The sequence below is a fragment of the Poecile atricapillus genome, chromosome 3 (assembly GCF_030490865.1).
Source record: "Poecile atricapillus isolate bPoeAtr1 chromosome 3, bPoeAtr1.hap1, whole genome shotgun sequence".
NCBI classification, from domain to species: Eukaryota; Metazoa; Chordata; class Aves; order Passeriformes; family Paridae; genus Poecile; species Poecile atricapillus.
Window position 1 is genome coordinate 106,159,908 of NC_081251.1, and position 70,900 is coordinate 106,230,807.

General features: G+C 44.6%; 2 protein-coding genes across 2 annotated transcripts; one reads left to right on the plus strand and one right to left on the minus strand.

Annotated features, from left to right (window-relative positions):
• Nucleotides 1–33,504: 33,504 nt before the first annotated feature.
• MRPS5 (mitochondrial ribosomal protein S5) lies at nt 33,505–60,214 on the plus strand. The gene is made up of 11 exons (XM_058834949.1): nt 33,505–33,656; nt 34,929–35,066; nt 44,768–44,893; nt 45,200–45,433; nt 47,832–47,866; nt 54,632–54,722; nt 55,415–55,461; nt 56,089–56,146; nt 56,965–57,027; nt 58,145–58,281; nt 59,644–60,214. Exons 1-11 carry the CDS (start codon nt 33,590–33,592, stop codon nt 59,866–59,868), a joined length of 1,221 nt encoding a protein of 406 aa, XP_058690932.1. The 5' UTR covers nt 33,505–33,589; the 3' UTR covers nt 59,869–60,214.
• Nucleotides 60,215–63,304: 3,090 nt separating this feature from the next.
• Nucleotides 63,305–68,423, minus strand: MAL (mal, T cell differentiation protein). Its single transcript, XM_058834950.1, has 4 exons — nt 67,782–68,423; nt 64,589–64,756; nt 64,328–64,453; nt 63,305–64,129 (listed from the first exon to the last, which is right to left on the minus strand). The coding sequence occupies exons 1-4, from the start codon at nt 67,866–67,868 to the stop codon at nt 64,055–64,057; spliced, it is 456 nt and encodes a 151-aa protein (XP_058690933.1). The 5' UTR covers nt 67,869–68,423; the 3' UTR covers nt 63,305–64,054.
• Between the last annotated feature and the right edge of the window lie 2,477 nt (nt 68,424–70,900).

Consider the following 70,900-nt stretch of genomic DNA (forward strand, 5'->3'; position numbering starts at 1 on the left):
CTAGCAGATACCTGAGCACTTTGGAAAAAACCCCCTGGCCACACAGCTCTTAAAATATGTCTAACTTTTCTAACTAGTGGAACGGTTTGCTAACGTGGATGGAGAATTTCTTTAAAGAGCAGAGAAGGTGATAACAATAATAGGGGAAAAAAATCTTGGAATGTGCCAAGGTCAGACCGTAATGATCTGACGAAATCTGACCCTGGATAAGACATGGAAATATCAGGTATTATACCTGGGGCTAATCACTCTTATTATACCTTTCCTGTAGTTCTTCCTAAGAATGGAAAAAATGTGGGAACCTAGGTTACCTGACACTTAATTTCAAAGCATGCAGGGGAATCTATAACAGCCTTCTTAAATGGCCTGATGTATTACTCCCGTCAAAGGAGAAATTACAAGGCACAGGGGGCATCCATGCATAGGACAGGCTATGCTCAGGGCTCAGGGGCTTTCAGAGCAGATATTTTTCAAGTGCTCCTGGAGCGACTGGGAACGCATATTCTGTGGGAAATGTATATTCTATGGAAAATCAATTACATTTGCTTCCCACGTCTTTCGGTCCCCCTGGGAGCTGCCCTAAACTTCATCAGCGTGGAACTTTATATAGACTATGTCAGATCCTCCAAGCAAGGTAGCTGCAGTCTGTCGGCCTCACGGTCACGCGCACGCGGCACAGCCCTGGCGCCTCCAGCACGAGGCGAGCTTTTTTGTGCTCACCTGCCTCCATATGACTCGTTCCTGTCGGGGATAAAATGCAGCCTGGCAGTGGAAATCTGCTGAGATGGGTTTCAGACGCCTTGCCTGGGGAGGCGGCTCCCTGCCCCTCGCCCCGCCACGCGGTCCCCTGCGCCACGCGGTGACCTGGATGTGGCTGCGTCAGGCCACCAGCAGCCACACTGGCGGTGGCTGTGCTGTCCACAGCCTCTCTGGAGCTGGGGACTGAGAAACTGAGCCTCTCCCTTGGGTTGGGAGAAAGCGCTGGGCCCTCTGCAGCAGCCGGAGGAGCCGGGTGACCTATGGCTGCCTCGTAAACATTCCTGCACATCATCGCCTATTTGCACACATTGGGCATGACTGTTTCCAATGAGATGCCATCTGGAATAAAGGCAACTTCGAGCATGTATTTGAGCATTCAGACACGTTTAGAAAGCAGACAAGAGCGTGGAAGTTAACATTCAGATATTTCCCAAGCTCTTATACCTAGGAGCCAAATGCTCCAGCTAAACAGATTGTGCCCTATTAAATCAAAACAGTGCATTGACAAAAGCTTAGCCCACAAGTTGTCATCTAGGTCATGGTTACACAACAGCGTGTGCAGTGGCTATGGATATTCTCCCTGCGCTCTCAATAAAAACATTAATGCCTTCCTACCCTCCTCACCCAACCCCAGCCACATTTCAAGGAAAGAGGGATTAGTTTCACGGGAGGACGAGCAGTGCAACAAGCCAGGCTCTCTGTCTGGAGTGGTCTTTTGCCTTTTGTGCTCACACCAAATGCAGATGGGGTCCTTATCTACCTTTGAACAACCGAAAAAAAAAAAAAAAGAAAAAAACAACAAACCTATGATAATCTATCAGCTCCTTGAAAACTGATCTCTGCATGTGCTGGTTTTGGCTGGGGTGGAGTTAAGCTTCTCCTCGGTGGCTGGTGGGGGCTGTTTTGGATTTGTGCTGAACACAGGGCTGATAATACAGAGATATTTTTGTTACTGCTGAGCAGGGCTTGCACAGAGCCAAAGCCTTTTCTGCTTTTCCTAATGGCCTTGCTGGTTTGGGGGGAAGTGGGGCTGGAGGGGCAGGGGAGGTTGAAAGGAGACACAGTCAGGACTGGCCACCCAAGTGACCAAAGGAATGATCCAGACCATGTGAAATCATTCTCTGTGTATGAAATGGGGGGAAGGAGGAGGAAGGGGAGCACATTTGGAGTGATGGTGATTGTCTTCCCAAGCCACCATTACATGTGATGGGGCCCTGCTCTCCTGGAGATGGCTGAACTCCTGCCTGCTCATTCCTTGTTTTGTTTTCCTTGTGTGTACAGCTTTCCTTATTGAACTGTCTTTATCCTCACTGGGAGTTTTCCAGCTTTTACTCCTCTGATTGTATCCCACTCCTGCTGGTGGGGGAGTGAGTGAGTGGCTGCCTGGGGCCTGGCTGTTGGCTGGGGTTAAACCACGACAGTGAGCTAAAGTCAAAATCTATTAACCAAACTCTCAGGTAGACTAAAGCCATTTTAAGTCACTATGGCAACAGAAAGGGCTTCATAATTACAGCAAATTATATTTATAGTCGCTTCAGGGAAATGTTCTTAGACCTCCATTCTCCAGTTAATTGATGGACATTTAACTTTAAATATTGAACATCATTGCAAAGACTACAATAGATCTTCCTTCTTTGTATCCTCATAGCTGCCAACTAGGCTGACATCTAGTTTTCTTATTTTCTGGACCCTTAGATATTTTCCTGTGCAGGTACATTTAAGCTCCCTGGGAATGGACTTGATCTTTTTAGCAGATCCTTCAGAACTGCCTGGTGTTTACAGGCAGCAAAATGTTGTGGTGCAAGAAAGGAAAAGATGGCATTCTTCAGAGAGAAAGGCTAAAGGACGCAAGATTTTCAAGGAAACCTTGCATAGCAGAGGAACATGATGTTGGTGTATTTATCCAAATATATAATGTGCTTTCTGTCAAGGTATCTAAGCATTACATAATGGGTTTAAAACAAGAGCAGTGGCCTGGGACTGTCATTTAAAGCTACTTAGATTTTGAAGGCTCAGCCTTACCCCGTCCCACTTTGGGGGAGACAAAGCAGTGCAGTGCACAGAGAAGTAGAAGTGGCATTAAAAGATCAAGGAGCCACTTTTGAGTCATTGTCAGCCCAATGCTGCCCCTGGTTTGCCAAAGCCAGGTTGGCTTGGTGCATGCAGCACCAAGTGGTCACCCCTCAAGCCCCTGACTCAGCAGAGTAGGTCTGACCCTCGTGGAGCAGTGCAGGGAAGAGATAGACGTGAATTAGGATATATTCTCATGGGAGTGCTGGAGGGAATTTCGTTATGCTCCTTTCCTACTCCAGGTGGCTCCTCAGTTCTGCTTCTCCTCCTGGCTGGGGCAGGGGGAAGACATGGGACACCACGGGATGGGACTTGCTGTCCCCACAGCACCCAGCCAGCCAAATACATCTGCATCACTCATTCCCTTTGCACTGGTCTCAGGAATCTGCTCTCTGGCAAAGCAAGCCCCAAGTCCAATCCCAAACAGAAACATCAGGCTTTTCTTTCCCCATTCAGTGAAAAATCCTTTCAACATTTGCGTATCCTGAGGGCTCACGCACCACCCACCTCTCACTCCTCAATAACTGGAGCAGAAGAAACTTTCTTTCCTTGCAAAGTATCATCTCCAGCTGCTGGCAAAGTTTTATTGTCCTCTTCTGGATTTTATCCAGCTTTTCAGCAGCCTTTAAATAAACACAGGTTTGGGCCTGGCATGCAAACTCACCTTAGCACAGCTGGTGCTCTACTGGCACAGCCAAAGGAGGCAATGTCCCTCTTCACCTCTGCATCCCATCAACCCTTCCTGGTCCTGTGTCCCTCACTGACACAGGGACCTGGAAAAAAGGCATATTTTTTTTCCCCTTCTGGAAATGTTTGCTGATCAAAACCACACAGACGAAGACTGAAACCAGGGAAAAAAGAGCATTCCTGTGCAACTGAGAATTTTAGCGAGAAGCAGCTGCCCCTCACCCCAATTCCTCCACCTTTCTTCTTTCATGTAAATAAAGTTGTATGTGGTCCTTTGATCAGACTTTAATATAACTACAGCAATAAATTATATTCCTCACCAGGAGTGATGTATTCCACAATCCTCACCCCTTTACACTGTTTAGTTGGTAAAACCACAGCATGACTTTTGCCCATCTGTGCATTTAAGGCACAAATTTGAAAGAATTTGTGTGAGAGGGGGAATTGATCCTCCAGAAATCATGCTGAAATATTGCTTTTCCTTTCTACTTCATAATTAAATTAAGGATTGCAGCATTAGCATTTCCTGCATGGTGGATATTGTCTGTCCATCCCTAATTAAAATGCACTTCCTTAAATGGATGTACTTACTGTGTAAGCTAATCAAGTGGCCCATCATTTTCATTATGTACTCTATTATGCATTTATTATGCATAGGTGTACCCAATTATATGTTGCTCTTGGCAGGTTCCTGTTCATCTGAAGTTGATATCAGCATTGGTAACACCACTGATACTCATCACTTAGCCAGGTAATTATTTTAGCACATGGTCTTTGTGCTCTGTCCTAAACCCACCCTCACACCGGAGCCTTACAGGCTGCAGCATCACCCCCAGCTCAGCCAGCAGACACCCAGCCCATTGCAATTTCTGGGTCCAGGGCCCAAATGCCTTCCAGAAGCTTAAGCAGAAAAACATAACAGAGTTGAAAAACCTGCCTGAATAATAATAATAAAAAAAAAAAAAAGTCATGAGCTTTGCTTGCCCGGTGTAGGTGCCTCTCCAAGCTGCCACAGCTGAGTGCAAAGACTCTCAGTGCTCACTGTGCCTTTTGCCACAGTAGAAAAATAATTTTGAGATATTAATAAAAGCTTTCAATGAGAGTAGAGGTTTTTTCAGGCGATAATGAACTGTCCTGGAGGAATCTATCTGTTCACAGGTGGAGATGGAGCTCTCTTTGCTTCCTTCCTCCTTGGCTTTCCTAGCAGAATGGGGCTTGTGACCCTGGGGATCATAGAATCACAGAAGGGTTTGAGTTAGAAGGGAACCTTTAAATGCCTCTCAGTCCAACCCCTGGAATGAGCAGGAATGTCTTCACCTGGATGAGTGTTCTGGCAGGAGTGTCCCCAGGAGCTTGCTGCAGGAAAGGCCCCAGCTTTGTCCTGCAATGCCACCATGCTTGAAATCACACCAAGAAACGTTTTTCTTTCACTTACTTATTTTTTTTTCAGATATTTATTTGCCAAGAACCAAGGGAAATAGTTAAATCCAATATGGTGAGCTCCCAGGAAGTGGAGGGGCATTAGGAAATGGGCTCATACTGGGTTTCAGCTCTTCCTTGTGATCCTCTTTTAAAGTCAGCACTGCATTTCAGCCCTGTTCCCCTCTTCTGCTTCCCACCTTCCAGGGCAGCCCTGCTGATGGCACAGTGTCCTGTCGTGGCACGTGCTGTGTGACCTGAGCCAGCCCAAGGCACCCTGAGGACAGAGTCTGCCCCATATTTAGCACCCCTTTCCCACTGCCTGCTGCTCCAGGAGCCTTGTGCTGCTGGGATTGTTCCATGGACCTTCTCTCTAGAGAAGGAAAATGTTGTTTGGGATCACGATCAAAAATGCAGAACCAGCACAGAGGAAGCAATCAGAGTTCCACATCTGTTCTGCTGTGAACACTGATCAGTTTTAATAGAAAGCATCAGTCATAGCCAAGCCCTGCTACATAAATATCTCTGCATACAGCAATGATTCTTCAATCTTAATGAAGTCTTGCGCAGGAAAGCTGTTCCCCTTCTTCCCAGCCAAGAGCAGGGAGGTGGAGGTGAACCTCAGATGGCAAACCCCAATAAATTGGACTTTTTGTACAGCCATCCTGCACTGGGCAGGTATGTGGCTGTAGCTAAGGGGCTTTCAGCAATCCCTGTAGATTTAGAAAGCCTGGAGAAAAGTCTGTGGATCCTAACACAGACACTACTTCTCCAGCTGAATATATCCCTAAATAATATTTTTGCTTGAATATTGTTACAGTTGTGCCAAAGATGCCTAGTTGGGGGCTAAAATCCACTTTGTGCTTGGTGCTATCCAGATACAGCAGAGGTGGACTGTGCCTCAAAGACACTATGTCATTTTAGGTACTTGTGTAACAGGATGCTGCCCAAGTAGGACAAGTTCAGAAGGGCTGTAATTAATGTTAAAACAAAATGTTCAGGGTTTTCTAGAGGTCACTCATATTACAAAGGACTCAGGCACAGAATCCATAAAGATGAAGCCAATGTTTTCCTACTTCTCCAATTCTCTTACTTGTGACAACTGCTGCATCTCTATCCCTATGTCAGGGATCTTCCAGGAGCAGTTCTGGGGAGGATCCCTGAAATTAGTGCAGTGGGAAGTCCTTTTCCACCAAGATGAAAGAGGCTGATGGGTCTTTATCACAATGAAATAATGTTTTCAGCCTTCTTTATCACGGATAGCAATCACACAGGAAAGTTCTGTGACAGGAAAGAACCTCTTTTGATCAGCCAGCTAAACTTCTTGGAAATGGCACACGGATACAAGGACTTCTCTGTAAACTTTTTTTCTTTTTTCTTTTTTTTTTTTTTTTTTTTTTCAAAGGGCATCTCAGAATGGCACTGCTTTTATGGGGAACATTTTTCTCATTTCCAATTGTAACTTCTCTTTTGATCAGCCCTGAGGCAGCTGGACTAAATGATCATTGTAGGTCCCTTCCAACTGAAATGAGAAGAGAGAGAAGAGAAGAGAGAGAAGAGAAGAGAAGAGAAGAGAAGAGAAGAGAAGAGAAGAGAAGAGAAGAGAAGAGAAGAGAAGAGAAGAGAAGAGAAGAGAAGAGAAGAGAAGAGAAGAGAAGAGAAGAGAAGAGAAGAGAAGAGAAGAGAAGAGAAGAGAAGAGAAGAGAAGAGAAGAGAAGAGAAGAGAAGAGAAGAGAAGAGAAGAGAAGAGAAGAGAAGAGAAGAGAAGAGAAGAGAAGAGAAGAGAAGAGAAGAGAAGAGAAGAGAAGAGAAGAGAGAGAGAAGAGAAGAGAAGAGAAGAGAAGAGAAGAGAAAAAAAAATTAGAGAAAAGAAGAGAAAAGAAGAGAAAAGAAGGGAATAGGCAGCCCTGGTTTCTCTCTGAGCTATAGGAGTTACTGGCTCAGGTAGTATGAAGGCCCAAATTAAAGAGATTATTCACTCCTCCTAGCTGTTTTAAAGCATCATTGGGGACTTTGATGCTTTTTTAGAAACCAGATTACCAGCTGTGCATCACAGGGAGCTGGGTGAGCTGGAAGATGAATGTTGCTGAGAGATTCACGCACCAGCTGGAATGAACTCGGTGCAGAAAGAAGAAATAAAATCGCCAGTCAAGAATACTGCACAGCAAACAGCATCACATCCCTTCAGGCATTCTCACACCTTCAATGGGCACATTTTGTAAAGCTCACTCAGGTGGAAAAAATTAATATTTTTTTTTGTTCTCCACCCAAAGTCACAGTGACAAACTGAATTACCACTCCTGGGGCACCAGGTGAAAAATCATCTTAATTCTTTTTCTGTCTTTGCTTTTGAAACCACCTGTTTCAAAACAATTGAAATTCTGTTTCCACTGGCCTGTGAGGAGCTTTAATGCTCCATTTGCCCTGAAAGAATGTGGCCTCTCTTCCTGTCGAAAGGAGCTGAGTGCATCTTCCCAAGCTCAGCCCTTAACCACACTGCCATGGGGTAAAACAGAAGTAGGAAATCTCTGGGGGATAAAAAAAAAGAAAATATTGCTCCTTGAATACTGGTGGATCACTAAGGTTAATTAGAATTCCTTTATGCAGTGTTTTGGAAGGTACCAGAACATGACAAGCTGTGGCACTGAGATGTTTACAAAGCAACACCATGTAATTGTTCAAAAAAGACACAGTGCCAGGCTGTTCCACAAGAAGCTGCCCCTTTATTTAGCAATTCCTTTCAATAGCAGTATTTTCTCTACTACTAAGATCAACAGCTAATTTCTCCTGGCCCTCTTTGTCAGGATTGATGGGGTCAGGAAATATTTCTGTCAATCTTCTCTCACCAACTGTTTCACAAAGTCACATTTCTTCTCTAGAAGTATTTGGAGGGTGATCTATTAAACCAAAACAAAACAAAACAAAACAAAACAAAACCAAAAATACCTACCTGTTCTGTTCCAGCAGGGCTTGCTGTTAGGATATTTTGGATATCAGCTTTCATAGTCTCAAAAAAAAAAAAAAAAAAATAGAACACCACCCTCTGTCTGCCATTCTGGGGCTGACTTTGCAGCTCTGGCAAGTTTTACTTGCAGCCAACTTCAGACTAAATCCCAAATCTCTTTCTACCCTAAGAGGAAAGTAAAGCTCACATGCTGGATTGGATGACACGAGCTTTGAGGCTGGGATTTTAAGCTGATTTTAAGAGAGTCTGGATGCAGCTGAACCTGGGGGCAAATCCTCTGTTGGGATCCTTTCCTCCCAGATACTGCCACTGCTGCTTGCTTGTGCTTCATACTGCCCCAAAGGCAGGCAGCAAACAGCAGCTCCCAAAGAAATCCTGGTCCCCTTCACCAGGGACTGTGTTCATACCTGACCTCTCAACCAAAAAAAGGGCAAGTTGGAAACAACATATTTCCATTAATACAGAATATATTGAATATATTGAAGGAATTGCACAGTATTCATGGGCTTCTGTCAGCTGGAAAGAGGTTGAATTCATGCAACAAATATTCAGAAGAAATTGTTTGCCAGATTCTCATTATGAGCCCTACAGAACAGAGGAGTATTTGATACATCAAATACAATTAACTTCACGTTATAAAACCCTTTGGGATGTAAACACTAGACCCTGCCAGCCCTACTGTACTGTAAGGGCCTGGGTGCTCATGATTTTTACAGGAACCTGTATCTATTCCTCCTGTGTGTCTGCAGGGAGCAAAACCCTTGAGAACCTGGGGGATATTGTCCACTCTGTCTGAGGAGCAGAGCAACACCCCAGACCAATGCAAGCAGAATCCAAATGTGACATTTGAGTATGACTAAGCACTCCTCAAAGCAGAGACCAAGCTCACAAGCATTAACACTGAAAAGGATTTTCGATTGTGTTGCAGCCAGCAGGATTTTGCTGAAGGCAAAGCTAGACCAACACCTGTCTGCTTTTTGAATCAGATCCCCAGCTGCAAGGTCTTTGCTCAGTGTAGTTAATAAATCTCTCCAGGACAAGACACCTGCATTCTGCTCAACACAACACGGGGTCTGTGGCCAGAGCAGCAGTCCACAATCTGTGGGGTGAAGAAAGTGCAATTGGTTCACAAAAATGGGACAGCAGCAAAGCAGATTCAGCTGACACCAAAATGTCCTATGGGGTCTATGCTGTTTCACCAGATTGCTCTCAGCAGCTCAGAAAATCTTACTCTTGTCTTTTTTAATGCACTATGTTGGACTTTTAATGCAAATTTATATTCCTGTCAACTTCTATCTTTTAGTCATTTTCCAGCTAAACTTCACTGGCCAATGTGAAATGTATTTTTAACTTATAGGGGCCTCAGTTAAAAACAAAAATAGCAATGGAAATTGTTTCATTTTCTTTACAGCCAGGGAAATAAACATCAATTAGTTGCACCGTTCTGCACAGAAGCAATGGAGAATAAAGAGAGATGAGTCCTACAGCTGAGTGGAAATCATTTCTTGAAGCAATTTAGGAGGTGAAGTTCATCATAAGTGCTCAGAGGCCAACAGTGTGTGTTCCTAAGGAAAATATATGTTGGCTTTTTCAGTATCTATTGCTATCATTTATTCAGAAGGAAGTTTTCAGTGCTTTTAAGGTAAATGCTGATTTTAGAGTAATTCCACTTAATTAACTGAACCCAAAATGATGTTTGCATTAGCAACTAGCAAAAGAGAGACTCAAATCACTGCCATCATTCCCTGAACTCTCACACAAAGGACACTTAATAACATATTGCTTCCTGAGACAGAAAAGAAAAGAAAAGAGCATTAAAGGAAAGAAAACCGAGAGGCATCCTGCTGAGATAAGCATCATTCTTCTCAGACTTGCTTTCTTCTTTCTGGAGCAGCAACTCTGATGGTGACCATTAGAATAACCCACAGTGGTGGTTTAGTTGCCCAGCCTTTCAACAGCAGGGATCAGATTTGCTTCACATCTACACACACTGCAAAGAGGGGAAAATGCTCTGTAAAACACTGCTTATGTCTGCTGGTAATACACAGCCATCATTTTTGGGCTGCCAGTGCAAGGCTGCTTCAAGAAATAGCTGCGATTTTGGCTGTGATGCTCCCAACAGCCTTAGGAAAAGGAACATTCCAAAAGGTATCACTGTGTTCTCTCAAACGTCAGAAGTGCCCAGCATAAGCAACTCATCCCGAAATAAGAAGTGGAGGGCCAAGCTAAATTAAGGAGGAGGTCAGGGTGCATCCCCAAGCTCTGATGTGATTTAGAAATGTTATCAGTTGTTAAGAAGCACCCGGTTCATGCAGCTTTTACAAATGCAAACTTGTGATCACAGAAGCAAAAAGACCACGCAGTTGTCAAACTTGAATTACTCACACTCAGTAAAAGCAAGGCAGGGAGCAGTCTCCCTGCATTGGGCAGGCTGAATAAGCAACTGGGGTTTGCATTTTCCTCAGGGACCAAAGTTCCCTTGCAAAGGAGCTCCTGTGGCTGTGCATGTGGGCTGGTGCATGTTTGGGCAGACACTGAAAAGAAGGCAGAAGTGGAAGCACTGAAATCCACATCAAGAGGCAGGAGTTGTTTTGGAGCAGGGTCAAAGTGAATTAAAAGGAAAAAGAGAAAGGCTCTGTGATTGCTGGAGAGGTTGAGAGTAGAGAATGTCAATAATTAAGCTTTCCTCCTAAATCTCACTGAGAAACCCTTTTCCCCGTGGAGAGTCACTGTGATGCCTTTAAACACAGACAAGAGGGCAGGGCCATGGAAACTTGGTGACTTGCAAGGAGATGCCTTTTGGTGGCAGCTCTTTCCTGAGCCTCCCTCTCATGGTGGCTCAGCTAAATTAATTTGAGTACAAGCCTGTACCAGGGTCAGGCAAATGAGCAAGGGAACAGATCCACCATCCTCTCAGAGGCACCTGGTGTTTGACACACGTTAAAATCAGGAGGGCCTTTGCTTTAACATCTGCAGAAGTCTTAACTGGCACTGATAATTGAATCTGAAGGGTTTTTTTTTTTTAATTCAGCTAAGCAGATGAGCACAGACATTTGCAGGAGAAAGCTGTTGCTTGGCCTTAACAAGTGGGATGTGCTGTAAGAACTGGAGTGCAGGTGAGAGAGTGGTGAGTTAGTGGGTGTCCCAGGAACCTCACAGGCTCCCTTGCAGGATTTGAGGTCCAGAATTTGGCTCCTCAGTATTTGTAATTCACTACATGGAATCCCTATCCATATCTGCTTCAACCTGCCCATCAGGTTTGTGCCCTACTACAATTAAAGTGGAAGTTTTAAACCATGGTTCCAACAGGCTTCCTAGCCCTTCCCAACCTGTCCAAGGGGAAATAACCACGGGAGATGGGATCTGTAGGGATTTCTGCCCAGGATAAATTGTGGCTCAATAAAATACATAACAGGAAAAAGTATTAAAGGAAAATGTTTGCTACTGTAAAAATCAAGTACCCGTGATTTAGCAGGTAACAGATTTAATGCTGCCTGTGTGAACTTTATCGTACTTTCCCCCACGCCAAAGAGTGGTTGACTGCAATGCTATAAACTGCCTTTTTTTTCCTACAGTGCTTATGTCTCTCTTATGGAGAAAATTTGATTTTCTAACTGCATAATATTTAACTCTAATATATTGTTAATGTGAATTCCTTCTAAGCAGCCTGGATGGTAAATGCTGAGAATTTGAAAATGGCTGTGTAATGTTATTTGGGATGCTTGAAGTGCAAAGGTTTGTGTGCTGTTTAATTTTCTCTGCATGTAGCAGAACACAGTAAGAAGTATTTGCAGTATGGAGTACAGAGTGTTATTAAAAGAGAGAGAGAGAGAAAGAGAGGACTAATTCTAGACTGGGGTCTGTTTAAATCGGTGCCTTCAGGAAGGGGATCTGCAAGGAGTAGCCAAAATATGGCACTGCATCAGGATATTCCATGCACATTTCATCCAGGGCCCACAGCAGGATGGGTGCCCACGAGAGAGGAGTGCCAGAGGGGCAGTGCCAGGGCAGACAGCTGATTCCATCTCCTGCCCCAAGCCCTGGGAGCATCTGTGCTCCCAAAGCCACCAGCACTGGGGCCTCGGAGAGGTGGGGATGTCAAGGTTGATGTGTTGAAGCACTGAGTAAAGAGGAAATAGAAACTGTTTGAGGGCTCCTAAATCTGAAGTTAAAGAATGGCAGCAGAGGCAGCCACAGTCACGACTCTCTTTTTGGACTGGGCCAAAGCACTTAAATCCAAAGTGGTCCCTCCACGTGGGGAGCGCTATAAATATCCACTAATTGCCTTTAACACGAAAGAACGGGAACTTGTGGTGATCCATTTGCAAAAGCAAAGAATCCTGTTTGGCTCTGCGGAAAAAGCAGCTGGGAAATGCAAAGGAAGGGAAGCTGGTGCTGTTGTCAGTCCCTGCTGTGTGCCTTCCACCCAGCACTGTGAAGTTCCAGCTGGATTGCCTCGTCACACCACTGCAAGAGTAGGCCAGGTCCAAGGAGGGCAAATCCTTCAGGTCCCACTTCTAACTGGAGCTGTTTGATGTTAAACGGAAAAGAAAAAAAAAAAAAGTGTTAAAAGGAAGATCAAATGACCCCACCACCCTTCTTGGGTGAAATTATGGAATATTTTTAGGTTTTTGAAATTTAATGGCTTGCACTTTATGATTTTCTGTGGAGAAGAGAGTGAAATGGGGAAAAATCTTCCTTAGGCTTTCACTCCCCTGTGTCATAGTAAGCCTCTTCCCATCCTCTGCATCATACAGAATACAGAATAATGTAGGTTGGCTCGGAGAAGTTCAAGTCTGACTCCCTGCTCCAAGCAGGTCCAATTTCATGGGTTTGCTCAGGGCCATGTTCAGCTGAGGTTTGAGTATCTGCAGGGATGGCAATCCCACAGTCACTCTGGTCCCTGTTCCAGCACATATTGTGAAAAATCCATTGCCCTATTAAATAGAGAGTCACAGAAATAAAGATTTTTGACCATGGCATTTTCCCATAAAAATATTGAATCCATATTTTCTCCCATGATGTCAGAATATTAAAACCAAAATCATGAAATAATAGCAGATGCAATAAAATATTCCAAAACGAAGCGCAAAACATTTTCACTGTGTGTTTTTTGTCAGAGCCACACAGTTCTCACAAGGTTTTTTCCAGCTTTGACAGAAAGGCATGTTCTTAGAGTTTGGTGCCTGGTCTAAATCTTTCCAGTCAGCTCTAACTAGAATTTTGGATAATGTTACTGTGTGATGGGCTCCTGGCGTACAGCCCAGAGCCGTCCTCATCACTTGGGCTCTGGAATAAGAGCTGGTGATGACATGTTTGATTCTTTAACCCCTGCACTGGCTCCTCTGCCATTGGAAAGTCTCTAACCCAAACACACTCTGGGAATCCCAGAGCTGGGAGATTGCTCCATGCACTGTGGGTTTCTTTGTTTTGGCAGGAGCGTTTTCAAGTGCAATGCTGCTGTTTACAGCTCGATATGTTCGTCTGGCATTGCTCTCTTCTTTCATTGTTACACACTTCGATTTTAGTGACTGGATGAAGTTTTCTGTCTTGCTGCCCTTTTTTCCAGGTCTTTCAAAGGGTCTGGGTATTGATTAAAAGATGGGTAAAGCACTTCAAAAGCTTCTTAAGGACTGAAGCACAGGTTTTAAGCACTCATCTCACATCAGTACTGGTGGAGTTCTGTGGTGAAACCACTGTGGCACATCTGAACCCAGCTCAGCAGAGAGCTCCTCAGAGGCTGAGGGGAAGGAAGATGACTCACCTGGGCATTTTGCAGGTTGTCCCTGTATGGAAATTTATTTCTTTTTAATCACAGAAAGAGCAAATCAGGATGTCAAGGACTCTGACCTTCCTTTGGTCACTGATGTAAGCCTGCTCAAAGGTTCTCTCATGCAGGGCAGAAGTATAAATACCATCTAAATACCACCAGAAAAGCACCCCCATATAAATTGTATATGTCACCATTTATCTCCCCCTAATTTGGCATGATTTAGTACAGCAAGATGTCAGCTGGAGGAACCCACAGGAAGGGCAGCCTGAGAACTGCTTTTAGAGGCAGGGCAATCTACCAGCCCTCTGCATTCAAAACTTCTGAGCCTTGCCCCTGAAAGCTGGGTTATTTAAATCCTTACATGGATAGAGAGTCCTTCTGTTCTGCCTCCTGGCACTCATTTCACAGTTTCAAGCCTTTTCACTCCATTTCATTAAAAAAGAAGGAAAAGGAGGAGAAGGAGAAAGTGAAGGAGAAGGAGAAGTGAGAAGGAGAATAGCACAAGCTGAGATTCTGGTCCTGCACAGGATGATTTATTTTTGCATGTGAATATGTGTACAGTATGTATACATGCACATATATAAATAAATACAGACACATACATATTTGTACATAAATACATATTTATCTAGAAAAATAACTACAGGTAGGTATAAATAAAAATGCATACATACATACATATACATACATACATATACACACACACACACATATATATATATATATGACTTATTTCCAAGAACAAGTGTCCAATTTTAAAGCTGGTCTGTTTCCACAGAGCAGCTCCAGTACAATTCCAGCACCTGACTTTCTGAGCACAGATGTCTGCTTTATAGATGAAGGAGCTGGCTCAACCACAAGTTTTCTCCTGGAGCTGAGAATAAACCTACTTTTTCCAGGTTGCCTCCCAGGGCATTTTTCTGCTACTCAGCTCTGCCTCCTGGTGTGCTCTTGCTCCAACTTGAATGAACAAAATGATACCAGCATTCCTCTAGGTGGGAAGTGGCCATGCTGAGGGCTATCAGCCCCAGGGCTCTTGTTTAGATACTCAAGAGCAAACAGATCAAGTTTTCCCATCTTTTCTCCTCCATGGCATTGGCATTTGGTCAGGACACAGCATCCCAGGGCATTCCTGTCTATAAGTATAGTAGAAGTATAATGCACATCTTTTACCCACATGGATTTTTCTGCCAACAATAAAAAGCATGCATCCCTCAATGGCTTTACCATTTATTATTTGCCTTTGCCATTGTTGGGTTTTTTCCTAATGTATGAAAAATAAGTGATCTGTCCAGGTGAGTTGTCTTTAATGGCTTTCAGTGTTTGTTAGACACAGGTCCCTGGAGAGAAAGAGCTCAAAACTGCCAAATTCAGCTGTCCATTCCATTGGTGACCAAGGAAGCTGCAAGTCATCTCCTATTAAACATTTATGTGGCTACAAGTGAGAAAGGCAGAAAGAGGCAGAAGTCCAGAGAATCTCTAGGAATGAAGTTCATGCAGTAGCTATCCTATTTTATTTACATCACTTACACCTGAGGTCAAGCTGGTAAGGAAACCTGGTCTGACTGTGAGCAGCTGAGAAGGGGCTTCAGTCCCAGCTCAGGTGGTGCAGAAGTGACCCCAGAGTGGCTCCTGGATGCTCTGACATGTGGCAGCGGCCTCAGGGAGACAAGGAGTTACATTGTCCCACCCCAAAGCCCTTGTGAAGGGAGGCACAGGTGCTCTGACTGGGTTTGAGTCCTTGGGGGGTTCTCCCTTGCTGTGTTTCTAATGGTCCCTGACCCTGAACTCCACCCTCAAAGGTGGAGACCCTCATGGGTTCTGTCCCTCAAAAACCCCTGCTGTGCCTCTGTTTGGGGCTCTCTGTTCTGGACTTGAGTTTGTTCTCATGCTGAATAAATGGTTTCATGAACGGGAGCCCGTCTCGTTGGTGTTTCATGCTGGTCCCCAGAATCCTGCTGCTTCCCTGGACGAGATCCTGAGGTTGCTGACTGCAACACTGACAGGGAAGTTTCCTTAACATGGGAATGGCTCCATGGAGCCCCTGGCTCCTGACTCACAGCAGGGCTGGTGCCAACACTGGATCATGCCTTTGCCTGTGTCTTGGCAGCTTCCATGGCTGGCAGTCCCCATCTCTGTGCAGATCTGGGGCTTGGCTAGCCACTGTCCCAGGAAGATGCCAAACTAATCATCCCAAATGTAAGAGCTGGCACCTTGGCCAGCTCCTGTTGTCAGAAGAGGCATTTCTCCCCAGGGGCTAAATGGGCAGAGACAGTGGAGAGCACACAGGAGGACCCTGGCAAAACTCAGGGTGAGGCTGTGTGAAAGGGGCAGACAAAGCTGATTTTAAACCAGACACGTTTCTGTTGCTCTCCCATTCTTCAAGCATCTAGATGGCTGTCCAGGGTTCCTTGTGGTGACACAGAAGATTAGAAACAACAGATTCCAAGTCTCCTGATAGCACCCATGGCACTGTGTGACTGTTCCTTTTACAACCCAACCCAGACCTCAGCTGGCTTCAGCAACCGAGGGAGAAGTCACACCACTGGTGTTCCAGCACCAGTGTGCACCCAGCAGTCCTCACAATTCCACCTGCTGCCAGTTCCCAGGAATGATCTGTGCTCCATTCTGGATGGCACAGCTGCTCTCTTGACTTGCTGCATATCTGCCATTCCTTGACTTGTGTCCTGCTGCTTCTTCTGGCACTTCCACATATGTGCTCCCTTACAGAAACTGCCAAGTTCCCTCTGCAAACCCCTTCAGGCCTGGAATGTTCTACTTACTTGGACAAGACAGCTCTCCTCTTATTAAAAAATTAAAAAAATAAAAAAAGATTAAAAAAAATAATAATAAAAAAAACCAAAACCCAAAAGAGTCAGAGTTAAACTAGTGCATGAATCCATCTGACCTGCAGAAATTTGTATGGATGATGGTTCTACAGACTCTCACAAGCCAGCTCCTCTCTGCCATGACACTTGTTAGTGTCTGTTGCATACCTGGAGGAAAATTTCTATGAGTCATAGGCAGAGCAAAGGAAACAAGACTTCTGCACTGGGCACGAGGGATGACAACAATTTGTTGTTCCTTTGTGGAGCTGATGTGCCCTTTGTGACTTCAGGAATGCCATGGAAATCCAGGTCCTGGGCTTGTACAGGTTGGTGGCTCAGGGGATAATCCAGACTTCTCTTGGTTTTTCTCTGTGCTGTCACCTGCTGTAGGAACAGTGCTGGGAGAAAGCAGAAGATGAAGAACTCCCAGCAGAGATGAAGAACTCCCAGCATCACCTCCAAGATGTCTTGTGAACTTTGGAGCCCTGCACTGTGCACGTAGCTGATGGCTCACACTGCACTAGGGGGTGCACAGCCCCTCTGCCTGTCCTTGGCTCTTCTTCTCTCCATGGGACTGATTAGGGACACATTCTCATTCTTAATCTCCCTTCAGGTCATAATGTTAGATCTGCCCTGACAAGGATTTGGCTGGCCTCAGTTTTTTGCTGGTTTGTTGGGTTTTTTTCTCCAATCCATCTCTCCTTTTTTTTAAAAAAAAGACAAGCAAAATCAGGTTATTATGAAGGAAAACTGTGCCCAGAAGGCAAAATGCTTCAATAAGAAAAAAAAAAAGGGAGAAAAAAATACTGTTCTCTTTAGCCTGGCAGCAGCCAGGAAGAGCTGCAAGTCTCCTGGGAGGTCTTGTTACTGAAGATCAAAGAGGCTCAGAGAAGAATCGCCTGGTTTGGAAAAAATCTCCAGAAAGCTCTCAGCTCCATCCACAAGCCACTTCCCATCCAGCAAGTCAGCCAGCTAAATATCTTGTGAGCCTCCTTCAAAGCAGTGATCTGAAAACTGCAGAGTGTAAAGGAGGATTTTATGGCCCCATGTATATTCACAAATATGTTTATGCCCTGAGCAGGTTGTAATTCCGAGGGCTCTTGCAAGGCAGGGACAGAAGCATCCAAGGAAACAGAGTAGGCTGGGAGCACCCACAGCGTTCACTCACACGAGAGCTATGGCAACCTGAGCAAAGAGTCATCAAGCAGAACGACCCCATAACAAAAAAGTTCATCAAGACAAGGAGCAAATGGACCTGGCCACTATTGCTGAGCAAGTCAAGGCAAGGTTTCCCCAGCACACAGGTGCTTATTTCCTTTTCAGCATAATTCTGCAATAAAAGCTCTCTTCCCCCTAGGCATTAGTGGCAGATGACAAGCCATAAGCGTAATTGCACAGCTAAGATATCGCTCTTGCTGCAGCTGATGGTTTCTTTCCTCAATAAATGATACAGGCAAGAATGTTTGCACTTGGTCCTTCAAGTACTCTGAAAATTGGAAAAGCGTTTCCTGAGCTCAAAATAGAGTAATGTATTCACAAATTATACATTATACAAAGTACATTGGTACTTTATTCTGAATGAGGCAACAAATAGAAGGCAGACCAAGTACCCACCAGCCTGATCAAGTGCTCAGCAGAAAGTGCTTCTGACTGTATTTGTAATGCATGGCAGTCACTACATTGCTACAGTCAAAATATTTGACTTTGTTTATAGATGTCAAAAACACTGCTGAAATTTATCTTTCCCAAGTGACTGTGCTTCTTCCAAGCAAAGATAAACAAATGCTTCTCACAGTGTTCTCAGAGCTCTAAGCGCTTCAGGTTGTCTCAACTCATCACAGCACCGAAAGTCACTTTGAGGTGGCAGAAGATTCCTGGGGCAAGTTTTCAGGAAAATACTGTCAGCATGCTGCCCTTCCCCACCTGCCAGCCAGACCCATCAGTGGGATGCAGCTCACTGCAGGTTGTACCTGGGTAGGAGCTACGACTCTTGGCCTGGAGAGCTGCAGAAGTGACCAGAGGCACAGACAGGAGACAATGGTGCTGTCTCAGGGAGGCCGTGCCTCGCACTGGGATGCACCACAGCCTGCTGTCCTCCTTGCACCTGAGTAATCAACTCGTTCTTTGCTAATTGTAGCAGGTCAGCTGTGGGCTGGGGAGCTGTGTCTGAGCTGGGGCATTCCTCATGGATGGGATGCAGGAGAGAGTCCCAGGGAAAGCGGGAGGTGGTTCCAGGTCCGAGACCTGGGAAGTGTGAGCTGTGACAGGCTTTATTTAGCTTTATTTGCCTTTATTTAACCCATCCTGGAAATGCCTTCTCTGTCACCAGAAGAACTGGGCTTGCAGCCTGCCCAGGCGGCTGCACACTGGTGATAAGCATAAATATTTAACATTTCATATTAATGAAACAGACTCCCATGTGCCCTAAAGATAATAGTTGGTGAGCTGTCACTCGGAACATTTTAGGTGCAAACAGCTGCATTTTCCCCTGCAGCGATTTTCCTCAGTGAGAATAGCGATATTATTAAAGTTCGCCCAGAAAGCCTTTCAGCAGCTCATTAAACACAGCTGTGTATTCTGTGTAGCATTAAAGCAATTCACTTAGTAATTAACTAAATGTACGATAAGACATTTTAACTAATATCGCTTTCCTCATGAGAGTGGTTTTCATTCATCTCAATCCAGTGCCCTCCCAGCTGATAGCATGGCAGGGGGATCAGCTTCCCGACAGGATGGGGGCACGCTGCCTGTGAAGCCACTGCATGGTCCTGGCAGACTTTTCCACCTGAGCATCTCAGGTCTTCCTGCAAATCAAGCACCTGCTCTGGATTTGCCACCCTTCTCTCTCCTGTCTCCACCTTACTCCTCCCAAACAACAGTCTAGGGATTTCTGCACGTTTTGCTCTCCCCTTTTAGACTTCTGTGTTTCTCCTCCCGTGTCCATAGGTACCAAGTAGTTTCTCACTTTGTACTGGTGCTGCTTCTCTCTTCATCAAGGGCCGTTTGCAGCCCTGGAGAGCCCTTATTCCACAGTGGCTCTTCCAGGTACCTTATCTGCAGAGCATCAAAGCCATAATTTCACTTCTGTTGTTCATAAATGGTGGTATGATTTTGTTTTTCCTCTCAATTAATATAACATATGGCACCCACTGAAAAAATTAAGTACTTCCTTATACCATAATGTCCAATGTTACTAAAGATATATGGGACACTCCCTAAATTTAAAATGGACCCCAATGGACCCCAACCTCAAGACAGAACTGAGTACAATAATATGAATATGGTTTTTAGCAGCTTCCCTGTATGTTGCTTTGTAACTAGAGAATGGAAGTTAATTGGCATAAATCTTATTTTGGAACTCTTTGGCCTTGTCCTAGAGTCATTCAAAAAGTTTTGTTTTGCTCACTTCCACCAGTGCATGATTCTTGTAAGGGAGATGGAAAACTCCTGAATCAACCCACTTTTCCTTACAAATAGTTTGCCATAGACTGGAACCTCTTTGCCTTGTTAGTACAGTGCAGCCTGAAAAGCTCAGTATTAGACAGAAAACAAAGCAGGATGAGAAACTTGCTTCATCTTCTGAGCATTTACTACATGTAAATTTGCTGCCAGGCTTCCCTGCCTGGCTTGGGGAATGGTGTTCTGCGTGTTGGTGATGAGCTGTAATGGGATCCCACAAGAGGTCCCCATTGTCACTATTTAATGTGCTGCTGAGCAGGAATCTGGGAGAAGGCTGGTCATTATCTCTTCAGGCACTTGCAGCACCAGGCTGGCTGAGAAGTACCAGAGACATCACACTCTGGGTCAAATCTGACACCCAAAAATGAACATGGCATTCACAGGATTTTCACTAGCAGCCTTCCTCTGCTACACTGCTTATTTAATTGTGATGTTGTCAACAGGGGGCAGTTAAACTGGATGTATCAATAAACACATTTTTCCTTTTTCTTGCACAGTCCCCAAGGTATTATTTTTCCCTCTTGATAATGGTGCTGTGTAACTATGGAAACCTCCAAACTCTCTTCACTCAAGTTTGCAGGGGGCAGGGGGAAGCAGGGGCAGAGAAAATGGAGAAGAGATGCTTTTTCTTTGGCATATTTCTTACAGTTCCTAGATACCACAAGAACAAGACACTCATTCTCTTAGGGGAAGGTATTTCTCTTGTTCTGTGAAATCTAATGATAATTTGAACACAGACAAATTTTCCATCTCAGTCTTTATGTCCTGGATTTTTCCACTCATCTGGCTGAGCTCGGGGTTCAATTGCCTGGATGCTGCCCAAGTCATCATCCATGCAGGAAGGAAACAGCGGGGAGAGAATCAGGAAAGCCACGGAGAATTGTAGAGGCTCCTACAGCCTTACTGGTGGGCTCAAAGCAGAGAAACAGGAATCAGTTTCCTGCTCATCCTCTTAGCCAATACATCCCTTTGTGCTTTCTTGTTTTCATCCCAGGGTTAGAGCTTTTGGTCTTGCTTTGGTCACTGGGGAGAGTCCCAGCAGTGGGGACTGTGCAGTCCCTGCCAGCTCCTGGGGCAAAGCGGGGTGAAGGTGAGGGCACTGCCAGTGTCAGCAGAACTTCTGCCCCATGGCAGGAGGAATTTGCCCCTGAAGGACTGATCAGCAGTGCATGGAGAAAAGCCCCTCTAGGTTCAGGAGTCAAATACTGCAGGGGTTGGTGAGGCCAGAAGTAAAACATCCTGCAAGTACCCTGGGGTCTGGGACGTGTTTATACTTTGCACCCTGGTGGGTGTCCGGTACAGCAAAACAACGGGGACACAAAGAGGAGGAGGGGGAATGTGGGTGAGACTGATAATTGAGAATTTATTCTGCTGAGGGGTGAGAGGCCTGCATGGCAAGCAGAGGCTCTCTGGGAGCACGGGGAAGGCCTGTAGAGCTCTTGTGCCAGACATGAGTCAGCTCATCCTGCGTGGGCGAAGTGACACCACAAAAACCCCAAGGCAGGCTCAGGGAGGGTGTTACTCCCTGCTTACCCTGAAGCACTGACATCCCTCAGCAGCTGATCCAAGTCAGTCTCAGTAGCTGCTGAGACATCCACAGCTTAAAAAAAAAAAAAAAAAAAAAGCCCTGAAGCAAAATGGGGAACCTCTGGAAGCTGACAGGGACCTTACACTGAGTATTTGCTGGTTTGGGGCAGGAACCTGTTCTCCTTTGATAAGGTAGGGCTCACTCCAAGAGCTTCCCAAGCCATATGAGGACAGGTCTAGGCAGATGTATGCCCCATCTCTGCCTTGGAGATCCTCTAGGAAGGGAGGAGTGCTCAAACTCAAGCAAAGGGGCTGATGTTACAGCCAGACTTTATAATTCTGTGACTCTATGTTGGTTTCAAAACATGATAATGAGATGCAATATCTGAAATCTTCATGAAACCACGGACATGTCCTTACCTTTTGCTGGCTTTTGGCTGCAGTTTCTTCCTGTGGCAAGAGTCTCCATTTCATCAGCTAGTTCCAAGGATTTTAGGAGTGGAACAGGATGGTCAGTTTTTCTTTACAATGCTTGCACAGCCCATCCCTTCGAGTTCATGCATTTCCTCATGTTGTTCTGGGCTTTCATCAGCATTACAAATGCTCTGCAGTTCTGCATGAGAGGCCTATAGCTCAGGAGCTTCTTGTCAACCTGTAACAGGTCAACACATGCCTTTCTCACAATGCCTGGGGGCAGGTTTTTGCTAGCAGCTTGGATAACTCACTTTTCTTCTCCTCATTGTTCCTGGCTGGTCTGATGACTAAACCAGTCTTTAAAATGCATTCTTTTCAGGATTTAAACACAGCAATCGTTTACCTTCTCAGCACTGTTATTTTTCTTATAATTATTTCACTCTGGTGATGCAGCAGAAGGTGCACTGGCTTTGAAGCCAGCAATAAATCTAAGCAACCCTTGGAGTGTTTAAGGTTTTAAGTCTCCAGCACTAGCATATTTTTGTGTGTTATTTTCTGTGGGTGGAGCAATGGATGTCTATGACAGCTTCATTCGGAGGAATAAAAAGAAGATTCTTGAAACGATTTTCATTTTTTATTGATGGTCAGTAGGGCTGGAACACTTAGTTCCATAGTTACAAGACCCTTAAAATCTGCATAATCAATTCTGATTTTCACCTCCTGGTAATATTTGCCAGGGAAAAAACTCAGTCTAAGAGTTGATCCTCTCCCACTCTGACAGGGAACCACTATTTCTCCACGTGCATTTCACTCACATGCTGAAGACATGTGAATGTCTGAAGAAAGAAAAGGAAAGAAAAGGAAAGAAAAGGAAAGAAAAGGAAAGAAAAGGAAAGAGGGAGAGGAGAGGAGACTCGAGGAGAGGAGACTCGAGGAGAGGAGACTCGAGGAGAGGAGACTCGAGGAGAGGAGACTCGAGGAGAGGAGACTCGAGGAGAGGAGACTCGAGGAGAGGAGAGGAGACTCGAGGAGACTCGAGGAGAGGAGAGGAGAGGAGAGGAGAGGAGAGGAGAGGAGAGGAGAGGAGAGGAGAGGAGAGGAGAGGAGAGGAGAGGAGAGGAGAGGAGAGGAGAGGAGAGGAGAGGAGAGGAGAGGAGAGGAGAGGAGAGGAGAGGAGAGGAGAGGAGAGGAGAGGAGAGGAGAGGAGAGGAGAGGAGAGGAGAGGAGAGGAGAGGAGAGGAGAGGAGAGGAGAGGAGAGGAGAGGAGAGGAGAGGAGAGGAGAGGAGAGGAGAGGAGAGGAGAGGAGAGGAGAGGAGAGGAGAGGAGAGGAGAGGAGAGGAGAGGAGAGGAGAGGAGAGGAGAGGAGAGGAGAGGAGAGGAGAGGAGAGGAGAGGAGAGGAGAGGAGAGGAGAGGAGAGGAGAGGAGAGGAGAGGAGAGGAGAGGAGAGGAGAGGAGAGGAGAGGAGAGGAGAGAAAGAAAAGAAAAGAAAAGAAAAGAAAAGAAAAGAAAAGAAAAGAAAAGAAAAGAAAAGAAAAGAAAAGAAAAGAAAAGAAAAGAAAAGAAAAGAAAAGAAAAGAAAAGAAAAGAAAAGAAAAGGAGAAAATAAGCCATTGCTCTTAGCTTCCCAAAAGCAAAAGACCCTCAGTTTGTTTCCCTTGACAGAGACTTGCTATTTTCTGATGCCAGGTGTTCAGCTTCACACTCTTGCAAGGACATATATATATAAATAATATTTTCTAAATGGCCATCCTAAAAGAGAGACTAAAGCTCCCAGTTTCCCTCTGTAGCGTGACCATTTAATGACAAGAACCTTTTATCCATGGTGGTTTCCTCTGGGGATCTTTTAAAGATGGTCTGAAGATAAAGACTGAACAGATTTCTCTGCATGGATTTGCCATTGCTTTGAAATAGGATCTTTGGGGACAAAATGTGCCTTCACCAAGACCTCTGTTCTTTGCTAAATTACTTTGTCACACCATGGATCATCAAGACCAAATTTTCTTGCCAGAGTTTATTCTGCACTTCAGGCCCTGAAGCTCCCAAAATTTTGGCTTCAGTTAATGGTCTTGAACTACTCCATGGCACTTATGGGATTCTTTCCTTGTCAAATGGAGGGGGTTTGCACACCCTGAGTGGTTTCAAAGGCCTGCACAGACTGCAGACCATGGACTGGATATTGATTCAGTCATTAGTAACAGAGTTCTTTTCTCTGAGGCTGAAGTATCCTTTGTTGGCAAACCAGACAGGTTTTTCCCAAGGCAGGAGGAAGAAGGGGAAGCAGTGGGGTCAGTGTGGGATTAATGGGGTTATGCCACTTCCCACCAGTGAAAGGTTTGGCCCACTGTGCTAATAGCATTCTGTAGGGTGTGTTCTGGAGCAGAGCACCCCAAACATGATGCTAAAAATAATCCCTTTCAGTTTCTTACAGCTGCTCAAGCAACCTTCTATACAGTATTTTAAAAATTATTCCCTGCACGTAATTTAAATTCCATTGCTTTACTTGGTGAGGGGGCAGGGAGAAGCTACTGTGAGTAGTTATTTTATTTCTGGCTATAAACACTGGCAAAACCCAATAACTGAAGCTGGAGTTCCAGTGAAATTTCTCAGCATGGAAATTAAACCTCCTTCTTAGGAGATCATTCTTCTTTGGGCTTCCAAAAATTCTTGTTTTAATTTTTTCCCAAAGCCCAGTACAAATGAAAGGTTTCTGCCTTGTTCTTTGCCTCTTTTATGAGCACGAGAACATTGGCCTCAGCAAGGACATGCTCCTGTGGGCATCCTTCATGTGTGCCCTTGGGAGTTGCTACTGTTGTTTGTGCAGCTGCCTGGACATCATTGTCCACTATAGGGCCAGACACCAGCCTCACCTTTGGGCCCTCATCCGTGGGTTGGACTGTTCACAGGTCAGGATCTGCCACAGGAATGCTGAGAAGCAGGACAGGGCTTGACTTCAGGAAAATCCAGTGTCTCACATTGCTGTGGTTTCCTTTCCTCCAGCATGTTATCTCAGGCTTCTGCTGAGATCTTCATTTGTTGATGAAATATTTCAACAGCTTCTTTAGAAGGATGCCAAGCAAGCAGAAAATCAAAGCATGCATTATGCATGTGAAGATACTAGTTCTCAATTTTTGTACAATTGCTTAGATCAAATCTTGACAGGATGTGGCTGCGAAGTTGTTCCACTGATTTCCAGTCAGTCTGTAATTGCTTGGAGATCTCAGGCTGTGAAAACACATCACAGCATCAGCCAGGGTCCCTCCAGGGGTAGCCCCTTGGTGTGGGTAAACCAGTATTGGAAATTAAAGTGGAAAACACAGATAAGTAGGGAGCAATAAAAAGAAGGAGGAACATCTCAACAGGCTGTGTTAGAAATGATGCAGCTTTCTGTCCCTGCTGTGAATCTTCCCCAGCCTGTGTCAGGTGCCTCATGGAAGCCTGTTCTCAGCAGCCTCCCCTCCCAGAGCCACCTGCCAGACTTTCTGACAGCCCTCATAGAACCATTTGAGTTGATAAGCACCTTTTAAAAGTCATCTAGTCCAATCCCCCTGCAATTAGCAGGGACATCTTCAACTAGACCAGTTTGCCAAGAGCCCCATCCAACTTGACCTTGAATGTTTTCAGGGATGGGGCACCTCTCTGTGCAACCTGCCCCAGCATTTTATCATTCTCATTACAAAGAACTATATCTTATACCTGGCCTAAATCTACGCTCTTTTGGTTTAAAACCATTATCCCCCATTCTATTGCAAGAGGCTCTACTAAAAAGTTCACCCCTGTCTTTCTTCTAAGGCTCCTTTAAGTACTGAAAGGCCACAATAAAGTCTCCCTGGAGCCCCTTCCTTGCTCCAGGCTGAACAACCCCAGCTCTCTCAGCCTTTCCTCGTAGGCAGAGTAGTTTTTCACATCCTCTTTGACAGTGTTCTCATGCTTACCCACCACACCCAAGAGAGAAGGGGCTGAGATTCCCCCTCAGTATGCTGGGGTGTCTGAGGCAGAGAGTTCAGACCTTTCTGACAGCTGTTCTGTCTTTGTTTGCTCTGTATTTCAGACCCTGACATAAACCAGCTCAGCTGCCCTGGCCCAGGTCACCTCTACCAGCTCACAGGATTGGCAGACAGGGAGTTCCTTTTTATTTTTTTAATTTTTTTGAGTGTTGCATTACTTTTAAATTTCTTTAATCTCTGATTTGTTAGGAAGGGAAAAAAGAAAATCTCATCAGCTCTTTTCTAGAGATGTAGTTTAAAGAGGAGATGACAGTATGCTTTAATTTTTTTAAAGTCCTCTCAAGCAAAATGAACATTCATTTTGTGCCTGAAAGCATCAATTTTCTGAGCCATAACTTCTCATCTCTGTTATTCACAACGTACCCTTTGGCTTCTTGACATTCTCTAGAGATGTCCCAGTCCCTGGCAACATGTCACTCTTATTAGGACTGATTTCTACGGACCTTGAGTGACTTCTGGGAAAGCACTGGGTTCTTCCTCAGGAAGACAAGGCAGGCTGGTTCTCATTGCTGCTGGGAGAGAAGCAGTCCCCCAGAACCAGCTCTGAGCACTCCAGCCTCTAAATCTGTGCTGCTACTGCAGACAACCAACGTGAGATTTGACTTTTTGCTTCATGCTTCACTATATTTGCTGTCTCATGAATAAGCCTTTGCCAACCAAGCTGGGTGTTGCTCAGACAAGTCATGCAGATGGGAAGCAAGTGAATGCAAGGTCCTGGACTGCCAGGGAGCAGGACAGTCCTGGACAGCAGTCCAAAAGATGGTGAACTTTGTGGCAGGATTGTCCTTGCCATCAGCACAGGAAGAGGCAAACCCAAGTAAGCACAGAACTCTTTAAGCTATCTTTTCCTGCCGGCTCTGAGTCACCTGAGCTCCCAGCACTGACTGCTAGAGCTTATTTAACAACCTAAGAACATGCAAGAGAATGTTGTCCTGAGGCTCCTGCAGTCATTGCAAAAAATTGAGATGCTGCAAGTCTATAAATAACCTGTTATCCTGGCAGATACCACACTCAGAGAAGTTCCTTATGGAGTGACTCCATGACAAGCACTGCTCTTACTTCACTCAGTACAATGTTTCTAGAGAAGGAAAACAAAGACCCCACATAGTCAAAGGAGAAATTCCAACTTAGACCCTATAGGTTTAGTGCTGGTAGTGAATGCCCTGGTCCTGTACAGAGTTTCTGCCTCCCTTTGTGGTAACTGGTATCTTTCAGGGTGACCAGTATCAAAGCTTCCTGTTGTTTTTTGTTGTCTACACTCAGGCTTCAGCCAGAGGCAGGGATCTGAGCCTGCCAGCAACAGCTTGCAGCTTTATTTCCTGCTGCCATGTGACAGCAGCCCTGGCAAGAAGCTTCTGGAAGAGGAGGTTTGCAGACAGTAGTGTCCAGCTTAACTGCAGCAGCTGTTCCTGTAGGATTCCTCACTGCACCCTCTATTTCACATCAGATCTTGGGGAAGTCAAGTCTAGAATACCTGTACTGAAGCCTGGTGTGACAGACCCCCTCTGATTTCCTCTTCTTGGGATCTGCTCCTGCCAGCACAACAGTGACAAGAGGACTTGTACTGAGAGCCTGGATTGGTCAGGAGTGCTGTCACTGCCAGAGCACGTGTCTGTGTCTCCCAGCTATGCTGCCAGTGTGCAGCTCAGCCAGAGCATTTGGGTGCATCCACTGTACACCTGAGTGCCAGCAGCTGCTTTCTGGGGACAGCAGCCTTCTGCTTAGCAAATAATGTGTGTGAGACAGGTGGAGTCTGGACTGTTCCTGCCAGCAATGGGATGGAGAACACACAAATAATGTGAAGAGCAGATCAGTTGCTTTTTTTACTACTCCTGTGTGTCTGGCTGCTGCCATACAGAAACCAGCTACGATGCATTTGGTGCCAGGTAACAATAATATTTAGCTCTCAGAAGAAATGTGAGGCAGAGCAGGAGTCAGAAGAGCATTATCCTGCATGGAAGGTATCTCTGAGAAGCCTCTGGGCCTGCCAGATCCTGCTTTGTTTATTGGCCTGTATAACTGATTGACTATTTTTCTGACTGCCACAGCCTTCAAAACAGGTTAACTGCTATCATGACTTATCTTCCTGCGTGACTTCCAGCACAAGCAGCAGCTGCAAGGCCCAAGCTGACCAGCTGTGTATCAAAAGTGAAGGAGTAACCAGGCAGAGCAACCAGATATGAATGTTAGCATCATTTTTGGTATCATTTTTTATTGGGAAGAGGCAGCAAGGGTTTCAGCTGATGCCAGATCTCACAGTGCAGCATCACTACAGCTGCTACAATGCTGTTGTGCATATCCCTGATAATGGAAACACCTGGGATTCACATGTCACCACCACCTCCACAAAACTGATGCTTATGCCCAAATAATAAAAAGTCAAGTACCCAGAACCCCTGAAGAAAACAAGTGATCAGACAAATGTGAGACAAATGGACTGAAAAAAGAGGGGGAGAGACAGAGAGGAGGAGAAAGTATACTGACCAGGGCAGGAATGTTTCTGACCACAAATCAATGAGCAGGTGTATTATTAAACATCCACTGAAGATTTCAAATTACTGAAAGCTGCCCCCTTTCAGCAGTTGTACAGCACCTCTAGATTAGCAAAGATTTGCATTGTTTTTGCCCCTCTCCTTGGCATCTGGTCTTTGGTCCCAGAGACACACTCATGTAGCATCTCTTGTTGGCTGGGGTTAAACCATGGCACAGGCAGGAACTGTAGGGGTAGCATTTGCAAAGGGAATTTTGATTTTCCTGCCACAAAACAAAGGAGTGACCACCTGGGAGACAGGGTATCAATCACTGCTGCCTGGCTGGGGAGAAGCAGGTTTTTGGCAGAAACCCTAAAACCACTTTGGTAAAAGCATCTGCACTCTGGCAAGGTACACCCTCATGGCCTCATGGATCCTGCTGATGGTCTGGCATCTTTCATGACACCTCATTGAAGCAGGATTCATTCATCAGCGCCCAAGATGTACAAAAGCAAACTCCAGGTTTCCATGGAGAATCTATTCTGCTTTCTCCCTGCGTAACTGAAGTTCCTACCAAGGAGGAGCCAAAGCAGTGTGATGCATTTGTTTGATATTGCTTTTACAATGGGAAAATGTGCCCTGGGGAGTGACTTTAAAGCATTAGAGATTTACAAGCAATGAGCCAGGCAAAAAAACCCAAAAAAACCCCAGTGTTTTATGTTATCAGTTGTTTAAAATTATCAGTCTTGCAGATACAAATTAACTAGATTGAGACTTTGCTGTTATTCAGAGACGGGAAAAACACTAATCAAAATCTCATCTCTGGAATTTTTGTCTGCTGGCAATAGAGTGCACAATTCTTCCTTTATTGGAGCAGGAAGCCTGCCCTTGTACAGTCCATTATCAGCCTGCATTGTGCCCCTCCCAGTGGCAGCAGCACCGTTCACAAATCGATGACTAATCCTGATCCAAATCAGTTACCAGATATGATGGAATTTTTTTCTGTCCCCTGAGACAGCAAAGAAATAGATGTTAACATCACTTTGCTGAAAGTATTCCAGTGCAGGACAGACTGGTATGTGTCTCACAGGAGCGCAGTGGGATATGAAATGCAGCTTGTGCTCCAAGGTGGTTTAGACCCTTTTAGAAAGCCTTTCTTTAAAATGTAGCTCCATTTTTTTAGAGATGATGGGAAGAAAATAAGTGCAGTAACTCTCAAGTAGGAGGAAATTCATCCTCTTTGAGTTTAATCTTTAAGCTGACCTTCAGGAACTGGTTTTCAGGACTGTATATTACTTTTTCTCCATCTTTTTTAATTTATGCAGCACTCTGAGGGGCTGGTTAGTACATAAAGCAATTCCCACTGACACAAGACAAGAAAACTCAGCCCTGCTCAACTGCTGGCACTGAGCAGCTGTCCCAGTGTAACAAGGTACAGTGACTAAACAGTCATTTCACTGCCTGGGTAACAAATTTGTACAAGGCAAATTCCTTCTCTTTGGTAAATGATGCACAGAAAGTGGCATTTCCATTACATCACCCAGTGCATAAATATAAAAGAGAGTTTAATTCTCCACATGACACAATTACTTCCAAAAGGAAGAACTGGAAATAAATACCTCAGTGAACATAACTGCAGGAATTTATGAGGGACTAATTGGTTTTATCCTCAGTGACACTGTCAGGGTCACGTCCTGACACATGCGATATCTTAACACTGTGAGAATGGCCATATTTAAAGTGCCAGAAGATAAGATAAAAATCCTGTTTAAAAGATTATGTCTTGCATCAATTTTCTGCCAGCAGCAGTGTTCCTGCCAGAGCACTACAGGAAATTCTTCTTTACAGCTTCTGGGTGTATTTTTGTCCCATAAGGTACAGAGCAATCATTGTGTTGCATGTTGAATGTATGACAAATACTGAAGTGAGCGTGCTTCTGCTCACTGATGCCAATGGAGCAATTTGTTATTACTGTAGTCTTTAATACTGAAACCAGTGCATCAGAAAGGAGATCGGTAATGCAGTATACAAACGTGCCTGTATTGTAAAAGATGGTGTTTAGACCAACAACTCCACTGCCTTTGCTGCACAGAAAGGAGAAAATAAGAAGGGGGGGAAAAAAAACCTGCTGTGAATTTCTGGAGAATTTTTCTCCAGAAAAATTTTCCTTGTCCTAGACACTGTTCTGAGAGAGCAAGCATTCCCTAGCATTCTGCCTTCTCATCCTTGGCAGCCCACAGCCACAGTGGCAGGCACTGTGCAGAGACACATCCCACCCCAAGGGGACAAGGTGTGTGCAGCTGAACTGCCAGGCCACCTTCTTACCCTTGCTGTGAGGGACTTTAGGGTCCTGAGCAGCTCCTAAAGCATCTTTGGACTCTCACAAGTCTATGGGATTGGATGAGATCCATCCTAGGGCACTGAGGGAGCTGCTGGAAGGGCTCACCAAGCCACTGCCCATCATTCACCATCAGCCCTGGCTGACCATGGAGATCCCAGGCGACTGGAGGCTGGTCAGTGTGACACTCATCCACAGGAAGGGTTGGAAGGAGGATCTGGGGAACTCCAGGCCTGTCAGCCTGGCCTCAGTGCCTGGGGAGGTTATGGAACAGATCTCGAGTGCGATCACACAGCACAGACAGGACAACCAGGGCATCAAGGACAGCCAGAATGGGTTTGGGAAAGGCAGGTCCCGCCTGGCCAACCAGATCTCCTTTTATGACCAAATGACCTTATTACTGGGTGGGAAAAAGGGAAAAGCTGTGGATGTGTCCACCTGAACTTGAGCAAAGCCTTTGACACCATCTTCCACAGCATTCTCAGGGAAAAGCTGGCAGCCCATGGCTTGGACAGCAGCTCTCCTTGCTGGGGTAAGAACTGCCTGGATGGCCAGGCCCAGGGTGTGGTGGGGAATGGTGCTGCATCCAGAATGTGTCTAGTCACCAGTGGCGTCCCCAGGGATCAGTGCTGGGCCCTGTCTTTATCAATGATCTGGATGAAAGGATTGAGAGCAGCTGCAGTAAATCTGCAGATCACACCCAGTTTGGTGGGAGTGCTGACGTGCTGGAGGGCAGGAAGGCTCTGCAGAGGGACCTGGACAGGCTGGATCCATGGGCTCAGGCCAACTGTGTGAGGTTCAGCAGTGCCAAGTGCCAGGTCCGGCACTTTGGCCTCAACAACCCCCTCAGCACCACAGGCTGGGGCAGAGTGGCTGGAGAGGGCCCCAGCGGAACAGGAGCTGGGGGTGTTGGATGACAGCAGACTGAACATGAGCCAGGTGTGCCCAGCAAGGCCACAGGCACCTGGCCTGGATCAGGAATGGTGTTCCTGGGCAGGGAATTCATTCCCTGCACTCAGCACTGGTGAGGCCACACCTCGAGTGCTGTGTCCAGTTCTGGGCCCCTCAGCTCCAGGAGGACAGGGAGGGGCTGGAGCGAGTCCAGAGAAGGACGATGGAGCTGGGGAAGGGTCTGGAGCACAAATCCTGTGAGGAGCAGCTGAGGGAGCTGGGGGGGTTTAATCTGGAGAAAAGGAGGCTCAGAGGTGACCTCAGCCCTCTACAGCTCCCTGAGACAGGAGGGTGAGCCCAGCTGGGGTCGGGCTCTTCCCCCAGCAGCCAGAGCTGGATACCTGTGGGGAGAATTGCCTTGCTCAGGTCCAGGGCTGGACATGCTTCAGTGATCTCAGACCCAGGGGAGGTTAACCAGGCTGGGGAAGAAGGATGTACCACTGATAGTGGACACAAAGAATGCAGAATTTGTGGGCTCCAAGGACATTTAGCAGAACTCCCAAGATAAGGAAGCAATAAAGACAATTCAGTGACTGTGCTGAATCAGCTCTGCCTGGGTAAAAGTTAATTCCAGCAGGGCCGGATCACAAACACCAGCTGAGAGCCCACCTCTGACCAAGAGAAACACCCCAGCATGTAGGCTAATTAGCATGAGAAGAGAGAGAGTCATTAAGCACCAGTAGAATACTAATTACCAAGAGAATTATGTAACTTGTAGCCAATGAGCATTAACTCCTTGATTTCTGGAATATCAGCGAGCACCCAGGTTTGTGCAACTGTGAAATAATTAATCAATGTCTCTCTCGAGTGTGTACTTATTGGCTTGTCCCCCGATTTTTGTGGACAACAGCAGTACTGCAACGAGAGCAAAACCCTAAACACCTCCCTATTGCCAGTGTTTATTCCAAGTATCGGGAAATGAAGCATTTACATTAGTGTAGTTCTGTGAAAAACGAGGTTCACATGTTTTTATATAGAATTTAAAAGTTTATTGAAAAGACAATTAGGAGATAAAAATAAAGTACACAGATATGGCCGGGTGTCTCTGCATTCAGCCAAGAGAGCACACCTTACTAACAAAGGATTGTCCCTTAAAAACAGAACCCTACTACATGTTCATAAATTCTCATACATGATTCAAACATTCTCTTTAAGTTTCTTTATTTAGTTTTTGACTCGCCCCTTTCTCAATAAATCCATCTTCTTGGCTCCACCGAGTTTCACATTCCCTGATAACAGAAATGCAATAAATTCCTCCCTCAGAGCTCTGGTCACTGCTGCATCTGAATAAGATAATATAAGAATGAGGGTCTCTAACCATCTTTCTCAGCCTTTGGGTTATACAAACAAAAATAGTTCTTGCTTTAATACTGTGCCATAGCTCAACATATATGTATATTATACCACTATTTCTAAGTTTCATCAATAACAGAAGGAAACATATCAACCCAACAAACTTTTCTAACCGCATTTAACATTTAACCTTCATTTCAGTATTTGCGAAAAGCCAATAATAATATATGTATCTATAACAGTTCGAACTGGTGCTGGAAAATAAGTCCCTAAAAAGAGTCTCTCCTAAAAGACAGACTTCAGAGCCCACAGAACTCAAGCCCGGAGCGGGCTCCGCACGCACGGACGGGCCCCGCCATGGCGGGCGCTGGGGACCTGCCGGGGCCTTTCCCTTTGCGGCTGCCCACGGCCTGCCTGTGTGGGATTGTTAGCGGTGCAGGCAGCGGCAGGGGCCGGCTGGCAGCAAAGGCTCCACTACAGCGGCAGCAGAGGCTTCAGCTGAGCGGCAGCCGCTGGCTTTCGCCTCTCCGCCCTGCTCTATCGCCAGCCGTTCCCTCGCTCCCCGCGCTTTGTCATCAGGCAGCGCGGGGCACCTCAGGACGGTGGCCGGGAGGGCGCTGGGGCCCGTCATGGCGGCGGCGGTGGTGGCGGCCGGGCGGGCGTGTGCCCGCGGCGCGCTGCGAGCGGCCTGGCGAGGTGATGGGGCAGGGCGGGCTGTGGGGGAGCTCCGCGGGGAGGGCAGCGGCCACCGAGCCGGGCAGGAGCCGGGGGAGGCGGGGGGACACCCCGCAGGGCCAGGGGAGCGCGCTGAGGGTGCCCACCCGGACATCATCAGTGTGCACATCCAGACATCCATGTGCACATCCAGATATCCATGTCCACACCCAGATATCCGTGTGCACATCCAGATATCCATGTGCACACCCAGACACTGAGGTGCGCGTGCCCGGCAGCGCGGGTGAGGCTTTGCGGAGTCCCTGCTGCCTTCCCACGGCTCTGAGGTGTGACCTGCAGCCCCTGGTGCCTCCCCCGCTCCCGGGTTTCGCCGTAGGGTTGCTGCGGGATCAGGGAAGTTTAGGTGATGCCGATCTTCCTCATCCTTACAGGGTTCTGGGCAGGGCAGCCGTGCTTTTGGAAACCTGGATCGGTCACCCATCAGAGGAACGCGGGCAGTAACATCTGCCTTAAGATGATGGAGTGACGTGGTTTGCTTTGTAATTCAAATTATTATTTTCTTGCCATTCTTTCTACCTTTCTCCTCTTACCTCATGGTGGACGTTTTTAGTCCATAGGAATCCAAGTTTGTTTTCTCTTATTTTTCTGTAATTTTTCTTTCTGTTTTTTCTGTTTTTTCTTCTTCAGTCACTTTTCACAATTCAGATGTATTAGTTTTTTCCCCAGTAGGGGTTAAAGTATACTTAGAAGGAAGGGAAAACATATTTATCCTCTACAGTCCTCTAAAAACTTTCTCATCTTTCTTTTCTTAAACAAAACCTAAGTAGTTAATGAATTTCAGGTCTCTTTTCATCCTCAAGGCAATCTGTAATGAAGTGATGCCAAGCTCTGATTAGAGCCTGAACATTAAGAGGGGCTTGAAAACAGCCTGGTGGAGTTTCCTTAGTGGACGGAAACATTTTCACAGTCTAGTCACAAGAATATCCTTAAAAAAATCCAACCATTTCTTGCAGGTAAACCAGGAAAAATAAAAGGCTGCAACTACTTCTTAATAATTTATTGAAATGACTCTGTCAGCAATATGCTGGAAGCCTTCTTGCCTTCCTCTCTTTGTGACATTTTCTGTTGCAATGTTTTCCCTCCCACATTCTGCTTTGCATTTCAAGACAAAAGGTTCAAGTCTGATTCCCTTTGAAAATACTGGCTTTTCTTCCCATGCATTTATTTGCAGAAAATGCAGTTTCAAGGAAGGAAATGTGCTACCTATAAACACCTGTCTGTCTTTGTTCCCAGGGTTTGTTTCTGTGCCAGTGAAAGGGAGCTGCAGTTCCTACTCCAGCCTGGCATGGGCATTCCAGACACGGTGCTCCCTCTCTGCCCCCTGGACTGGGACAGTCGAGCAGTGCAGGAAGAGCAGCTTCTTCAATACATGTAAGTCTTGAGTTGGATAAAAATTCTTAGCTGTAACAAGCAGGAGAGGGAAAGAAAACACTGCTTTGGAGAAATACAGTCATGAAAATCTGTGTATACTGACTTTTTTTTGTATCCCCTGAGATTACAGTGGCAACTACAGGTGTTGACAGAAGGATGTGCACAAAATCAGTTTATCGTCTTTTAATAGCAAACAAGGGTTTGCTTTTTGTCACAGTGGATCCATCTAATATATGTCATTGGATGGGAGGAGGAAGCAGCTTCCCCTCTGTTTCCTAGGCCTTTATTGAGAGTATAAATTGTGTGTTTATCTTCCAAATTATTTTTGAGCCCCAGGCAAGACGTGCTGTTCAAGCTGTGCTGCCTCAAAAGTGAAGTTACTGAGATGCAAGAATGTGTTACACAGAAACTGTTGGTAGCAATCCTGCAGATTGTCTGGTCTGCTGCAGTGTTTTCCTCCAGTCCTGAAGGGAGCTTCAGCCATGCTCACCATAACTGAGGAATGATGGCTGTTTAAATTCACACTCAGGACTGTCAACTGAGGCAACTGAGGGGCTTTTTCACCTGCTCTGTGGTTCCTTATCCTATCCCTCAGGGGAAGAGGAGAAGTGGTAAGGATGCAATCTCTGGCAGAGATAACTGCAGCAATTAGAGAGTGAAAATTTGATTTTTAAAACCCATTGAATTTAAGAGCTCTGCAGAATCAGGCTTTCAGAACTGGTGGTCTCTTCCTATTCTCAACATCCAGGTGACAGAATACTGCATCTGTTTTCTTCACATCTGCTAAAGAAAAGGGGTTAAACAGTCAGGCTGGGCTTGCTGCTCATCTTATCCAGTAAATTTTGACCATTGACTGATTCCAGGTAATTGAGGGTAGAGAGGTCTCCAAAGACTTGGGAAAGGCTGCAGTGTGACCTGCAGGCTCTGCATGGAAAAGGCTTTCTAAGGATGCCACCTGCAGGAAAAACTCGTTTAGACAAGCAGCAGCAGCAAGATAAGAATATGTAAGAAGCCACCCTCTGTTGTTATTTTGTTTATCTTAAATTGAATGTGTAGCACCACAAGTGATTGCAGTGTGATTAGAATTTGTAGGTTAGATTATTTCCTTAATTAGGCTTGTATTCATATTCACAAGCTCTGGATGAGCTCTGTTTTACCAGGAACTTTTCCAGGTGTCTGGTTAAATGACTGAATTAAAAATATTTGCTGGGATGCATCCATGCTGTTAAGCAAAATTTTATATATTTAGGCAAACTACCTAAAACTATTGGCTTATTCAATAATGTGCAACAACCTGGAAAAATGCAAGTGTACCTACTTTACATTTTAAGCAGAGACAGTAGTCATGAGATTCAGAAGACTCAGGGTTTTGTATTTCAAAGTAAAATTATTCTGGGAACACTTTCTCTTACAGAAGTAAAAAGCAAAATCTTCAGAATTCAAATGAAGTGGATACAAACAGTATAAATCACTCAAATCCTTAGCAGTACAGTTGCTCCAGAAGTGGCAACATTTAAAATGCAGATATGACCATTTTATGTGAAATAGCTGTCAAGAGAAATGTCAGCCAAATGTCAGGGCTTTGTGACTGAGAAAGGTGACTGGATTTTTTTTCTCTCATTAGTGAATGCTTAATTATCTTCCATCGTTCCTTGGGTAATATTACAGTGCTCTTGTTAGTAGGGTCATCTGTTCCTTCAACATGACTATTATTTTTAATTGTTTGACTGGTTTAAATAGAAGGAATTAATTTAAATAGGAGGAATAGCAATTATCCTAGGCATTTATCTCTGATCCTTACCCAGATAGTTCTCTCCTGCAACCCTGACACAAAAACATGCAGAGAGATTTCTTCTTCTCCTGTGACATATTTTAGTGAGTTTTTAATGAAATAGTGTAAAATTACCTTCTTATTCCAGGCTTATTCTTTCCCCTTTCCACCCTCCTGACCATGGGAAGCAGTTCAGTTTTCATTTACTGGTTTGGCTGTCTCCCAGCCTGAGGAATTGTCTTTGACCCCAGACATCCAAACCAGCCTGATTTTCCCAACATCCATTATGTGTCCAAGTGCATGTGAGATAAAGAGCTTTTATTTGATACTGGGGCTATATAAAAATCATACTGTCCTACTCACAGTTAATTCCATTAGCTACCCCTGAGAGCCGTGGGATCACAGAATGGTTTGGGTAGGAAGGACCTAAAAGAGCATCTTGTTCCAAAGCCAATTCTGTGGCTGGGGACACCTTCCACTGCTCCTTGAGGCTGCTCCTTAATTACATTTTGTATCATGTTTTTGTAGTTTTATGTGAGTTTTCTTTGGGCTAAATTGTTCATTTTGGCAGCCATGTCTAACTTAGTGTTCAGAATTGAAAAAATACTTATTCAATTTACAAAGAATTTTTGTTCAAGTATGAACATTCCAGATAAATAATTACAGAGCTGCCTCTTGTCATTATCATTGGTACCATAAGAAGAGTTTTGAGGTTTCAGCATTAAGGATGTAAAGAGTTACATCTGTACAACTGCTTTTTAAATTTTTTTTTTTCCTTTTACAAGGGAGTTGTCTGTATGTTGAAAAATAGTTGGTTAATTGCTTTCAGTCAAAAGAAAGGGGACTAAATGCCTTATTGTTAATTGTACCTGGAGAGGCATTCTATTGGGTTTTGATTTGATTGGGGTTTTTTTACAGTATTTACTTCGATGGTTTTATGGTATTACTTTTCAAAGGCATTTAGCCTCTGATTTTCATTTTGTTTTGAGGAACTGAACCAAGCCAAAGGTGTTTAGTTTGCAGACCTCACTGAAATGTCTCTTCTCCATATCCATCTGGTGACACTGAGGCATGATAGTTACTAAAAATAAAAAATGAAAGCTTTAATAATGAAAGCAACCTTCAAAAGATGGTAGCATTTACAGCAACATACACTAGCTACATTTAATGTCCTTGGTTTTTCATAAAATGTTATTGAAAAAAAAAAATACAATTTCTCAGCTGCTGGGATTGTAGCTGGATTTATTCAGGGTTTGAATTGAGACTGACAGCCAACTTGACAATCCCACATCTACAAATTCTGCTGACATAGTGACAAATTGCCAGTTTTAGAAAATGTGAAATTCTAATCTGAGTGCACTGTGGAAGTGTGCTCGAGGTTTGCAGTTAAATGGAGTTATTCCCTGTGTCAGTGGAGCAGTGTGAATGTATCTTCTGGAATATTTTCCAGGTCTGGGGTTTTGTTCTACTATCAGGATGCAAGTTTTGTTTCTGGATTTTGAGGAAAATGCCCAAAACTTTCCCATTCTATCTTGGGGGAAAAAATAATTAGACTATAGATGTCTTTTTCTGCCAACAAATTTGCAGACCCAACTAAACAAAATTTTTATGCAATCCACATAATTGGAGCTTTTGCATTTTTTAACAATGTTATTAAATTACTATGAATAAGTAGGTAGCCCCAAGAGCTTCAAACTTGTATTAACCAAATCAAACACAGATAACACCCTCAGGAGATGACATCTGCAGAGGGTGGAGGCAGAATTGCAAACAGGAGCATGTATTTTGCTTAAGCAGCCCTTTTTTTTAATGGCCTCACCGAGGAGGTGGAGATTTTTGTCTTCTTATCTTTCAGCAGAGCTCAATATCAGATATGCCTCATGTGCTGCCATTTAAAAAGGCTGAGAGGTCTCTTTTGAGAAAGGGGCTCTTTCTTTGAAGAAAACAATGTTTTGAGTGTGGTGATTTAACACACTTGAGAATAATCTGGCCCTGTATCTCATTTCTTACAGATCTTATAGATCCATGCTTTTCTGCTCATGGGCCAGGGTTAGACAGGGAATCAAGAAACTGATGTCATATGATGGCAGGCAGTGGCATTTCAGAAGTGAAGTGGCAAAAGCAGTTCTCATTTGGGATGAGCACACTGATTTTGATGAGCCTGCTGTAGAATCTCATATGTTAAAAGTAATCCCTATGGTATTAGTATGCCATTGTTCCATTTTTTTCTCATTATTAAATCTCTTTGTATTCTCATCTGCAGAATATTCCCTTTTGAATCATGGAGGAGAGGATTCAACCTAGAGTTAAACATTTTCCATAAGTAACTTTACAAAGTCTGAATAGGTCTTGGAACTAAAGACCTCCACGTTTAAAACTAAGAGGAAAATATATTAGAAACATAACTTCTCAGGGATAACAGATGGTATGAACTGAGCTGACAGTTTCTGAACAATATATGATTTCAGCTGAAGATGATTAAGGTGTATAAAGTCAAACTCCATCTTTGTTTTGGATGGTTCACTGCTGTTGTTTTGGAAGTAGGTTTCTAATGTAATTGTGAGAATGACTCCAGCCACTTGTAAGAATTGAAGTTGAATGTTAATACATGCAATTGGAAGTGACATCTAAATTATTTGAGTCATGTTCAGCCACTGCAATGAGTTGTAGGTTTTGCTCTTAAGACAGCTGCTCTGTGTATGGTTTTTTTCCTAGCACCTTTACCCTAAATGCTTTGTAGTTAAGGATATTGTTCTTAGGCACACTTTGTAAGAAGGTGGAGAGAGAATATGACATCGTAAGGCCTAGATTTAAAAATACAGTGGAGCACTCCTTTTCCTAACCTAAGCTACTGGAATTGCAGTTCTTTGCTAAATCCTGGTTAGAGTAGTTCATGTAGCCTGCTTTGTGCCAGCCTCTGTCCTAGGAATCATTTGAGTACACGTGGAAAGGGAGCTGGAAGCAGAAAGTTATTTTTTGGAATGGTGTTTGTGAAACAGCAGAGAGATGTGTATTCCTGCAGAAAATGGGAGACCATTCAGTCCCTCAAATCAGGAAGTGTGTGGGTCTCCAGGTTCCAGATAAGTGTGTTAAACTTCTGGATTAAGAAAAAGGTGTAAGTTAATTAAGTTAAAGGCCTGCAACCAAGAAGAAATGTCTCATTTAAGCAGCTGTGTATAGATGGTAATTTATCATTAAATTTGTAGTAGAATATGTAGCAGCACATTCTCTGCTCGTTCATATTTCATATGCATGAAGCATTTTTTTCTAAATTCTGTTCCTGTTTGGAGATGGTGGCAGGTCCATTGGTGTCTGGAGAAGGAATGGGATTGGAATATCATACATTGTAAGATTTCACCTGTTAATAAAAGTGTGTATTCCAGGCTGAAACTTGGAAGAGAATGTAAGTGATTCAAAAGACCTTACTGAGTTCCTTAAGGTAATACAGCTGTACAGATGTGATGTGGTTAGTGGACAACAGTGCATTGAAAGAAGCATGTTAATTCTAATAAGCTCTTTAGTCTTTTTATTATGTCAATATTAATGTCTTTGTTTCTCTGCTGCTGTGCTGCCACAGGCTATTTGTCACCAAAAACCTTAGGGAAAGATTACCTGTATTTGAAAGAAGTGAGCCTACTTAGCTGTTTTACAAAATTGATTTTTTCTTCTCTTTTTACTCCCTTCAGTTTTCCAACTGACTGCTCGTTGTCTTTCTTTGTATGCTCAGCAAGCTGTGAACTCCTCTTGCAGGAGACAAAGAAATCTGATTTTAATCTCAGTTAATGAGTATCTAGGATACTGGTTTCTGATGGGGTTTACAACAGGTCATTTAATACTTGTGGTTTACTGAGGTGTGGCCTGATATTCATCTGATAAATACCTGTCTCATTCCTGATATTCGGGGATAATATAAAAGACACAAACCCAAATCCTTTCCAGAATATTACAAATATCTTTTCTGTAGATTAAACAAAATGGAGTGATGTCACACAGACTTTCTGTTGGTGGTTGTTAGTGATCAGCTTGCATAAAGCATGCTTTCAGCTCAGTTCAGTAGTGGATCTTTTTGTAGTCTATAAAATAAAATCTTACAGATGACACTTTTTCCCCCCACTCAGTAGCTCTGTGCTTTTGGGTAACTGACTAAAAATGTGTAGTGGCTTTTACGACTGGTTCTATTTCAGCTCTTGAGGAATGCTTGCAACACCCTATTTTGCAAAGACAAAATAAAACAAGCCCATAAATCTCAAAAGACCCTGCATATCTGCTGTGGTGTCTTCATTCCAGAACATCTCTACAAGTGTGAAAGCAGTGCAGCAGTCCTCCTTTCCATCTGGAGTTACTTCCTCCAGCTCATCACATTTCTCCTGCCTATGTATGTGCTTGCTAATCACCTTGGTGCTTTGCTTTCAAGTCAGATTGACCTTTCTTACACACAGATTTTTATTTTCTCCAGTGGTGTGTTGTCTGTCTGTCATAAGCAATGTCCCCAGCATTGTCATCTTCCTGATGACAGCCTATCCCTTTCGTATCCCATTCTTGTCACTTTGTCTCAAAATCAGCGTGATGCCGCCATCCTATAAAGAACTCAGCCCTGCAGCCTGCAGGCTTCTGATGTGTTTCATTAAATGCAGCTGCTTTCCAAACACATGATGGTATTATTATAGACTGATTAAATGAACTGCACTTTGGGACCAAATGTGATGTTTTCATCTGGCTCTAATTTTGTCAGAATTTGTGCAGTGCTTGAGGCCAAAGCTTGACTCGGCCTGACCCGTTCTTCATGGTTCTGTTGGCATTGAGCGTTCTCCTTTGGTGCAAGACAATGTCCTTACTCTGTGACCTTTGCTACTTTCCTCTATTGGAATTAAAGTGATCTGATTGTATGTATATTTGGAGTGCAGCTCAAAGTGCAGGATTTTTTTGGCAAGTATTACCAGCTCCAGAGCTGCTCTTTTCTCTTAGCTGCTTGTTGCTGCCCCTCTGCAGCCTCCTTTGTAGCTGTTATGACCCTTTGTGAAGTCACCCAAACTGCAGATTGTGGGACTGTTCCAGCTTAAAAATAGCCTTGCAAAGAAAAATTTAAGTACCTTTATTGTGATTCCATGTTTCCAAGCTAGCAGGATTATCATTTTTAAAAACAGGATTGCTAGTTACACAGTGTTTTCTGAATAAGCTAAGAAGCTTAACAGGATTGATGATCAGCCTTCCACCTAATGGAACGGCCCCATGTTTCACTTAGCATGAATTTACTGAAAAACGCATTACCTACTTACTTTGCTTTTTTCTCCCCTCTGAAAAAAAATTGCAGTAATGAGGTAATGCATTTTTATATAAGTTTTTGTTGGTTTTGGTGTGGGTTTTTGTTGTTTTTTTTTTTTTCTCCCCCACATTTATCTCACAGCTACATACATTGGTGTGTTGTAATCAGCTGGAAGGTTTTTAGTGGCTGACAGTTCAGACACTGGTTTTAAGCCATTTGATACAGCTGCTGTTTGTGGGATTTCTTTTTTTTACTTCTAAACCTCTGAACATTGGGGTTCACTTGAATGTTTAGAAAAGAGCATGTAATTTCAGACAAAAGCTTCTCCTTTACAGGGACTAAAGCCTACCCAGGAGCAAATTCAGTTCTTGCCTCACAGCATATAAGAAGTGAGATAAACTGCTGTTACCCATGGGCATTTCTAGTGGTCTGCAATACACAGATTTCCACTTGTTTGCAGTAGAACCAAAAACCCCATTCCATGTTTTGCCTTGTTGAGCTGTTCATACACCATGAACCATTTTTGGGTATGTAGTGACTTTGAAGGCCACTATGCTCTTGGCTGTCTTGAGGTAACACTATTTTGTAGCTCTCTGGACTTGCAGAGTTCTGTGTTCTTCCTTTCAGTGTGTACTGAGCTTTGATTGCTGGGATGAGGATTCTCAAAAAGGAATCAGTTGTGCTTCCTACTTGGGAAAAGATATTTGAGTCAATAGGTGTGTGTCAAACTCTTGGAAGAACCACCTTGACACCTTAAACAAACTTAATACAAAAATAAACCTGGGCACTTAGTGGTACCTCTGGGCATCCTGGATTGTTTCTGTCCCTCACTGTGTTATCAGCATGGCAGAGCTTGCCCAGTTCCAAAGCATTTTCCAGTCTGTGGGGCTGGAAAATGGATCTCTCAAGTGCATGAATCTGAAAAGAATGAATTGCTGGTGGAAAGTGGTAGTGATTTTATGGTTATTTTAATTCCCCTGGTTAAAAGTGTTTACTGACTTTTTTTGTCTACTTTAAATAAACAAAATCAGTTTGTAATCAGGGAGACAAGATTTACACTGCCAAAGTAACACTGCCCCTGGGTCAAGCACATAATAGCATTAATATGCAAACAGAACCATGGTGATGCTTCTGCATTCTGGCTGGAGAGATGGGCAGGGAAGAACCTCATGAAATTCAACCAGGGCAAGTGCAGGGTCCTGCACGTGGGAAGGAACAACCCCAGGCACCAGCACAGGCTGGGGGTGACCTGCTGGGCAGCAGCTCTGCAGAGAAGGACCTGGGGGTGCTGGTGGACACCGAGCTGTCCATGGGCCAGCAGTGCCCTGGGGGACAAGAAATCAATGGGATCCTGGGCTGCATTGGGAACTGCATTGCCAGCAGGTCAGGGAGATGATCCTGCCCCTCTACTGAGCCCTGGTGAGGCCAGTCTGGAGTGCTGTGTCCAGCTCTGGCATCCTCAGGGCAAGAGAGACACGGAGCTCCTGGAGAGGGTCCAGCAGAGGGTGACAAAGATGATGAAGGGACTGGAGCAGCTCAGTTCTGAGGAGAGGCTGAGGGAGCTGGGCCTGTTCAGCCTGGAGAAGAGACACTGAGAGGGAACCTCATCAATGTCTGTCGGTGTCTGCAGGGAGGGCTCCCAGGATGGACCAGGCTCTGCTCGGCGGTGCTGGGCAAAGGGACAAGAGGCAACGGGCAGGAACTGAGGCTCAGGAATCATGAGGAACAACTTCCCTGTGCAGTGCCCGAGCACTGGGACTGCCCAGAGGTGCTGCAGAATCTCCCTCACTGGGGATATTCAAGAACCATCTGAACACCATCCTGTGCCACGTGCTCTGGGATGGCTCTGCCTGAGCAGGGAGGTTGGACCAGGTGACCCACGGGGGTCCATTCCAGCCTGACCCATCCTGGGATTCTTGAAATATTATCTGTGGTATCTTTTCACATAATCAGTTTCTTTTTGGTGTGTTTTTTCTTTTGGTTTTCTTTTGCCTAAGCTGCCCTGGTGTCCTGTATTGCCATCAGCTGGGTGAGTAGGAGTTTGCAGTTAACTACTGAACGTTTCCTAAGCCTTGCTCTCCTGTGCTGGGTGAAGCACCAAGACAGTGCATGGTCCTGGCCACAGCCATTGCCTGAGGAGTCCTGACAGTGCCAGAGCTCTGTGATGATGTTGTTAAAGTGTTTTGTATTCCTTCCTCCTTACATTTCTTTCCACTTAGACAGGCAATAAGGGGGACATGATATTTTCATAACTTTTTTAGGGGTGATTTAAGTTTGCTGTCATTGATCGATGTCCTTGGATAAGGACTTCAAGGTATTGCTGCTCTGAGTTACTAACAAATTACTTTCCTTTCGTGACCTGGAAATTAATACCTTGCTGGTTACTTGTTAGGAATATTTGTCTTCAAATTAATTTTGAAAAACCTTGTAAAAAACATGCACTTGGCTGTGTGCCTCTCTCAGTGCAGTAATCAGGAGTAGAGGCACATCTTTGCACCAGATACATGTGCATAGAGTAGGAAATTACTTTCTTGGCAAGGCAGTAATGCTACAGTTTAAATTTCAGCAAAGATCAAACAGGTTTCAAGCTTGGGGTTGTTTTTCATTCACCCTCAGTTTCCAGTGTAAGCTGTACTTGAATATAACTTAAGGACTTTTTTTTTTCAGTGACTGCTGATCAGCTATGGAAAGGAGCTTTGGCAGAGACTGGCGTGGGAGTAAAGAAAGGAAGAGGAAAGAAAAGGAAGAAAAAGTTACGGAAGAATCTCAATAGAGGCCAGGAGATTGGTGAAGGTAGATTCACAAATACAAAGCTGAAGACATGTCTTGATGTTTTCATGTATAGTGTTTCTTGATTTTGTAAATGGACGAATTTCTTTTCCTTTCTGTGATGTCAAACTGCTTGAGATATTTTTGTGTTTAAACAAAAAAATCTTGATTTGATTATTTAATGTTGGTTTTGCTTTTTCAGATATGAATTCTGCATCATAGAATGCATTTGAAACACGTGAAAATTTTCCATTTTGTTGCACTTTTCCTGAGTGCAGAGTTGCAATCCTAATTTGGAGCAAAGCATAATTTTTCTCTGTTATTTTTAAGGACGTTCTGGTTTCCTCTGGCCTGGTCTCAATGCTCCTCTGTTGCAAACTGGGAAAGTGCAGGAAGTTGCCCAACGAAAAAAAGAAGAACGGGAGAGAATTCAGACTGAAATTATTCAGCAGAGAGATACCTGGGAGAAGAAAAAGAAAATAAAAATCAAGAGAGAGGGAGGATGGAGTGGAAAGTGTTGGGGAGGTATCATTCTGGATCCTCCTGACCCTGGTCCTAATGGAGGTAAGAAAAGCAATTATCCTCTTCCTCTCCCTTAGCCTTTCTGAGGGGGCACTTGGAGAAAGTGAGATCCAGATTTTCCCTGTGATTGAAAATTGGTTTTGCACTTTGTTCCATGCCCATACACAAGCAAACTAAATAAAAGAGCAGGTATTGCTAACACCAGTGAAATTTGTTAAAACACTGCTTAATCTCCTGTAGCTGTTACAGACTGTGTGATTTTATGTGGTATCACAGAGTACTGTGTTATGTCACAGACTGTTACAGGAGTCTTGAAGGATGGAAATGTTTTTCTGTGTCCAGCATCAATTGATTTGAGTATGAAATATAGTCATGTTTTTTAATAGTTTCTTAAAGGATCCCATGGGATAAATCAATCTTTTTAAAATTGTAGTAAAATAATGAAATAGGGTTAAAGATTATGTTATTTGAATGTAGCTTTTAGAAGAAGCTGCAATAAATAACTATCATAATAACTATAAAAGTTATTTTTTGTTTCCTAAGTAGTTCAGTATAGTGAAACTAGAGCTCTTATGTGTACAGCAGAGAGGTGACTTTTTTACAGTGCTTTTATTCAGACTACTAGAGATTCTATAGTAGCTTTAATATTAGAAGCCTAGTCTTTTTCAACTAATTAAACATGAAAAAGACTCATCAACTCCTGTTGGGCTGAGTTTTTATTGTGAAACTCTGCTTATTGACATCTTTCTGTACACTTTTATAGTAAGAGGAGCTAAGAAAGGTGATATTTTCTAGCACTGTTTGCATTTCATTTTGCTACCCTGAGAGCAAATATTCCATGGAAGGCAGTGATGTGGCAGTGGACTTGGCTAACTGTCACTGAATCTGTCAATGTAAAAATAGGAGACTTGAGAGATTAATTGTTCCAAATTCCCCCTAAGTCAGTGGTGGAACATGGAGGAAGTCAAGAAAGTGCCATGGTTCTAGTTCCATACTGTGAACACAAAACTGTGTTGAGTTTATCCCACTAAAAGAAGTGACAGCTGTTGTAAACAGTGTTTAAGCATTTGTGAACTTTACCTTCTGCTGTTTTCCTTGGTTCTGCTTTTGGCTGGTACTACTGATGTGGATTACTTGCATTAAAATTGGCTGTGTGGAGCCTGTTCTAGTCAGACCAAGTTTGCCAAAAAGAGGAAAGGGCACTGCAGTCAAAATAGGAGAATGAAGCTGTCAGCTTGTGTTATAAATGTGTTTGAGAAAAAGCAGTTTCTGATTAGCATGCGCTGATTTCCTTTTGATCTGCTAAAAATGTCGGGGATCTTCAGGCCCCCACAGCTCTTTCAGCATCTTTTTATTCAGAGGATTAATGATTTTGCAGGGGAATTGGGACATTCACTGTATGCAAAACAATGTCAAGGTGATAGGAAGAACAGAGCTGAAACTGCCAAACTCAATGAATCCTTTTGGCCTGAGACTGTGGCATGATTGGATTCCCTGGTGTCACTTCCTGTGCCAGCTAGGAGCAGAGAAAGAGCAGCATTTTCCACTTAGAAATCAAATTCCTTTTCTCCCAAGTTTACAGTGTTTCTTTAGCAGCTAAAGAGCTTCAGAGGGAGCAGGGAGTGCCTGCTGGGATTCATATCCTTCCTGTGAGCTAGAAATCTGCTTTGTGTAGACTGGCATGTCTCTAACCTGTGCCAAGATCATGTTTATAAACATCTTGGAGGTTATGTGTAAATGATAAACCAGTCTTTGGTGGGGGGCTGAGGCCCCAGTTCTACACCATTACACGCTTTTAAGCTTTCCTACAGAATCTCACTGTAACTACACCAAATAAAGGTTTTCTGTGTTACACTGAAGTGCTCTTGTTCATGGGGCAAGTTGGAAAAGCAAGAGGTTGTAAGGACTACAGTTATTTAAAGTGGTTGTGTATTGTTTTGTTTTATGCTCCCCCTCCCCTTTCTGGAATTTCACAAGAGTGTGGATAAAGAAGTACTTGCAGTTTCAGAGAATCACAGAATCAAAGAATAGGTTGAGTTGGAAGAGACTTTTTACGGGTCATCTACTCCAGACCCCAGATTTCTTTGAATCCCTGTGAATTGTATGGTAAAAGCTTCAGAATATTATGAAAAATATTGGATAATACTTTAGTCATAATGGAAGTGACCCATCTGGTGATTTTAATGATTAACAGCTTTTGCTCTGTATATGTGAAACGTGAGGTTTATTTGCAGTTTTAGAGCAGTATTTAGGGAGGAAGGCAGTTTACACTGCTGGTTCAAATTATTCTTATCTTACCTTCTCTATTTCTTGCTGAGACTGCTTTATAAATTACAGCTCCATAGAAGTTGTGTCCTTCTTAATTTGTACCACCTACAGGGGGATGTGCTGATAGACAAGTAACACTAGGAAATGTAACACTCTGTTTTTCTCCCAACAGAAACTTACGAAGATTTTGAAGCAAGAGTCATCGAGGTAAGCATTGCAAATCTTTCAAAGGACTTTGAAGAATTATCACTGCTTTTTATTGACCTTGCAATTATTTAACAAGTCTCTGCTTAGTCAATATTATAGCAGTAGGAATCAGTCTGGTTTTCTGTTTCAGCTGCGTGACATGTACAAGCACAACCTGTGAGGAAGTGAGTTACTTTGTCTCTTCAGTGGAGAGAGAAGGGCTAGGAGAAACGTTTTCTTAACAAAATAGCCTGATTCTCAACAGCTCCTTGTCTGAAAGTTGAAAGATTAATCAGGCAGCTCAGAAGCTGAGCTACCTGACAGCTCTACTCTAGAAGAGCATCTGAGGCTTCTCTCCTGTCCTGATAAATGTGCAAATGGGTTTCCTTGTCCTTGATTATCTTTCTGCATTTTGCTGAGATGACCATCAGTTGAAATTCTATCCAGTGGCTTGAGTGTTTTCTGAATAAATCCAAATCTTTGCTTGTGGGTTTTAGTATCTCCTGAGACATGGAAAACAATGATGCTGTACTGTAATCTCAGTCTGGGTAATTAAAAGTCATGAGTTGGTTTCTATATATATTTTTTTATTCCTGAAGAGGGGAAAGATGTAAACTGTTTTAGATGTCTGCTGTGAAAAGGATAAAAAGCAATGGATATAAATAAAAAGCAAGGTAAATTTAAGACATAAAGAATGACTTGCAAATGGGAATTTGAATACTGGAATGGATTGAGAGTATATGGAATGTCTGTCATTGGATCTTTATAAAAACTAGTTAGATAATCTGTCAGAAGGGATGGGGAGACAAAATCTGTGACATGTTATCCCATTTTCTTATCTCAGTGGGTTTTTGGAGTGGACTGGGCCACACTCTGGGCTTTGACTGATGCAGCAAAGACCATTTGGAGCACTTGGCCTTTAGCTGAGTCTGTGTTTGAAGGCCATTTGTAAAACCTGAATTGCACGGGATCTGTTCATAAAAGAAGTGATTTTTGTTCCCAAGCCCTGCAGCTGGCAGTGCCTTCTGTGACCTGAAGGGACACATTGCAGAGCAGGGAATGTTGATCTGCTGCTGTGCCATGCCACAGCTGACTCTCACTTTGGATGCTACAGCAGGGGAGTTTGCCCTTTTGTACTGGCAGAATTATTTACAAACAGCAAAGCTGAATTGCTCTGCAGTGGTTTCATGTGCTTTAGAAATCTGTCTCAATGCTTTATTGTATTTGAGTAATCAAAAAGCTTTTAGAAGCAGGCTGGGGCTGTGCTGTTACATGAGATTGCCACAGATGTGAACTGAGGAAGTGGAATGCTTTTGCAGAAAAATAGCAGCAGCAAAAATTCTCTGTTCAAAATCTGCAGTGAGCTCAAGATAATTGAGTCTTACAATTTTCTGATAGCAAGTATGAGTTTTGAAATAAATAGATCATTTTAGCATTCCTGGCTGAAATAGGTGAGAGACATGCTGCTATTTCTGGATGTGTTTTCCATTATCTTTACCTTCACAACAGTACAGGAGATTAAAATAATGTTTGCTGGGAAGTTGTGCTTCACAGCAAGAAACTCAGAGTAATTTTTAAAGGACTGCCTTATGAACAAAGATATAATAGACCTTTTCTGTTGTGATTATGCTACTGAAAAGGCTCTGCTGTTTTGCTAAAAAAAAGAGAGAACTGGCTTATTAAAGTGTTTTCTTATAATGTAGAAACACAAAAGCTGTAATTTGATTTCTCCTGACTGAGAAATAGAGTATAGACAAGCGCAGATTTTCACGTCAACTAGACCTAAAGTTGTCATAGAGAACTTGGGTTAACTATTTCTTACTTTCCCTGCCAGCCTGAGGCACATTTCCTATTCTGCTCATATATTAGAGATAAGAACAATCTCTTCAAATAGAACTGATGGTAATGCTTAACTGGTGTCTAACATAGTATAATCACAGTGGTAATTAAAATCTACAGGTGCAGCTGACATGTGCCATTATTATTTTCACTGGAAGGCTTCATTTCATGTGTCATCCGCCCTCAGATGAATTTTTCTTTTATTTTCCTCCAAAATGAACACTGTAACGTAGCAAAAAAAAGTAGCCTACATGACATCCTGTGCTGTAATAGTAATTGCCTTGTAGTGCAATTAAAATTAGAAAGTGAGACCTTGTGCTCAGTGGGGCCTGAAGGCACAGAACATGAGGTTAGTGGCCCTTTGAGTCCCTCATTAAGGGGACCTTTCTAAAGGAGCAGATAAAGTTGTAAAAAATGCCCTTTGCAAAAGACAGACCTCAAAGGGGTTTTCTCCAACACTGAAATTGCCTCCTGCCAGTTGTGAAAGCTGTGCTTGGCGATCACTTACTGGTTTGTTCATGCTTTTTTGTTTCCACTGCCTGCTCCTGGTGAAGGCAACTTGAAGAATTTTGTGCAAGCACAGCTGCATTTAGCAGGGTCAGTGCAGCCTTTCCAGTGTCAGAATAGCTCTGGTTTTGAGCCAGGTGGTTCAGGTATGGTACTATCATTTTTAAATAAGCAAACAGAAACACTCAGAGATTTCTGTTTGAGTGTTGAACTACCCACTGATGTCATCCAGCTTGGAAATGGGATCTGTGCCATTGCCATGAGTTTGAGGACTGGGAAGAGCTGCCAGACACACAGGATAAAAGGATGATGGCTGCAGGGGACAGAAAGCTCTGGGTGGCAGTGGCTGCTTTTATTCCTTCCTGGACATCTTGTTTGCCTAGCTGCTCTCACTTGGACACGAGGGAGCTGCTTCCCAGCCTACATCAGGCCTCTTCTTGGCTCAGCCTGGTAGGCTTGCTACTTGTGACAAAAAGAATATTCTTTAGTGCACAGCCTAAACCCTTTGTTTCTTTTTATAAGTCATTGGAAATAGTTTCTGCGAAGAGTGCAGAAAAAAAAATGGCTTGTGAAAAAGAAATGCTGTGTGAATTACAGTGTCTGAGATGTGTTGTTTGACAGCCTTGACTGAAAAATTATATGATATAAAGGATACTCTCTTGAGTAATAATTTACTTCTAATGAGATGTTACCTCAAGTACTTTTGGGGTATTTGTAGGCTCTAGATTTTGCTTTTAGAATACAAGGAAGTCTTCTGTTCCCTAGCTGATACTAATGGTGTCTTTAGACTGGCAGTGAAAGTTTCAGACAGTTCTAAATTTAAGGCAGCACTTGAACCAACCGATCACAGGAAAAAATAAGAGGTCAGAGCTGTGCACTATTTCTGATAATCTTGGAGTATTCAAAGATTTTGGCCTGCCCTAAAAGTAGAGTTTAGGAATACTACCCTCAACTGGTTCTGTTTAATAAATACTTGATGATTTTTACCTCTTACCTGTCAGCCTGTATGGAAGAAATAACTGGCATTTGGAACACCCAGAAGCTTTTGAGTGACTTTTAATTGGGCATAATCATGGCTCATCCTCTGAAAAGGAAAAAAAAGCCATTTCAGATGCAGAGTGACTTTGAGGAGGCATTACTGGGGGGTCAATCCAAAGGATCTCTACTCAGGTGAGAGAGGAGAGAGAGGAAGAGGACGAGGTTATTAGTGCTGCTCGTGTTCATGTGAGTGCTGTTTATTTCTGTGTTGGCTTGCAGGGCTCAGTGTGGGATTGCATTCCCATCTTTCTCCAGGGGTCCCTGGATGGGGAGAGCATCTCCTCCTCTGAGGTGCAAGGTTAAGGACCATTTCAGTATAAACACTGCAGCTGAGGGATGTTCTGCCATTGTGGTACAAATCTGCTGTGCCCTTGGTGCTCAGAATGCTGACAGGGACATGATGTAGCTAACATGGGTTTGTATAAACTTTGTAATGACAAGTTTATTACTCAATTCTTTTAGATAACTGTATTCCCAAACCTTTTAGCTGTGCCCCTGACCCTCTCTAGGCTCATTTGCATGGAAGTGCTTTTCTTTCAGTGCTGCAGCCTGCTCTCATTTTACCTCACTTCTCTTGCACCTTGGAGAAGTATTGGGACCAGAGGCTTTTATCCCATGAGGGGATCACTGTGCAGCCACTTCTCTGCACAGCAGCAGCAAAAGAGTGGCAGTGTCAGGAGTAGCCTAGAGGTGGCAGCTTCCTAGAAATCATGACTAGAACAGGATTTCTAGAATGGAGGGATTCCCAAGGGCAGTCAAGTTGGCCAGTCATTCATTCGACTTCTACAGAAAGAAAACCTCCAAGGAAGTGTTGGATTTTGACCCCTTTTCTAACCAAGTGCAACAGCTGAAAGCATGATAATGTTTAGCAGCCTTTCTTAGAGCTTTACTTACTTCCACATTGTCATTTCTCCTCTTAATAAATGTTTGAGGTGCTGCTCTTCCCTCAGTTCTAGAAAGAAGGCTGAGTTTGCAGTGTTTCACCACTGGATGGTGGATACAAGGAGACAGTTAATTTGAGGTGCATTGTGATTTAGGCTGAGCATGTGTTGCATCTGCTTTCAAAATTTAAAAATTTGCTTTCAATCTAACTTGAGTGGCAATCTGATAATAGGGGTGGTTGTGTTTTGGTTTCAGTCACTTTTCAGGGGCTGTGCTGTTTTAAAAGAGTGGCAGAGAAGCTCCTTGTGTGTGTCTTTATTGCCACATTCTGGAAAGGGAGAGGAATAATCCATGAACAGTTTTCTACAAACATCACATCCTTTATTTTTGACGTGCTGACTCTATTTTTGTACAGGTACCTACTGAGATTGTCAACAGAAGATAAAAGTGTGTGCAAAGCAAAAATAGTATTCTCTTGATGCTCCTGGGGAGATGACTCTGCTTCACTCTCTTTTCTTCCATTATTATTTTGCATTTTCTCTGAATAGCCCATTTACACAGGCACTTTCATCTTATGGGGCGTGGTTTTTTAGCTTGTTCTTGTCAGCAGTGAGTTTGAAGAAAGGAAAATAGCTTGGAATAAGCAATTGGCAAGGCTGATAGTTCTTTAGAGTGGTCTCTAGAATGTATGGGCACCTTGAATCAAACAGCATCTTTATTTTAATGAAAGCAAGGTGAAATTTTCAAAACTCTAACTATAATCTGTACCTAGTGAAGGCACTGGAATTTTAGGGGGGGGGGATTGTTGGGGTTTCTTGTTTGGATTGCTTATGGTGAATTTTCTTAAGAATATTTAAACCATGACCAAGTATTTTCTAATAACCCACTTTCAGATGTATAACACTACAACTAGAGTAGCTTGCTGAAGGATTACATAAAGGGAAAAGGGTTTTTGTGTATGCTATGTATTACCTTTTTATACATGATATATAATTCATGTATTACATACAGCATATAAAATGTATGTCTGTATTTAAATAAACATTTAGTTCAATATAGAAGCAAAACCAAGGGAGCTAGAACAGATGGACAAAGGATCTGAGATTGTTGTCCCAAAATTGGATTCTCTCACCCAGCGTGCAAGAAGCCAATCTACACACAGTTGAGCTATTTAATTTATTTATAGTTCTGCTCCAACAGGGGTGCTGTGGGTAAAGCTAGCACACTGAAAGCCAAAAATGCAAACATATTTATACAGCCTGATTATTTACAGTTCTGCATAATGAATCTACACCACTGCTTGGCTAAGCTGCTCCTTGCTTAGCTGCCTCTCACCTGGATTTAAGGGCACAGCACATTCTAAATTCATGTTTGTTGTTAGAGGTCTCCACTCACACCAGCCTCAGCTTCAGAGGTGTGGTTTTCACATCAAAATGAGCCAAGTTCACCAAAGGACAAAATCTGAAGTATTTCTAAACCCCAGCAGTCCAAAGCTGGTTTGGGCTGACATGTAACCAGTCTCTTCCCCTTATCTCATTGTTTTAGTGACCTGTTGCCACATTCTGCATTCTCTAGGTCAAGTTGTCCTCCCTTTTCCCAGAACATGCTCTCCCTCCCACCTGTACATCTGTCTCTTTTCCACTTTGGGTATGTTAGACCATATAAGGTGGGGCCTGTAAAGCAGTCACTTGCTTATGGAATATTCTGAGTTGGAAGGGGCCCATCAGGAGCATCGAGGTCAGCTCCTGGCCTTGCACAGAACACCCCAAGGATCACACCAAGTGCCCTGAGATTGTTGTTAAAATGCTTCTTCAACTCTGTCAGGCTTGGTGCTATGACCACTGCCCTGGGGAGCCTGTTCCAGTGCTCAGCCACCCTCTGGGTGAAAAACCTTTTCCTCATATCCAACCTAAACCTCCTCTGACTCAGCTTCAGGCGATTTCCTTCTTCTTCCCCTCTCTTGAATGGAATCTCCTTTTCAGCAGCTGTCATCTCTGTAATGAGACTGCCTTCTGCAGCATGCAAGTAGATTTCAATCCTAAGTTTTAATTCATGTAAAGCAACAACAGACCTGGAGCAGCTCCTGAGAGTGCTTCTAAAACAGGTTAAAATATATGGGGGGCACTTCAATATTGCTGTCACTTTCTCAATATTAGTATTACTTTCCATTTTTTCCTGATGTTTTCTCATCATGCTTGAAATCACACATGAAGCTGGCAGCACTCGAGCGTTATCTGTTGTGCACCTGAACACAGCAAGGGTTATTTTCATTGAGGTGCACTGAGGAAACTTTGTCTCTGAGTGTGGATTTTTAACAACCTTTATGTGTTTAATGCCTTGAAGCCAGTGTCCCACTGCAGATGCTACCCATTGACAAAGACAGTATAGATATTTTAAGTGTATTCTACAGTTTTTGGCAAACTTGACTCTCTATAAAAATAAAAAAGAAAAGCTAACAATACCCAACCCATTTGGACTATGTGCAATAACAAGAAGCTTTGTGTTGATTTTTTTCTTCAGGTGAGAAATGTGTTTTGTATGAAGGCAAAGGAAGGCCGGAAAAAATCAGTACGTGCCTTAGTGGCTGTTGGGAATGGTAAAGGGGCTGCAGGTACGTGCTTTTATTGTATGTACAAGGCAACAGCTGATGATGGCATATTTTGTGGGAGCTTTAATGAGACAGCTGTATTCATGGTCAACCAGAGTTTTGCTGAACTTTGCTTATGTGAAAGATTCAAGGCCTCGTGTGTTCCTCCAGCTGAATTGTGCTTGCACTTGGGAGTGGAGGAAAATTTATAAAGAGAGGAAGGTGTGGCTCTCCTGCAGAAAGATGTATTGCTCTGAAAAAACTCTTCCTGCCTCTCCTTTGGAAAGCTTTTTCATGGAATGTGTTATCACTGCAATCCAGATGTCCTAAATGGTGGAACTGAAGTTGTCACAGGCTTTTTTTCTTCATTCCCTTCTTTATTTTTAAACAGAGTGGACTGTTTCTTTTGTCTGAAGAACACCACTACTCAATTGTTTGAAACAAAGTTTGGTCAAACATACAATAGCAGCATAAACCTTTTTTTTTTTTTCCCTTTGACAAGCAGTTGGCATCCAGAAGTTAGGTGTTCATAACTCCTAAACTGTTTGTCTCTGTGATTTTCTCTGAACCACTTTCTGGGTATCATCTGTGCACTGGAGCAGAAATTTAAATGCTAAACGTGGCTGTGAAATTTTCTATTTTTTTCCACTTTTCTTTCCAAAGGTCATCTACATCATCTGTTTCTCAGCAATAAAATGCCTCTTTCTGTCTTGCAGGTTTTGCAATAGGGAAGGCAGGTGACAGGACGAATGCTTTAAGGAAAGTATGTTGGTTGAATTTTTTTCCTTGATGACAATTACACTTATGGTTTTTTCCCCTAATAATCAGTGTAATTTGTAGTCTTTGCAAAGAAGTAAATCCATGTGTTTGCTTTGTCTCTCTTGATACAGATAACCACTGAATGATTTAGGTTAGAAAAGCCCTTTAAGATCATCCAGTCCAGCTGTTGCCAAGTCCACCCCCAGTCCATGTCCCTCAGAGCCCTGTCTGCACATCTCTCAAACACCTCTGGGGATGGTGGCTGAGCCACTTCACTGCCAGCCTGTTCCAGTGCTTGGTAACCCTTTCAGGGGAGACATTTTTGCCATCTAAACCTCCACTGGCACAACTGGAGGCAGTTCTTCTTCTCATCCTATCACTTTCTACCTGGGACAAGAGACTGACCCCCACCTCACTTCAGTCTCCTTTCAGGTGTCTGTAGGGAGCAGTAAGGTCTCCCCTGAGCCTCCTCCAGACTAAACATTTTCATTTCCATAGAGTTTAGATGTGGCAAATCTGTTTTCCTAAGTTGTTTTTCTTTTTTTACATCTAATTACTGAATAAGGGTAAATTGCAAATGGCTTGGCAGAAGAATTCAAGAAGAAAAATGTTTTCTGCTTTTATTCCCTAGGCAAAGAATAAAGCAATAAGCTCCTTGCACTTCATAGACCTGTATCAGAACCACACAAGTAAGTATTATTCTTTCAGTGTAAGCACTGAGTATGCCAGCTGCTTGCAACTATTTGCAAAGTATTAAAAAAATGTTAAATAAAGTTTTTCTGATCTGATGCATTGTATTACAATTCTTGACAGCCTGGTCTAGTTGAAGATTTCCCTGCTCATTGTGGAAGGGTTGGACCAGATGACCTTTAAAAGGTCCTTTCCAACCCAAACAATTCCATGATTCTTAAAATTTGGATACTTAATGCATAGTATTTCAGGCCCTTAATAGCAAGATTAGATCTTTCCTGGCACAGTTTGAGTCAAGGGAGTCAGATGCTGTCAGGGCATTTTTCTTTACAGTGAACTCCTGTGCTTTTCCCCCTTCTGTGTCAGAGGAGATGATTCCCTGTGACTCAGTCCATGTGTGCTGACCCAGCAGCCAGGGAGAACCTGGACTGGAGGGTCAGCCTGATGTTTCCTGGTAGTTTTTTTTTTTTAGTACTCTGTGTGGAAAATCCAAGAATGCTGATGCCTTGGGGGAAATCTTAGGTTAAAAGCTAGATTACTAAAAAAATACGAGTTAAATTGTATCATGTGAGCTCAGTTCAAATCCAAATGAGGATCACTAGAGGCACACCTACCTATTTTTCAATAGTAGCATAGTATTCACAGGTATTTCAACACTCATAATCTATTCCAGAAATTTACCTAGACTAATCCTCTGCTTTAAAGAAGTCAGGGGAGAGTAAAGCCAACTTGACAGTTCAGAAAAGAAAAGGTACTAGCTAAAGCTTTTCTAGAAGGTGGAATTTATCTGTAATGCCTTTTTTTTTTCCCTCTCCAGTTTACCACGACATTTCTGTGAAATTTAAAAGGACAAAAATCCGCATGAAGAAACAAAACAAAGGTAATAAAAGAAGTTTAAGTTTTGAAGGTTTAATAATTACTGAGTGGTATTTATTTGATGAACTTAAGTAGTGTCTAGTCTACCATGTTTTAAATGTTCAAAATGATCAGTCATTTTTCTTTAGAAATACCTACTGTTGCTGACATGGCTTTGCTCTTGCAATTTGGGATTTGTCCCTTTTGCACTGGTGGGAGCTCTATCACTCTTCCTAAGTGTAATTCCTCCACTTCTAAATTACCAAGGTGTGGACCCTGGTCCTGCTCCACCCACTGGTGGGTTTGTATAGAGCTATAAATTCTATAGAGCTATAAATTCCCACAGCCTTCCCCCTCCAGGTCTCCCTTTCTTTACAGCCTTGGTGGTTGTGAAGTCAGTTTGATCTTCCTGGAAGTGGCACCTGAAGTTTCCTGATAGCTCATCAGTTAGGGGGAGTGTTTTTTTCCTTTTCCTTGTCTCTTTGGGTTTTATTTTGTTTCTGGTTTCCCCTTTCTCCCTCAATTTCCTAGTTGGCAGGGTCTCCAATCAGATAACCTCACTAGAATAAACATTCTAGCCCTTTTCTGTGGCTTTCCAGTCATTTGATCCCAAGGATGTATTTCTTTTTGTGTCCTTTACTCAGCAGCAGCAAGACAGTCCTGCAATTTTTAAAGATCACTAGAGCTAAGCCATGTGAAACAAACCTCTCTGGAGCAAAAGTAGACTCCTCAAAAAAATAACTTCTCCACTGAAACCTGGCAAGTCTAAGAAACTGTTTGCAATTAATGCCAATGTACTACAGTTACGCATTGGAGCTGATAGAATCTCCATCTCTGTGATGGAGATGGATGCAGATGACACATAAACCTCTGTTGTGTTTGTGGATTTTGAAATGTGTTTGTTTCTCCTTCACTCTGTGCCACTAAAATCATGACAAAGTATAACTTATTCCAATTACTGGGCCAGGAAAAGGGAAGTGATGGCTCTGCACAGCCCCTGGAGCCATTTTTAACATCTAATGTGTTCTAACGTGCTGGGTAACAAAAATAGTGAAGAAGAGATCTCAGTGCTCTCTTCTGAGTAAGTTGTGTGCTTACAAATAATCACACAATGCTCATTTATGGTTTTTTTTATTCCCCAGGGTATGGTCTGCATTGCCATCGAGCCATTATCACCATCTGCAGGCTAATTGGCATTAAGGACATGTATGCCAAGGTCACTGGATCCAAAAACTTGATTAACATCACCAGAGCTCTCTTTAGAGGCTTGACCCTACAGGTGGGTGCACTCCTGGTGCCCACTGGGTTTGGGGACAGAAGGGGATGGGTGTTGTAATAGTTTGTGGGCAAACAGTTTATATTCCAGGTTTAAAATGAAGTAATCTTACAAAGAGCAAACAAAATCGGCAAAGGGGGTAATTCCTCAGCAGTTTCATGGAGTTGTCCAGTCAGGAATAGCTGTAACTCTGCCTGTTCCACAGCCAGGTGTCTGCAGGGGGCATCTGAATTCCTAGACTTTCATTTGGTGTGGTTTTGGTGACTACTGAAAAATCCTGGGCAGAGGGAATTGTGGGCCAGGTTTGGTTGCTGCTGCTTTTTGTGTTCCAAGTTCTCATTGTACAAGGGCTGAAGCTTCAGCTGCTTCTACTGCTTCTTGTAATTGAGATCTCTGAAGTCAGTCAGGGAGGTGCTCACAGTGGAGATGCTGCCTGGAACTGATGGAAAAGCTCCAACATGCACCATTTCATCCTACTTCCTTTGCACACCAGCCTCAGGATGAGTCAGCCCTCTGGAAATTCCGGGTTATCCCATTTGTTTGCGGTTTTGGTGGCTGCCAGGGTTTGGCTGCTTCCATTCCCAATGCAGCCCTGCAGAGCTGTAGCTGTCAAGGCTGTCACCCTGTCCTGGCCAATGTCATCAGTTCAGCCTCAGGAGGTGAGGGGCTTGTGATCCTCTTTGCCTGGTGAGAGTCACAGACCTCACAGCTTAGCAGTGCCTCAGGGCAATCAGACTTGCGGGAGCCTGGTGTTGTATTTTCAGTCATTGTCTCAGAATCTTCCAGAGAACCAACAGAAGAAAGGCCTGCTGTATAAATTACTGCTTTTGGAATTTTGCACTTGATATGTTTTCTTCACTGCCCTGAGTAGGAAATATTTCCTGTCACCTGTAAACACTGTAAAACCTGAGTGTTATCAAAACACCTTGTAGGCAAGGGAGAGGTGTAGTTGAAAATAATGTTACATTTATATCTTTATGTTAGCTAATGCCACTGTCTGGGCAGTAACAGGCACTTTTCTGTTGTCACAGCAAAATTTATATCCACATAAAAACAAAAATGTTCTGCACAGTACTAACATCCCAACAGGCATGTTTATGAGAAGGATACATCTTTCCAGAAGCAGGTTCCTCTGGGATGACATTGTAGGGCTGATCAGTGTATCTGAGGTCTGGCTGGCTGAATTTTTGCCCAGTAAGATAAGCCTGACAAGTCATTTCATTTACGCAGTGCTTAAACTGTTTCTTAGGAAATTACTTTTTGGGATCTTTTTCCCCTGCCCCACATCCCATGTAGATTTTTGCCTGAAGTAAAGCCACACTCTGCATCATTGTTTTGGTTGTCTTTTCCCTGTCCTGCTGCCAGGAGACTCACCAGCAGCTGGCAAACAAGAAGAGCCTCTACGTGGTGGAGTTCCGGGAGGAGCAGGGCCCTCTGCCCATCGTGGTGGCCCTGCCCGAGGGGACTGTCCGTGAGGAGCCTGAGCCTGAGGATGAGGTTCCAAACACAAAGCTGGAGTGGAGGGATGTGAAAGAAGCCCAGGGAATGGTGAAATCTCCCTGGGCCAGTGTCAGACGGGCGGCGTGCTGACAGCTTCGGTCCCTCTGTGGCTCCAGCTCAGGTGCAGCTGGGAAAGCCTGGCTCAAGACAGGGTGTCTGGGCTTGAGTTTCAGGGGAGGGCAGCAGGAGCTGTCTCGTGCCATCTGTGTCACTGCTGCCATCCAGGAGCACTGTTTGCTTTCCCACAATTCCCTGACCGCTGTCCGAGTGGGAATGTTCAGATGGAAACAGTGAACGTGTCTTCGGCTTCAAGCCTGCATTGACTCCGTTCCAGAAGATGGTTTGTAATCGAGAGCTCCCATGTTCCTTTCACAAGTTCTTGGGAAACTGTTGAAAATACAAGATTGTGAAAGCAATAAAGAATCATCAGAGTGGGTTTGTTTGGGTCCATTTTTCTGTTTTTGTTTTTTGGCAGAACGCTGGTTCTAGGAGATGCTGAAGCGAGCAGCAGTAGTGAGAGGTGATGTGTGCACCCTCTGTCTCACTGCTGAGGCTCAGGGGTTAAATTCTGTGCCTCCCCCTCTGTGAGTGCCTGTCATGGCATTTCCCCAAATGCCAAAAGATGCTTGGGCCACCTCTTTTGTGAGAGAATACTGCACAAATCCTTCAGGACCAGCCTGGGAATTTACATTTGGAATTCTGATGTTAAAGACATTTAGGAGCAATGTGTTACACTGATTTCAATTCAGGTTTCTAAAGACAGCAGTTGTGTATATACAGACAGGCAGGGTGAATTTAATTGAGTTTTATCTCACTCTTGCAATGAAAATTGTAATTCCAATGCCATGCCTGCTGAGCAGTGGGATTAAGGTTTTTTTCCTGTTTGCCAGCTCAGTCAAAATATACCTTCAATAGGGATTGCCAAGTGTTCAGATTGCAAAGTTTCCTGTCACCAGCACATCAAGCTGCTGTTGGGGAATGTGTGCTCATGTTCAGCTGGCATCTCTGCTGTTCAGCTTAGGTCCCTACATAAAATTTATCTTTTGTGGCTTTACTGTTCCCACAGGTTTGTTCATATTAACAGAGGGACTTGTGTAGGTGTTTTACCCAGGACACAGATTGCTCATTGCTCACAGACAGAGCTGGCTGTAAAATGAGAAATTCCTGCATTTTCCATGGAGCTGGCCATAATTTTCTATTAAAAATCAAATTCTTCTGGAATTCAGGAGGAGATGGAAGTTCTCCTAACTCATTGCATTGCTGGAGGCAAGGTATCCAATATGCAAATATTTGGAGAACAGTTAAAGTCATGGTTAAACCACTTAGTTAAGCAAGAGCAACCAAGATTACAATCTGGGCATAGTTAATGAATATGTCTGCAATCCTGTTTTTAATAGGAACTGAGGCTTTGCCTGCCTTCAAGTGCATAGATTGGTTTAACTAGCATGTAATTGCCTGGCTCTCTAGAGCAGCTGCCTGCAGCCCTCCTTGTCCTGCTGAGGAAGCTGGAGAAGAGCAGAGATGAGAGAATTGCACTCACACAACCAGATGAGAGCTGGGGGTGGCTGCAGGGGCACAACAGGCCCAGTGTTTCAGCAGTGTGATTGGGACTTGTAGGTGCTCTGACACAAAGCCTGACTTGTGGCTTTTCAAGTGGGCTGGTCCATCCAGTTACATCTGCAAGGGAATCCCAGTGGTGGAGGGATACCCCTCTGGAGGGATCTGGGAATTCCTGAGCAAATGCAGGGCACGGGATGGAGCAGCCCCACATTTTGGGGCAGGCTGGGAGCAGCTCTGCAGGCAGGGACTGTGGTGTCTGCGTTCAGCAAACTGCAGGGGCCAGCCTTCCCCCATCCTGGGGAGCCCTGCCAGTCAGCCACTGACCCCATGGAAGTATCCCCAAGGGAAAAGGCTTGCTAGCCTGCAGCGTCCATCATGCCCAATGTTTTCAGCAGAGTGACAGCAAATTCACAGGTCAGTGCTGCCTTCGGGGCTCTCTGTGGGAAAGAGATGTGCTGCACACGTGGGCTGTAGGTCCTGAGAGATTCTCTGAGCTCCAGGCAGCATCTTTCCCTTCAGGAAGCGCTGGGGGTGTGCCATTTTCTACACAGCTCCCGTGGGCTGCCCAGCTTCCAGGACATGTCTGTCTTCAGGGCTGTGTTGAGATGACAGGAAAGCTGGGCATGATGAATCTCTTTCGTGTCATTTCTTCCTGTTGTGCAGGGAAGGTGCACATTGCTGCAATTCAGCAGCCACCCCTCCCTGTGTCACTGTCCCTGTGTCACTGTCCCCTGCTGCGGCCCAGTGCCAAGCAGGGACACTCCTTCACCTGCTCAGCTGCCTAACTCGGGGTCACACCATGAGGGCACCAAAGTTCCAGCTCTGTTTTCTGTGGGTTCATCCCTGACCCTCTGGTGGGGGGTCCCTTCCATCTGCCCAGCCCTGCCCCGATGGGCACGGCCATGCCAGCAGCACCCGGCTGCCATCCCCCAGCGCTGGCTTCCAGCACGGCTGGGCTGATGCTGTGGGGGAGACAAGCAGGGTGGGGACAGAAGGACACGGAGGGGGACCAGTGCAGACTGGTGTGAACTGGTGCATGGCAGGCAAGGGGAAAGCAAAGGGCAAAGCAAGGCAGAAGGAATGAGAGTGGGGCCGTGCCAAGCCATGGGCTGTAACTGTGATGGCCACAAGGCACAGGGATGTGAGGGGACAGGTGGGTGCACAGGGCCTGGGCACAGCTGGGTGCAGGAGGAACAGACACAGCTCATTCCAAGGCCCAAGGTGGGGCTGCAGATCCCTGCCTTTGTAAACACATCCAAGCAGAAAGGCATCTTTGTGTTCCAATGTCACTTTCAGGGGCGTTAATAGAACCTGGGCACCCCCACACACACCCCATGATGATGGGAAACCAGTTTCAACAGGTGGATGTTGAACTTCAGAGCCATGTGCCATTGTCCCAGGTGGCTTTGAGTTCCCTCCCTGCTCTGAAAAGGGATTTCTCTTTTCACCTCTGTTGCAACTGGTTCCCTGTTGTCACCGCAATACAAGCAAAACAAGTCAGGCTGGTTGCAGCGAAGAAAAAAAGCCCCACAAATGTTTTCCTTAGTTTGCAATTAAAAAGCTTCAAACCAAACCCATGGTCACAGGTCAAAAGTTTCCTTAGATATGGAGCAACAGAGGGGCCTCTAAGTCAACTTTTATTTCCCTCTTGTGCTCTAGTCCTTGTTGTTATCCAGGAACTTCAGACTTAAAATGGAAACATTTTTTGCTCCACAAGCTGGAAGAGATGATTTGGCACCACTGTTCTTTAGGCACCTCTAACATGTTGAAAACATCCCTTCCTGGGTCTAAACCCCATTTCAATTAATTCAATGTCATGGTTTAACCCCAGCTGGCAACTGAGTTCCACACAGCCACTCACTCAACCCCCGTGGTGGCACTGCCCTGTCAGGGTGCAGAGCTCCTGGGGCTGTGCCTGGGTGCAGCAAAGGGAAAAAGAGCAGCAAGGACTCACCCGTTCTCCAAATCACAGCAAACCCGTCTTTATTAGTGACACCATGGCAGTGTGTGAGCGAGCAGCCATTCACCAAAAGCAGGAGTTGATTGCCTCTGCTTATTGAGGATTTGATTCTGATCACCCAAAGAGTTCTCCTACAGCCTACTGGGCCCCTTCCAGGTTGTGCTTTGTAGGGGGATCAAAGGCAGTGGTAATTCCTGGTCGTGCCTCACAATTCAGCAGCACCCTTCAGGAGCTGCAAGGATCCACGTTGCTCCTGAGCCGAGTTAAATATTGTCCCCATTTGCTCATCACAAGTCAGAGAAGGCATTTTCAGAAACTGCATGAAAATATTAATTTGTGCAGCAGCTTTAGGGGGGGAACAGATGTAAATGGGCACGCAGCAATTAAAATGACACCGTTTCACACTTGTGCTCCTCGGTGCTTGTTGGTCACTTTTCCCCTGATACCAGTAACAACCCTGGACACATAAAGGTGCAGTCCAAAGATATTTTAGCCCTTTGAACCCAACTATATAATGTTTTTAAAACTGGATGGCTTTTTTTTTTTTTTTTTTTTATTTTGGCCCCAGCATCAAACTGTTCCCAGCCTGTAAGATATTGAAGGGAAACAGATTGTGCCATATTCCTTTCTCTGGCAGGCTCCTTGGTGTCTTCATCACCAAGATCCCACATAAAAAGCTGCTTGCTTATAGGCTATACATTAAAAAACTAAACCCAAACCCAGCCTGGAGATGGCAGTCATTGTTCCTGGGGTTGTTCAGGATGATTTCCACCTCAGGAGCGAGAACACCTTGTGGATCACGTAAACCAGGGTGGCCACGAATGCAAATACCTGTGATGGAAAGACAGACCAGCCAGTCAATTTTCTCCAGCACGGAGCACACGCCTTGTGATGTGCCACAGACCTTCCGTGCATGGTGAGGCAGTGACTGGTTTCTCTCCCCCCTCCCCAAACTGTTGGTGCAAATAAGGATTTGCACTTGAGGCCACTCCAGAGCCACGGTTCCTTGCCCTCCTGCCAGGCACTCACCACAGCAGCTATGTTCTCCCTGTACTTCTGTCCCGGGAGCAGCACTCCAAGGGCGTAGGTCATGTAGGCTTCCAGCACGGCAGCGCTGAGGTAGAACAGCGCTGCTGTCCCCTGGCAGATGACATCCTAAGGAACAAGGATCACACAGTCACCTCCAAGGGGGTCACACTGCCCTTGCAGCCATCCCCAGCCTGCAGTTTGGAGTGCACCCCGCTCTGCAGGGCACAGCCAGGCAGGGGAGGCTTTTCCACAGGCACGTACCAAGGTGACCCAGCAGCCACCGCCGCCGTGAGCCCCGCAGAGGTAGAGGCACAGGAGGGAGATGGACATGACGAAGCAAAACACGGAGACAAACATCACCCAGCCTTGCAGCATGGGGTCTGGGACCTCCGAGGATGCCACCAGGATCCACACAAGGCCCCCAAAGATCTGCAAGTCAAAGTGGGGGACAGGGTGAGTGTGGGATAAAATGACTTGTCCAGAGCAGGGCCAAAAGTCATGCACACCTCTGGCACTGCACATGGAAACAGCCCATGAGTTCCTCACAGCCTCCATTGGAAACTGGGAATTTCACTGCGAGCATCTGCCACTGATCCTGACCCAAAAAAGTCCCTCACTGTTTCCCTGCCTCCTGGTGCCACTGCCACTCACACCCTCCCTACACCAGTATGCTCAGGAGGCTGGTCCACACCCTTCTGAGGGCTGGCTTTGATGAACAGGGAGGCTGATTTTGGACAGGTGTGTTTGCTTCACACGCAGCGTGTCAGACCCCGCTCACCTGCACAAACAGCACAGACACCTGCCCTCACAAAGGCCACATGAAAATACCACTCTGAGAGAACAAGCTGAGGATAGGTTTGACTCTGGGTAGGGGAAAGGTGCCTGAGGCTCCCACCTTCTGCTTGGGAAAGGAAGTTGGTATTGCTGCTCCAGCTCTTTGGGTCATCCTTCATTGGTTACACCAGAGCCTGGTCCCAGCTGCTGGTGTGGGAGCAGGTGGGACCTTCTCAGCCAGCCTTGGGAGCACGAGTGGTGCCTTTGCACTGAAGTGTTCTCAGTAGGTTTTCTGTGCCACACATCAGCTCCACAGCTGAACCCACACTGTGTGGAACAGTGCTGCTGTGGGCACCTCTCCCTCACCACTGGCCAGTCTGGGACTCAGATAAATGTCCAGAGGCAGGAGAGCCTTGCTGACTCTAAGGTCATTCTGATCCTTGTGTCCCTGTCAGCATAAAAGTGCCAGCTCATACTCATTTCCATTTCCATGGCACTTCCATTTCCTTCCAGTCTCTGATTTATGATAACTTAGAAAGTGTTACATCATTTGTGTCACCCCACAGCTGCAGGAAAGCTGGTTGGTGCCATTATGCAAATTGACACGTTATACCAATTATGTGTTTGAGATGTGGCAAAGACCTGAGTGAAAATGGTTCTTCCAAAGTGCTGCTGTTCTGGTCCCTCTTGTAACAACCAAAGGCTGACACTTGGTAGGACACTAATCCAGTCCTTTTAATCATGTGCTGACAAAATGAGTGTATCGCAGCTAAAGATCCTGCGGGAAAACGTAATGGCTGCTCCAAAATCAAGCACCAATTATGGTGAGATATGAGGCTGGGGAAAGAAGTACCACAGCTCACTTCCTACCACTCACCATCTCCCCTTCCTGCAGGCTGTGGTTACTCACTCAGAAAAGTCTGTTTGACGTGGTTTGATTATTGACTTTGGTTTTATCATGAAGACTCATAAAAAGGAAGGAAGGATTGAGAGGCTTTCAATAACTCACAGCAGGATATGGACAGATGTCTAAGAAAAAAATTCATCTTTTAAATAGCTTTTACAAAGCAAACATACCTGCTTTCAGCTCATTTCAGCTTTTCCACATAGGTCTGGGTACCCATATGTGCAGAAAGTTCTTCAAATTAAATAGATTACAAGAACTAAACTGAGACTCACAGATTAGAAATGGTGGCTCTTAATCAGTCCATGCAAATGAGGCAATCATCTGAGCTGCAGGTAGGATCTTCTGAAAATTTCACAACTATCTTAGCATTTGAAATGCCAATTTTGTTTTGTTTTGTTACCCTCTTGGCCCATGGCAGGCAACCTGAGATTCCACTAAGGAATGAGAAACTCTTTATCCCTCTGAATGGTGTGTTTCGAGGCAGCCACCGCCTTTGTACACGGGCAGAGGTCACACAGCTGCACAGCCCAGAGTCTTCCTGGAGAAGAAATCCAGTCATGCAGCATTCCTCCTTCCTGGGTGGTTCTTGGGCCTTCAGGATGCATATTTCCAGGTCTTACCCAAACCAAAGGATAGGGTGCTCATTTCAGCCAGCTGCCCTGCCAAATCCCCTGGAGACAGGGATTACAAACAAACAATTCAAGGGGAATAAGGTCGCTGAGGCCAGCAGCAGGCTCAGCACCAGGACTAACACAACTCAGTGGCAGGGGTGGCTGGCAAGTGTCTGCCACAGGGACTTGACATCCTCCTTCATGTATCTGCAGGAAACCTGGACCTTGCTGTCAGGAGAGCACAACTGGGGAGGCTGAAGCAAAGCCTTTCTCTTTATCCTCTTTGCTACATTTTTATCACCAGCAAATGCTGCCCATCCCAGGAGTGTGGACCAAGCTGGGGGACAGGAAAGGATTTGGTGCCAGATGACAAAGCTAAAGTTTTTAGCATGAAATGATCAGAATGTCATGCTACAATAATCAGCCAGAGCTTTCAGTGCTGGACCAATGCACTCAGAATTTGGAAAAAAACCTCCCAAACTCCTCCCTTGTGTGGGACAGAGGACACAAGGAAAAGGTTCAAGTTGAGACTTTTTATCTAATAACCTGTGCTCAGAGTAAATGCTTTTAACCACATTGCCAAAGCCATTGAGATTATGATCTCACTCTGCTCAATGAAGTTACAATGTGGAATGAAGTTACAAGGTGTTTGCTCACCCTTTGCTCCCCCAGACGCCCAGGTCCAGCAGCTCGGCACCTGCAGCTCGGGAATGCTGCAATGGAGCAGTGCAACCTCGGCTGGCCGGGTTCTTTGCTGCTGCAAACAATTCCCTCAGCTCGTCCCAAAGCCCCTGCTCCAAGCGAGCAGCCATCCTCTAAAATCCGCTAAAATCACCTTTCCGGTTAATTAACCGGCCCAATTTGGCAACCTACTTTAAACCCACCAGCAACCCCTGCCGTTTTTCAGGCAGGAAATCACAACTTTTTTCAAAGGCACCAGACAAATCTAAAGGACTTTTAGACTAAAGGAGAGCTTCAGAGCCTCACGCCCTGTGGTTTTCTCCGAGGGTGAGCTGCCCCCAGCCCCTGTGGCCCTGGTCTGGCGCTGGTCCTGAGCCACGTGTTTGGGGACAAGTGTCACCCCCGGACACCTGCAGCATAACCCGTGCTGAGTGCCCACCCAGCAGCCACAGCCCTCCCCCAGGGAGAAGTCAGCACTCACGATTTCAGGGATGAAGAGCACATCTGGGAAGGTCGTCAGCACCGCCAGGCCGCTGGGCAAAGTGCTGGTGGAGGTTGAGGAGGACATTGGAAGCTTCTGGCAGGGCGATATCGGCCACTCCGCTCCTCACTGCTGAATGCAGCCTCGTTACCTCTCCCTCTCTCTCTCTTCCTCCTGTCCTCCCCTTACCTGCTCTCTTTTCTTCCTCCTTTTCCCTCCTTCCTGCCCTGGTTTCTTTCCTCCCTGCTTCCTGCTGACAGATGAAGACAGCTGTGAGTGGCACAGGTGTGGCCAAACCCTCTTTCCTGGAGTCACATGGGAGCTGTTGGGAGATGCAGGGGCAGCCCCGGGGCAGAGTCCGGCTGTCCCCGCACGGGCTGAGCGTGCCAGGCGGGTCCCTGGACGGGCCCGAGTGGCACCGGGGTGACAGCTGAGGACAGCAGGGGACACCTGTGCCCATCCACCTGGACAGCCTGGTTTTTATTGGCCCAGTGAGCCAGCGTGGCCCCCGTACACCCAGGCGGTCACAGCAGAGGACAGGACAGGTGACAGTGGGGCCTGGAACCGTCCCACAGACATCCAGGGGTGAGGGCAATCAAAATGCAGGGCAAAACACCTCCACCATCGCAGGAGGAGATTGGAAATTCCAGGGTAACACAAATGACCTAAAATGATGAGACTTCCCAAGCAGTTGCACTTTTTAAATTTTTCTTTTTTGCCTGAAGTCCATGGGAGCAACTAATTCCCCTTTTCCTTCATATGGAATATTTTCTCCCTCTTAAAACACTTGGGCGCACAGCAAAAACCACAGAACTCCAGAAGCTGAGGCCAAAAAGTGCAAAGAAAGGACTTTGTTTGAGAAAGGAAGACAACTATCCCTTGGAGAAAGCAGTGAAGCAGATGAGTGGAGGAGGCTGCAACATCAGAAAAATTGGGCAAATGCTTTTAATAAGCAGATTTAGTGAGGGTTACATGGCAGAGCAAGCACAGAACCACGGGGCTGGTGGGGCAGTGAAGGGGTGGGATGGATGCCTCTTACCCAGACCTTGGGCTCAATAATTTCCAGACTGTTGAAGCAAGAACATCTAAGTAGATAATGCCATCTTCTTTTCTTGAAGGCCTTTTCTCACTTAAATGCAAAGTCTGTGCTGACCTTCAAGACTTCCTCAAAGGTGGGAGAGCACTTTTGCTGCGCCCACCCAATTTCCTACTTCTCTAGTGAGATTCCATTTGCCCTAAGATGACACACAATGGATGAAAACTTGGATAGGAGGCAGACCTAGAAACCAGTCAGCAAAGAGAGAGAGAACTGGAAGCAGTGGGAATGCAGGCATTGGAGCTGGAGACACAGCTCCAGAGGGGACTCACTGTCTCTCTAAGGGACAGAGATGAAGCTCTCCTGTTCCTGGGACGACAGGACTGGTATGAGGAATAAGCAACTGCATTATGAGGGGCAGGAGCACTGGTGATACTCCATTTGGAAAGGCTGGGAGAGCTTTAAAAAGCCCCTTCTTTGTCTTATTTACAAATCTTTGGTGATAGATTAAAAACCAGGGGGTTTAGTAGGACACAGTGGTGCAGAATGCTGAGACCAGATTGACTAAACTCTCTTAAATTAGGTCCCTCATGAGGGTGCTTCTCCCAACTGAAGTGGCATCAACAGGGATGTGGAAGAGCCTGGTAGGGAAGTGAGAGACCAAAGTTATGAGCAGAAACCAAAGTGCTGGTAACATCTGACTCAAACATGTTCTGCTGAGAACAACACAGAATCTATAAATTGCAGAACAATCAACCTCTTTGTATTACAAAAGATCAGTCCTGGTTTTCTCATCATATTTTCTTTAGATGCATGAAGATCCATCCCTTGGGTGGAAACACCCCTCAGGGACACCTCTGGAAGCTGAGTGAGAGACTTGCCCATGGTCAGTGACATGGGTGAGTAACATCAATCTCTATTTGATAGTTATTAAGCTAGCTGTATTATTGGTGCAATAAATAGAGCACTGTATTAGCAGCTTTATTGTGTAGTAAATAATTCTGATCAGATTGTCGTTTTGCCATTTTGCATTTTTATCTTTTTACATGTTCATCTTATCATTGTCAATTTAAATAAAGCAGTCATTTATTCATCTTTGTCCTTGTCAGGTGCTGGCCACCTGAAAGGAAAGGATGACAAGGCTCCATAGGGAGGTATAAACCACTAAGAGCTTTCTGTCCTGGAAAGGTTTCTCTGAAAGAGATCCCTGGACATACACGGTTTTGGAGTTGGTACCCCAATACTGGAGGTGAGCTCCAGAAAGAGGATGAGGATGCCTTTATTTGCTATGGAAAGCACCTCACCCCATTGTTGGTGGTGCAGGAGATGCTGCCCCAGGGAAGTACAAACCAGCAGCAGCTCTTTCGAGAGAACTTCTGTGCTAGAGCAGTCCCTGGTGGATGTATTCAACACTGAAGGCAGCACCGAGTTCTGGTGCAGGGCTCCTGGGAGTGGATTGCTCCCACACAGGAAGTGCCATGAAAGAAAGCAGGTGCTGGCCTTCACCTCCCCTGGGGAACCTCTTACCTGCACCAGGAACACCGGGGAGAGCCGTTTGGCTTCCAAAATAAACATATTTCTTTTTGTCCTTGCAAATTTTGCCAGTAGGGTCTAGACACTTTTGACTTCAGGTCTGCCCTTTTGAGTTTCTGAGGCAATGTCACAGTACATTTAACTGTCTAGGAAATACACAGGGATATGGGGTGGAGTTCTGAATGGCAACAGTGGGAAGGTAAAAGCCAACAAAAAATGACAAATTTTGTCCTGGCACCTTTAGAGGGAGCAGTTAGTACAGAGCTTCAGGCTTGGATCCTGAAGAAGGGATTTATAGGTTACAAAAGAAAGGTATAGCCCAGCACTGGCTCTCCTCCAGGATGTTATAAATCCATATTGTGATACTGGCTTTTGCAAGTATTAGGATGAATAATATATGTTAAATACTTTTTGGCTATGTATGTACTTTTTCTCTTGCTAACAAGTTTTAAGCGTAAAGGAATTTCGTGGTGTCCCTCGGTACAAAGCACAGAAACCCCAGAGGGCAAAGACAGTGGGGCCCAAGCTGTTATCAGCAGAAGGACAGTGG

Coding starts and splice junctions, on each gene's coding strand:
- MRPS5 (XM_058834949.1), top strand. CDS start 33,590: ATGGCGGCGGCGGTGGTGGCGGCCGGGCGGGCGTGTGCCCGCGGCGCG. Junction 33,657..34,928: donor GCTGCGAGCGGCCTGGCGAG/GTGATGGGGCAG, acceptor CTTTGTTCCCAG/GGTTTGTTTCTGTGCCAGTG. Junction 44,894..45,199: donor AGGCCAGGAGATTGGTGAAG/GTAGATTCACAA, acceptor GTTATTTTTAAG/GACGTTCTGGTTTCCTCTGG.
- MAL (XM_058834950.1), bottom strand. CDS start 67,868: ATGTCCTCCTCAACCTCCACCAGCACTTTGCCCAGCGGCCTGGCGGTG. Junction 64,757..67,781: donor TGCTCTTCATCCCTGAAATC/GTGAGTGCTGAC, acceptor TTTGACTTGCAG/ATCTTTGGGGGCCTTGTGTG. Junction 64,130..64,327: donor GGGAGAACATAGCTGCTGTG/GTGAGTGCCTGG, acceptor TTTCCATCACAG/GTATTTGCATTCGTGGCCAC.